General features: G+C 33.6%; 2 protein-coding genes and 1 non-coding gene across 3 annotated transcripts; 2 read left to right on the forward strand and 1 right to left on the reverse strand.

Moving 5' to 3' along the window:
* Positions 1–5,871: 5,871 nt before the first annotated feature.
* LOC123682043 (segmentation protein Runt) lies at positions 5,872–8,792 on the forward strand. Its single transcript, XM_045620433.1, has 3 exons — positions 5,872–6,918; positions 7,685–7,849; positions 7,955–8,792. The coding sequence occupies exons 1-3, from the start codon at positions 6,474–6,476 to the stop codon at positions 8,500–8,502; spliced, it is 1,158 nt and encodes a 385-aa protein (XP_045476389.1). The 5' UTR covers positions 5,872–6,473; the 3' UTR covers positions 8,503–8,792.
* Positions 8,793–26,647: 17,855 nt separating this feature from the next.
* On the reverse strand, positions 26,648–28,539 carry LOC123682016 (pyruvate kinase-like). The gene has a single exon (XM_045620390.1). The coding sequence runs from the start codon at positions 28,397–28,399 to the stop codon at positions 26,744–26,746; it is 1,656 nt and encodes a 551-aa protein (XP_045476346.1). The 5' UTR covers positions 28,400–28,539; the 3' UTR covers positions 26,648–26,743.
* Positions 28,540–67,071: 38,532 nt separating this feature from the next.
* Trnae-cuc lies at positions 67,072–67,143 on the forward strand. The gene has a single exon. It is a non-coding gene; the product is annotated as a tRNA-Glu (tRNA).
* The last annotated feature ends 4,946 nt before the right edge of the window (positions 67,144–72,089 follow it).

Here is a 72,089-nt window from a genome sequence, read left to right on the forward strand (position 1 = left end):
TTCGGAGGATATAACTTTTCCGATGGAAGGTTTTCCAAAAAAATTTATACTGAATACCCACCTTCATTTTCATCACAGAATCACCCCTTACATTTTTTCATTGTTCATTTATTTATTCTTTTAACATTTTTCAATGCATTTCAATTTTCTATTATTGAACGATATTTATAGAAATATTCCATCAATTTCAATAAACATCCAGTGAATTAGAGAAAATATTTACAATACTCGTACAGTGGGCTAATATAACACTCGTTTTTTTTTAAATATGAATTTTGAACTCGTGAAAGAATATCAATGCCTTCTACACTTGTATTATCAATAACTATATCCAAATAAATGTTGTATTTTTACGTTTTTTTTTTTCGTCGAATGACTATAAATAAACAATTCTTTGTTTGTTAATCTTTATGCCTCTTAATGATAATTATATTTTGATCTTTTCACAGGCCCCACAATGCTCATCCATTCCATACACAGTAACAACAGAACAAATGATAAAAAAAGAAGAAAGAAATCTCACGTCAAAGTGCGACCAAAAGTGCTGCACCATCCAATTCCGAATTGAAATCTGAAACTAACGGAATGGTCCCATTCTTCTGGGGACTAAAAGCGACGAATAATTATCAGGCTGCGTCAGTATTTTTATCCGGAAACGAACAAAGCGAGGGGTGGAAACAATAAAGTGTTAAATCTTTCCGGTTCGAGTGGCACGCTGTCTTTTGTTTTAACCCGCGCTTTCTTTCATTGCTACAATCCGAAGACCCTTGTTTACTCAATTAAGGGAGGTGGCACTCATTAAGGAGATTGAACAACACTTAGGTTGATTTGAGATTTCCTATCGGGAGATTGAAAAACAACAGCTCGAAGTCAGATACACAAGTGGTTGTCGGATTAGGATTGGATTTTTGTTTTGGGGATGAGGTTTTCGGGGAGATTTTGGAAACACTAAGTATGATATTTTAGCAAATATAATTTTCATTTCATTATTATTTTTTTTGTCATGTCTTTTCCTTCATATCATAAAAATCTCCACTTGGTGAATAATTGTCCGATTCTTGGTGGTTTCCAAGCTATCCATTCAGTTTCAGATTCTCTTTTAGAATGGGTCGCTAACTTCAAATCGATATAATGAAAACTAATATTTAGTACTCCTTTCTGGTATTTTTTTTTGTTTTAGGATATAATTGGCAATTATAAAGTCGTCAACCGTTGGTGTAAAGGGAATTCTGTAAACATGCATACAAACCAGTCACTACACCGATACGGGGAGACAGAGTTTTTGCTGAGGTTTTCATCTGTTCTCTTGTATCATACGTTGAAATGTATGATGCCCCGTTACATTTCCTCTGCTAATACTGAAATTCATCGACACATATTTTAATAGGTTATCGTTTCATTTAAATGCTAGATGTTCTTCAATAATTATTCGCCTCTAGGGATTTACGGCTTGGCTTGATTTTCAAGCTACTTAGCTTGTTTTGTAACTGTTAGAGCAGCTCTGGAAAAAAGTCTTTCAACAGGAGCTGGCGTTGATGAAAATCCTTGGCCATTTTGGCCATGTTTGGATAGTTATTTCTGAAACTACCAAAATCTACCGATAGATTTCATAGAAATGTGAGAAAACTACTAATAAAGTCACTCTGGCGAATGCTTCAGTCTGTCGGCGCTCGAGGAATCCCCTTATTTAGTCTAAGCGCGCACGAGATTGCAGAAATATATGCCATGCGACGCGTGCATATAAAGCTCAAGTAATATCCAGTAGCTTGATATCAAGTCAAGCAATAAATAACTAAAATCAAGTCAAGCCCAGTTCAATTATGTGATTTTACACTAGCTAGATTTTCAAGTCAAGTATGGTTATAATACCAAGCTCGCCTCATTTTGAAATGAACCAAAAACAAACCACCATTTCGAATTGATTATTTTTATATGCAAAAATAGTGAACAAAATCAATGTTAGGGGGAGTTATTGGGGAAATAACATCCCCCTTTATTGATTAGAAGAAAAAATTGTAAGCGACATTAAAAAAAATTGGAAAGAAAATTTTACTTTTTCAATTATGCTTGTTTAGATGGGAAAATAATGCAAAAGACCTACTTAAGCGCCTTTTGTACACCAAATTGGATTTTATTCTCTTGTTCGTCTTTTTTCATGATTCTTACCAACAACTTTTGGAAAAATATAAATTCTTGACTATTTGTGGTAGTTGTTCTCCATTTACAGAATTTATGATATTCATAATAGCATAGAAGTAATTTTCCACCAATGGTATCATCGAAACAACACAAACTGATTAAAAAATATCTCCCTAATTCTACAAAATATTGGTATTCTTATAAGAAGAAACATTGTTATGCGTCTTCTACTGTTCGGAATAGGTTTTTGACCTCAGTTAATTAATTTAATTGTCAAATACATCTAATAATAGAGAATAAAACAGAGTATCCCGTCACTAAATAAGTCCCGGGCTTGGCTCACAGATGGCACTACCAGTAACATACCACTTTTTTTTCTTGTCATTACCAACAATTAAATCTAGACCAAGTTATTGAAGAGGTTAAATGACGCTATATTTATTGTTGTTTGAACAATGGATAAAATAAGTCTTATATGTTGAAAAAACACTGTTTTTTTTTTTAAAAAATATTGTGCAGGGACTAAATTTTACTCTAATAATGGGTTTAATTTTACCCTAATGAAGAAGTGATTACCGAAGTGATTACAAGTGACGAATTAATCCTAAAATTAAATTTTTTCCATCCGACCGCAAACACAATAACTCTCGAACGAAAAGTCCTAGAATCTTGGAATTGCCAGAGTAGGTTCAAATCTCGAATACCGCAGTTCAGTTGATTTATGAGTGAGATCCGACTATGGGGCTTCCGTAAATCCTAAGTCCATTTGAAATTTTATATACCAAATAATTTTAATGGAGATGAAATTCTAAATTTTCATGTAAAACAACAGTTCGAATCTTCAAACAAAATTATACAGAACCTGAAAAATCCAAGACAAATATTCTGAATATCTCTGTGAATCGGATGGATTTGAATTTTCCCGTGTAGTTTTATAATAACAATATTCAAGCTTTATGCAAAATTTCATATTGATCGCGTGACGAGAACCATATAAAATTAAATAGAATATCGAGAAAAATATCCGATTATTTCTCATCAGATCGGACTAGGTACCTAGAAATATCATGGCGAATTTTAATAGGATCTGAACTCCTTAATTACATACAATAACCGACAACAATGACATCTTATTAAATGATGACTCATAGTCCCATACGTTACTGAATTCTATTGTGAAATGTATAAATGTTAAATTTTGCAAACCTAGATCTAATAAGTAGATTCACTAAGGGTTTTTTCAAAAATATGATTGACCAATAATTATTTTATCATGAAAATCTACGTATAGTAGAAGCCAAAATGAATTGCAATTGAATACAAAAATAATTTCATCACGAAAAAGGATACATTTTACATTTTCCAAACTATTTTCCTAAATCTCTTTATCAGTAATATTTCGCCACCTTTTAGGTACCTATAGATATTGAGAATAGAACTCAGCTCATAATACTTATTCGAAATATCCTACCACAAATAAAAAACAAATAAAATACCAAAATAATGATTTCAGAATCGAAAAATATCGAGGAGTCTTAAAAGTACCTAATCAAAGTCAAAGTCAAAATGTCCAATCAAAACCGAAAGGCCTGAGAAACTTATTATCTGTAGTTTTTTATCACATACCACACTTAATGGAAACTAATGAACCAATAAATCTCATTTTCAGATGGTCAAGGAAGAAAAATCATATAAAGTTCATAGAGAAATATAACGAACCTAAAACTGAGCCTTGGGCAATACCAAATCAACTACTCGTCCATTTCAATACACGATATTTAATTTGTGTTACGAAGTATCTATGTCAATAATACTTCTAAAAAATACTTCATCAACACAGTTCCAAACGCCACTCCAATGGGGTATCGAAAACAAATTGAATTCAATCCCACATTGAAACCTTTGAGCTTCCGAAACTTTTATCCAAGTCTCCAATACTACCAACCCCTGGAACGAAAACAAGTAAGCGTCACTCGGTAAAACAGCTGAAAGCAACATTTCAGGGGTGGGATTTTTGAGGGGGTGGCTTGGTGTGTGGCATGTTAGGGGAGGGACTAACCACGGTTAGGCCTCAAAAACCGCGTCTGGGATTGGCCATATTGCGTCTCTCTCTGAAACCGGCTTCGGTTGATTTTTCGTTCTCCCTCCTTCGCTCATAGAGACGCCGACGTCTGTCCTCTGCTCTTCTCTCTCTCAGCTACTTGTTAATCCCAATTTCTGGTCTCGCTCGTTTTATTAAACTGTTGCACAGGGGTGGAGTAGAACCAAGTGGTACAACTAGAAAATTTTTTGAAGAAAAATATTCTCTCGTCATTGCCATCAAGCGATATTGGTGAATTAATAATTATGTACGAATTTTTTTTATTTTATTATAACAACTCATATTGATATTATCAAAAAAAAATTGTTGACCTATATTTTCATTCTATTCCTTGAATGAAAGTGCGTTTTTATTTTTTTATCGTTGGTTTTTGTTGTTTATCTGTTATTTATCTTTTTTCGAATTAGCAATAACAGGTAAAAATCGAAATTAAAAGACAGTGATTCAATATCCGCTTTTTATTATTAAAATAACTAACATTGGGAATAGAAAAACTGGAATTCAATTTCCATAAAAATGAATTTTCATCAAATATAAAAATTGAGTCAATCCAATATAGACAAATAAACTGGTTTTGGTTCAATATGTCGGTTTCTATCGAATTTATCCTCCTAGTAAATGAACATTTCTCGATGAATTGAGGACATACATTCCAACGATGATACTGATTTAGAATATTGTTCATTGAAAAGTTTAACCGTCAACGTTCCTGAGTTATGATTTTCTCTAGATTCAATGGAATTTTGGAATAAATAACATTTAAATTTTGCAATGCAATATTCATTTTATGATAGTGGCGACGCTAGGGGGGCCAGAGGGGCCGCCCCCCTCTTAAATTCTGCAGCCCCCCTAAAATTTGACATACAAAGGCTAAAATATAAGCAGAGCTAGAGTTTCTCATAACTTTGGCTCCCCCAAAAAAAATCCGGCTCCTTCTTGGTCACCCTTGTTTTTGAAAGCTGGCGTCGCCACTGCTTTATGATTATTTCTTTCGTTCAGATATTCTGCATAAGAAAAAGATATAAAACACTATATTTTTGATATTACAATATATTCAGTTCATTTGATCCAATCTAAAAAAGCTTTCATCATTTATAATCAATAACAACAGCAGTTTGGAAAACTTTCAATATGTGAACATAAAATTTAGAGAAAATTACCAATTCTATGCATAATACAACACAATTTATATTTTGGACATTTAAATTTTTCAGAAATCTCTCAATACCTATAATAGGTACAGATGGAGTGGAGTCTTCTAGATATCAATTTCATCAATTTTTTCCGAATGATAGGTTTATATTTGAAATTCGAATTATCAAGTTAAAACAGTTGTGGTTTTATCGAAACTTGAAAAAAGCAGCCTAAACACGAAAAAGTATGCTTTTCGAGAAAAACTCTGGTCAATTTGTTTGAAACCGATTTTTAATTTTATTTCAAGATAACAGAATTACGGAAATTATTCTGTCGATTTTTTTTATAGTTCGATGAGATTTCAATCCTTTTATAATAGACTGATTTCAAAAATCGAATCAAAGAATCAACATAATAAGCTCATGTGATACTCAATAGAAGAATATCTTTTTTTTAAGCTTTTATGGTTTGGAATTTTCAAATGATCTCCACGGAATTATAAAATTGCGGAAAATAGTTTTTTTGGTAGAAAATGAATGTAGTATTAAAAAAATAGTTCTTGGATTGTTCCTTGAGTCCCGGGCGAATCGTGCCTAATCCGGCCCAGCATTCACACTCATTCAATGTATCAAATCGTATATCTCACTCCAGCAAATGTAAACGATACTTTGATCTTTGTCAAGCGTGGATCCGCGTCCAGGTTTCTCGCTTTGAACCATTCATGAGCGATATTTTTTCTCTTTCCCCCAATTGACAAGACGCGGCGCGTCCTTTTCCCTCACCAACTTTTAAAATACAAACATCTCCCTTCACAATTTTATAAAAGTTGGGTCTAGCTAGGCTTTCGCACCCATCTCTCTCTTTCGTCTATTATAAGGCGACAAATCACGTCCCTCTCTTTCGTCCCGCTACCTATTTACGTTCGTTCTATAAAAACTACCCTCTTTAGAGAGGCGGGGGTGCTAATATTCGGCACTCAACGAAAAACTTTCACCAGTCCGACAGCAACTTTGAAATGTGCTACACCAGTTTTTAAATCGGTCCTCTCTCCAGTGTTCAGTTCGTATCGGTTTAGTGATTCAGTTTTTTTGGGACACCCATGCATCTGCCGAGCGGCCAGCAAGTACCAACCATGACGGAAATGTACTCTTCTTTGCAAGACACCCTGCAGGAATATCACGGTGAACTTATACAAACGGGCAGCCCCGCGATTCTATGTAGTGCTTTACCGACCCATTGGAGATCGAATAAAAGTTTGCCGATAGCGTTTAAAGTGGTGGCCTTGGACGACGTTCAAGACGGGACTGTAGTGACATTAAGGGCTGGAAACGACGAAAATTTTTGTGCGGAATTGAGGAACTGTTCGGCTGTTATGAAAAACCAAGTCGCGAAATTCAACGATCTCAGATTTGTCGGCAGAAGTGGCAGAGGAAAATCTTTCACCTTAATCATCACCATCTCTTCGGCGCCTTATCAAATCGCTACATACACCAAAGCCATCAAAGTAACAGTGGACGGACCCAGAGAACCAAGAACAAAGTCAAGTAAGTCGATCTAAATTACAAAAACAAACAAAAATAGAAAAAATTAACCCTCCGATAAAATCAACATTTTATTGTTGAAATAAAAAAACGCCGGTCAAATTTTCCTATCCCCAATAAAAACACCAACGTTTCTTTGTTTAATAAACAGCCGAAACTGCATATAAAATTTCCATCAACAAACACAACGTTATAAACAATCTGCGACATCCTGCGCATCATTAAAAATTTTATGTTCAGTCGTAATTGTACACCGAGCTTTCAAATTCTGTTTTATTGGACATGTGCTTCACATTTGGTATATTTAGTGTCGGCTCGCAGACCTGCAACCAGGTTTATATCATCTTATTAATTTATAAGTTTATTCCAGAGGAATTGTTGGTCATAATTTCTTGGTGTTAACGGCATTTTCAAGTTATTAATATATTTCGCATATTATAGTCTGGATTAAATTGTCAGTATCAACAGACAACGTGAAAATTTGTATTTTAAACGATAAAATATTTTTAACTCCTGCTGTAACATTCTTATATTGCCTGAAATAAATAACCAGATAACTCATTTCCACAAGAAGTCTGCATCCTCATATTATAGTTGGAAAGAAATCAATAGCTTTATTAAATTATTGAATAAAGTCAGCTCTCTGCAAGAATAATCAAAGATTAATTCAAAAATCAAATATCAATTCTTCTGAACCTTGACATTGAACTATTGCATTGTAAAATATTTAAAAAATTTTAGCAGTTGTTCATTGAACCATTTTTTACAGATTACCAATACGGTTATGGCCTTCCAGGAATGCCTGGATCATTTAACCCTTTCTTCCTGAATCCCGGTTGGTTAGACGCAACCTATATGGCAGCGTATGCTTGGCCTGACTACTTCAGAAGGTCAAATATGCAACAGCCAAATGTACATCCGTCTTTAGTTAAAGGTAAGTCAACTCATTTTCATTCGTCTCTTCATCATCAGCGAATAATTTGAATTCGAATAATTTCCTAAGTGCAAAAGAGATCTCTTAACATTCTATTCATTCCAGGATCACCTCTTTCAACATCTTTACCACCAACAGCCAGCGATGTGTTTCTTCCGCACGTAGGGGCACCACCAAGTCTTCACCACAGCCACCTTCTTCCACCAAACGGCCTGCCAGGATTCCAAGACATGCCCAAGCTAAATCTGGAACCTCTCCAGTTCAGATCGGTACCACAATCACCTCTTGAACAACTATCGTTAAGGCTATCACCGATGTCCAGCACCTTGAGTGTTAGCCCGCAGCCTTCGAACGTGCAGCAAGAGACCAAAATCCACTCCACAGTGGATCAATCAGCTTCCGAACCATCTGAAGACGAAGATATCGACGTTGTTAAGTCGGCCTTCGTACCAATCAAGCCGGCGAATGTGATGCTTCAGGAGATTCAGCATCCCGATTCAACAGTTCAGGATAAGGAACTTTCGAAGAGTGAATTGAAAGCGCCAAGTTCTAGGACTGTCAGACAACTTATTGACTCGAAATCGCCTTCAAGTACCAAGTTGCAAAGTGCCCCAACGATAAGCACTAAAAAATCGGTTTGGCGACCGTACTAAGTTTACGAATTTGTGATGTACGTTTTTTCAACATTTTTTTTGTGTTTGAGAATTTCGATGGTTTCAGTTGCAATATTTTTATTGGTGTATATTTATATATATTTGTAGAAAATAATTTATATAATCGATGTATATATGTAAATGATGAATCGTATTGTATATAACCTGTAAATATTGTGTTAGTTCATTGAAGAAATTTTAATAAATTATAAGACGCTGCAAATTGTGATAGCAGAATATAGTTCTTAGATATTTTTGTACAACTTATTGAACTTTATCTGTGGATATTTCTGATATCTAGTGAAATAAATTATCATTCATTAATAATATGTTGTTTTTCTTTTTTTGCAGAATTGGAATAACTTTCTTTAACTGTTCTGAAAAAGGTCTGTTTTTTTCATACCTACCTTATATCATTATCTGAGAGTCCTAATGAAATAGTTTTGATTTCGTGGATTACTCAATAATTTTTCCTACATTCAAAGATCATTGCTGTATGAAATAAATCTCTATAGATGATATCTTCATACAACAATAATAGGTATCCAGAATCAATTTACGTCTAAAAAAAACGAATAAAAAAATTTAAAAAATGAGATTAATTATTGATGGCATAAAAATATATTGATCATTATTTCCAGTATTTATACTCTTGAACAGTGGACGGACAAATTACTTTTAGTATCGTTCAATTATTTCAAAACATTTTAATTGAAAATATATTTCTCCAAATTTCATTAAAATCGTATGAGAAAACGTAAAATATTGAGAATCTGGTATTCGACGTTTGCGTAGCTAAGCGTATCGTACAACTCATAGAGCAAAATTCTTCACGAAACTACTTACTACCTGATCTGAATATTCAAATCAATTTTCATAGAATTCGGAATAACAAAACGTGAAATATGGGAATTTCACGTTTGCGTATTAGGAAAGAGTACTTTACATTGGGGAAAGCTGATTTTCACGGAATAACTTTCTACCTAATCCAAAAAGCCATACCAATTTCGGTCTACATCGGAAAAAAAGAACGCAAGATGTGGGAATACTGAAAATTTCTTGTTCACGCATGTTAAACTCGCATCATTCAACTGAAAAAGCTGAATTTCATATGGTACCTACCAAACTGAAAGTCCATGATAGATTTGATTTAGTCTGTTACAAGGATGTGCAGAGACAAAGACCGAAATACAGACAGACATATACGAAACCACAGTTGTTCACACACAGTCTAAATTGCATTTTGCTGCTGGAACTTTTGAAATAACAATCACAAATCTTTCACTTCCTTCGGTAAACTCGGAAGAAATAGATTAAAAATAAATTATATCATTAATAAAAAGGTGGGAATATATTGTAATTTTTTCCGAATTCTAAATGAACATTTGAAAATAATTTTGATAGTATAATATATCTTAAATTTATTTAATTTTATACTTCCTTATTTTTGAAATGAAGCAGACGCTTTCACAACACAATCACTTATGAGACGAAATCGAATATATTTGTACCTATAAAAAAACTAAAATATTCATTGAAATATGCTTCCCATCCATATTTGGAAGCTTATTTCAATGAATATTTCAGTTTTACCTGTGTTATATGAAAATCAAAGCTATTTATAGCTCCTATAATTTCTGATAGATGTTAAGATGAAAATCACCATTAAAAATTGATAACTTAGCGGATACCCAACTCAGCAGATTAATTCAATAAATTATGGCAGAATATTAGATAATTAGTCAGAAAATAACTGTTCTTCAAATGTTAGGGAACTCTAAACACTAATATAATTTTCAGAAATATGTGTGTTTTACAAAGTACATATAACACATAGGCTGTTTTTGTGGTTTTTCTAACTTTACTATGCTACTTGAAATAATAATTTCAAAAGAGTAAATATATATTAACATTTTTCTTAAGTTCCCTCACTTTTGAAGAGCAATATAATTGATGGCAAATTAGTTTTTTGGGAAAACCAAAGGAAGTTGCGAATCATTGTTATACAAAATTTGATAACTCCAAAACCATTATTCATATCGCTTTATAAATTATAATTGTCATTTTTTTTATGTTCCATAGTCGAAATATTTATCGGTACATTCAAATCTAGGAACGTCATTGTGCAGTAGCAATTTATTTCAGTTCATCCAATGGAAAAAGTATGGGCATTTTACAATCCACTTCCGAACAGTGGGTAATAAAAATATCATAATTTTTCTCGTAAGTCATAAAGGCCAGGTCCTAGAAAGCGAGCACAGAAGTCGGTTGCTGTACCGCATTCATCCTCAGTACTTTGACAAACCGATCAATGAGACTTGAAGGTCAAATATGAAGGAGTTTGATTTAGTGCCTCATATACTGAACATTTGACATCGTTAGAGAGATACTATTTTTCAGGATTTAGGTTTCAGACGGTATCTCAATGAACAACTGAAAAATGAAAACTTTTTAGGTCATATCTCATTGATTTCCTCGATTGATGATCGGATATTGTAATATTCAAGTACATACTCATTGTTGAAAATAGAATAAAATATTAAAGACTTGGTGGTTTTAGTTTTTCTTTCAAAGTTGAAAACTTAATATAAAATATTTTATCATGATTCTCCTTATTAGAAGTTTGAATACCTATATGATAAAAAATTTGTAATTTTAAACTCTATAAATCTTTACCTCTGAACATTTCAGTATAACAAGTACAAATTGTTATGTCCTTAATATCCCACCCTCGTTACGCCTATGTAAACAGATATTGAAGCCCACCATCGTTTAGCTTTGTGTTAATTTGTATTCCAATTGATCTTTCAAGTATTTACTACCCCTTGTCGCCTTCCTTATCTTCTTATCTTGGGTTTCTGTAATTGGAAGTTCAAAGAAATTTTACAGATCTTCATAATTCATAATCTTCTATATGATGTAGATAAGTCCTTTAAAATCGAAGGTTCACTTATTGGAAAGCTTCCGTAAATTTACAAGAGAGAAGAAATACATTTAAAGTAATTTTTGAAATCTCAATAACTCAACTCGATGGGGATATACCTTTTTCAGCATAGAAAAGGATTTAGGTGAATTTGTGGGTATTTTCATCCAATGCACGTCTTCCGCACTTCAATATATGCCATATAGTTCAAAGGACTAAACTTAGACCATGTTACCTGAAAAATTTCAGTTGTATAGGAAGTCTTCTTGAATAAAAAGGATTATGACCCACTTTTTTAGAATTAACTCACTAATTCTTTGTTTGAAAACCCATAGAGATATTTCTCTATGACAGGTGCATTGGAATTTAACCGGCCTATTCAAATCTACGTTCAGAAGGAAATAGCTTGGAAAAAAAAGGAAAGATTAAGAAGTTTTCAAAAAATTTTGAATGGGAAAGCTATAAATCTTAAAACATTTTTCGAATCTCAGTAATTAAAGTTTGATGGAACTGAAATCGTCTTAACATAAACTGGGCAAACCCATCAAACTGAGTCAACTGAAGTCTAGGCGACACCTAGTAATTAGAGTCACTTAGCACCAAGTTGACAAAGAAACTGTCATATAATTTTGTTAGAAAATCAGTTTTGAATTACATGCGATTTCACCTGACTCAATCAATAGTTATTTGTTTAACTAGGCAGCAAAGTAGTAGATCGACTGCCGTGGCTAATAGGTCAAAAACTACATTGATGTCGAGTTGAACATATAATTTTATTACGATATATGCAGAATACTATATTTGCAAATTATTACAATTCCCACAATCTTTTTATTTTTTCTGTAGAGATGAATTGAAACAAAATTTGATAGAAATCGCAATTGTTGGAATGGTTGGTTGCTATGAAAATCTATATGTCTATACTAATTATAGTTAGATTTATTATGAAATTTCTGACAGTTTTATTTCTATTGAGAATAATCATTTTGCTGCCTAGGCTTGAAAGTCGTTACTTTGCTGCTAAGGCAGGAAAAGTAATACTTTGATGATTGATATGCGTCTCCAAAATTAATATTTGCTGTCAATCGGGGATAAAATGTTTTTTCACTTTCTCATTTTACGAAAAATCTCATCTCATTAAAAATAATCTAAAAGTGACAAACTCAACAAAATGTCTAATTTTCAAGCAACTAAAGTAGTTCGTTTTCGTTAATAAGCGTTCGGATTCGCTCAATTTTTTTTTTGAAACAATTAAATTATCACAATGCAAATCTTACGACATCCAATAAAAAAACGTATTGCCTCTCTATCAGTACAAACCGTTGAAATGAACTCTGCTAGCTTGCACATGGAGTTATTAATCTTTGATTTATTGTTTGTTGCCATTCAATATATTAGTATCAATCCAAAAAAAAATTCCAGAAATAATGAAACTTTTTCCAAAATGTAAGATTATTTTCGAATTGACATCAAAACGTAGTATGTAAATTTTTAGATGGATTAATATTTTAGTTCCTCCACTCAATCAAACTTCATCACGAAAAATCATTTAGTCCCTACAAATAAATCAGTTGTGTACCTATATTAGTGAGCTGATCTATCATGTTCATAAGAAATTTCCATGAATATTTGTGGAAATTATTTAGTTTTATGTTATCTGAAATGAATTTCCATCAAGTAAGGGCCAAATCCATTGAATATTGTTTTATTTTAAATTAAACAAATATATAAATGAAACAAAGTAATTTTCACAAATTTTTCTAGAAGTTATTCACAATTCTCTCGACATTCCAATATTAGGACTGTAATTTCACCATAATAATTTAATTAATAATAATAATTCATTGTTATAACCTCACAATGAAGTGAATTTTTGTACAATTATATTTCAGAAATTTAATATTCTAACCTCGGTTGAAGTTATTCAAATTAATATTAAAATTTGTATTGTATAACCTTGAATAAATTATGAAATTATACATGTAATATATAGGGTGTTTCCTAAACATGCGGCAAAAATTCAGGGGGTTGTTCCTTGGACTATTTTAAGCATGTTTTGTCCTTGGATGATTTTTGAAAAACCTCTTTGTTTCGAAGATACAGGGCGAACAACATTTTTCATATTTTTAAAATTAATAATAGTTAATAAAAATGCGTACCGCACTGTGTTTACTAAGTAGGTACAATTTATTTTTAAATTTGTTTAACAACATTCCAATTACTAAAAACGGCCAGTTTTTTGACTAAAAATTGATAAGTGCAGATGGTTAAGGAATACCACTCCAGTAGAAAATGTGGAAGACTTGCGAAATCGGATCATTGCTGGGTGTAATTTAATAAGAAATGATCCTGGTGTTTTTGAAAGGGTTCGGCAGTCAATGAGGAGAAGATTGGATGCTTGTATGCTGGCTAGAGGTGGTCATTTTCAACAGTTTTTGTAGGTTGAGTTGAATTTTCATGTAATTTTTCATAATAAAATGTTATTATCTGAAATTTTGTTTCCCCTATATCTTCGAAACAAATAGGTTTTTCAAAAATCATCAAAGGACAAAATATTCTTAGAATAGTCCAAGGAACAACCCCCTGAATTTTTGCCGCATGTTTAGGAAACACCCTGTATATTCGCAACCTTAAAATGCAGGTATTTCTGGGTCCCAGAAAAACTGTAGGAAATATTATTATAATCTAATCTATAATCTTATATCCTTGATAATCCAATACCTAACAAATTCAATTATAATCTATTATTTCAGGTGGATCTTTGATTTTTCGTTAGGTTGGATGCTGATGTTATTATAAATTTTTAATATACAAGGTGGCCATTTGAAAACGAAACAGACGAGATTACAGACGAAATAAAGTTTTTCGATAGAAATGCTCGGACAGGTCGATTTCTGTTTCGAGGGGGACAACTTGAGATGTAGGTTACGGACGCATAGCGCTTCAACCCTTGCTACTACAACCCTCACCCCCAAATTTTGAATAGGGAAGATGGGGTGAGTGATACCTCATTTGAAAGGTATTTTTATACTGATTTCAGCACAGTAATTGTTTTTTCATTTTATGCATTAGTTCTCGAAATATTCTTAACTAAGTATTTGAAAATGAAGTGGTGTTTTCATGGCACTTGTAATAATCGACATTTTGAGCTTCAAAACAACTATGACTGTGGCTTCCTTCCTAACTAACTAACGCATGAATATTTCGAGAACTAATGCATAAAATGAAAAAAAAATTACTGTGCTGAAATCAGTATAAAAATACCTTTAAATTGAGGTATCACTCACCCCATCTTCCCTATTCAAAAATTGGGGGTGGGGGTTGTAGCAGCAAGGGTTGAAGCGCTATGCGTCCGTAACCTACATCTTAAGTTGTCCCCCTCGAAACAGAAATCGACCTGTCCGAGCATTTCTATCGAAAAACTTTATTTCGTCTGTAATCTCGTCTGTTTCGTTTTCAAATGGCCAGCCTGTATATTTGCTTCTTTATTTTGTCGATCATCTCTGAGAAATCCTTGAAATTATTAATATCATTTCATTTACTTTTTTGGGGTAACTATAACTGTGTATGTCAATGTTTGTCAGACGCTAATTATATACCTATGTCAGATCATAGCTTATGATACTTTGCTCTTTATTCAGTAGGAATTTATATTTTGCAATTATTTTATATTAGTATAAATTTATGTAAACCTTCATTTGAATATTATATTGATTTTGTACGTCAATGTTTTAGATTATTGAATCTATAGTTTCGGAAAAAATATGTAATAGAGCAGACTACCCCTCAAGAAAATCCTTTAATTTTTTTTTTCGTTCTGATAAATAAATATGAATTGCATTTTTATCCAGTCCATTGATGTACATATGTTAAATCTGAGAAATTAAATTCTAAAGATAGGCATTGCCATGAACATTGACCATTGACAGAAGTAAGGATTCTATGTGTGAATTACGAATACAATTTTTTTTTCGAGATGGATAATAATCACGGAAAATTAGATTGTAACTCTAATATTTTCCGCAAGACATGCAAAAATTTTGGAATAACATGAAATCGGCGGAAAAGTGTGTAATGAAATGTATAAAAATAGTGATTTCATTGGTTGCATATGAAAATAATGAGATATTTTGCTTCAATATGGCATGAATATGGTATAAAACTTGGACAGGATAAAAAAGCATTTTGACTAAATTTTTCTGCTCTTTTCGAAGTTTTACTCTTCATTTGTTCATAATAATACCGGCTGGAATTTTTTTCAGAATTCACTAAAAGAATAGGAGCCTCACTTTAATTATCAGCAAAATATTAGGTGTACAACTTTTCTTCCGCCGTTTTGCAATTGATGGCTGTAGCGGTAAGTGGTATTAGAAATAAATAAATCATAGATGTCATACAATAAGCTCAAGTATTTGTAAACATAACGCCATCGAAATATTAGTCAATTTGTGTCTGCATCATAAAGTTATTCTCGTAATTTGAGGAAGTATTTAATTTTCTGCTTTAATATGAAGAAATCTGCCGCTGAGGCTCATCGAATGCTCTCAATTTTTTATGGTGAGGCCGCTATTAGCGAGAGAACGTAACGAGAGTGGTTTCAAAGCTTCATCAAGAACGGTGATTTTGACGTCGAAGACCAGCATGATGGTGGAAGTGAGAAGATTTTTGAAGTTGCAGAATTGGGGGCATTAATTGATCAAAACTCTCATCAAACGCAACAAGAATTGGCAGTATAATTGGAAGTAATGCAACACGACATTTCAAAACGCCTAAAAGTCATGGGAATGATACAGAAACAAGGAAATTGGGTGCCTTATAAGTTGAAGCCGAGATATGTTGAACGGTGTTTGTTTGCTTGTGAACAGCTGCTTGCAAGTCAAAGACTGAAGGGATTTCTGCATCGCATAGTGACTGAATACGAAAAATGGGTTCATTATGATAATCCCAAACGTAGAGAATCATAGGGACATCCCGATCAGTATTTGGTGGGACCAACTTGGCGTAATGTATTATGAGTTGTTAATACCGACTGAAACAATCACAGGCGATCGTTATCGAATGCAATTAATGCGTTTGAGCCGAGCATTGAAAGACAAACTACCGCAATACAACGAGAGACATGATAAAATGCTGTGACAGCATGACAATGCTTGACCCCATGCTGCTAAATTGGTCAAGAAATACTTGGGAACGTCAAAATAGGAAGTCCTACCGCACCAGTTGTATTCTCCGCTCTTGCTTCCTCGGACTATCACCTGTTTCGAACAATGGCACACGGCCTGGATGACTAGACTTCCGTTTTTTTCCAGGTTTTTTCAACGCGGGAATCGTACGCTGCACGAAACATGAGGAAGAGTACTAGCCAGCGATGGACAATACCTTGAATCATAAATGTATAACCAGTTATTAAAATAAATCCTCGAATTTCGTAAAAAAAGGTGGAAGCAAAGTTTTACGTCTATGTAGTTTTCATCAGGCGCGGATCCAGGCCCCACTTTGGGGGGGGAACTCAAAATATAAAAATTTGGACCCCAGACACTACCCCATTTTGGAACGTCATTTTTTTCACCGATCATTAAAATGGGTTGAAATGTATTGAAGGTGAAATTTTTGCTTATCTTGTAATTATATGAGCCTTAGTATGTCAAATTCTAGAGGGCCGGCAAAATTTAAGAGGTACCCGGGCCATTTGGGGGGGAGGAACGTTCCCCCAGTTCCTACCCTGGATCCGCGCCTGGTTTTCATATTATCAAAAATATATAAAGTTTTATAATTCTTTCGAAAGCACCCTAATTCCCAGTTTTAGGTTGGCTATCCCCTCTGAACGTTATCTCTTTCATTACTTCGGTAATGGACTAGTTTAGTGATGTTGATAATACTATATTTGACACGATAGAATTAAAATATAGAGCAAAACTGATAAATCAGTGAAAAAATTTTGAAAATCTATCAATAAATGACTGAGAAATGGATTATTTAAATTTACGTATTTTAGCGCGGAACGTCTTTGGTCTGTGACGTCACGGCTCTTGCCTGTGATCGCTACACCATAAATTACGTTTAAATACTTAGCCGCACCAAGGCTCTCGCGCCGTTTGTAGTTGTACAGTGTAATTTTAACTCGAGTTTTGTTTTTATGTCACCATAATGGAAGAAGGCTTCGTGAAAGGACAAAGTGACAATTTGCCTAAAATAGATATATTTGCAGTGATGGAGTTTTTTTCTTCAAATCCATCTTATGTCAGCGCAGAAATAAAAGGAGTTAAACTTTTCAAGTAAGTATCTACTTTTGAGTTTGCTTCATCATGGTTCAACTTATAACGATGATTTATTTAAAAAACGTTTCATTAACAATTTGTAGTTAAGTATTGGTTGTTGAAGTCTATCAATGGCAAAACATATTTATCTGAGGAGTAAAAGTAAAAAAAAAAAAAGTAATTTATAAGTATGTATATAGCAAGTTATTTCAGCCATCGTGTAACGAACAAAACATGACAAGAACGGCACAAGTGATTGTACACCAATGAATTCGTAAGCACTCTGCGAATACCAGTCGTCTAGTGTGTGACGTCACGACACTTACACGTACTATGAAATTATTCTTCCAAGCGCAAATTCAAAGTCCCATAACTTTTTCATTTCTAGAGATATTTCAATGATTTTTCCACATTTTTGTTTCATTTTACTTAAATTTTTAGAATTAATCTTTAACAAAAAAATTAAAACTAGTCCATTTTCATTAAATAAAATTGGTGTTTAATCAAATCTAAAGGTGACCATCGAGCTCCACATCACCAAACTCCAGTTTGGAAAAAAAAAACGAAAGTGTGTTAGTGGAATCTCGCATCCAACAGATGCATCATGTAGTAGACAAGAGTGCCCCAAAGTACAGCGTTCGAGTGGTGTATCGGTCGAATCATTCGACTCCCCCTATTCGAAATTGCTGCGGGAGGCACAAAGGGTTCGACGGTCCGTGAAATTCGATGAAATGTGACGGCGTGCACATGTGACCACGCGAATGGACCAGCCAATCAACTATACTGATTTTCAGCAATGAAGCTCGGCCGAAATTGGTTTGGTTTTTGCGCTACCGGTGTGAAGCTGCTTTATCGGGCTTTTTTTGCATTTTTTCGGAACGCACGGAACGGGATGTTCCATTCTTCTGGGGCATCCTGGTGATGAGCGAACAGTGGATGGACGGAAACGTTGCCTAGCGGACGTCGAAGAGTTGGTTCAAGGTATATACAATTTTTTTTTTCGTTTCGCGATTATCGTTTTGTATTTGTATTACAGTGTATCACGGAGTAATAAACATAGATGGAGAGAGCATATGTCATTTTCAGTAAGCAAATTTTGTCCCCAACATGAACTATCAAATTTGACATGAAGCGTGCGGAAATGAAAACATATGAGTGATACGATATTTCATTAAATGCGCGAGTATCTCCACGAAGAACGCATTTTTTTTGTCTCGTAGTGAAACAACGTTTCATATTAACTCAAAATTTACTGAAATCAATACCTAAATTTATCAGAAATTCAGAAAACAAACTTCAAGCGCGCCAAACAACGTGAAACAACCGATGACACTAGGAGAGCAAAAGTTGCCAAACCTTTGATTTCAGCAGATAGATACAGAAAATAATAAATATTTTGCTTATCATAAATTCGACAACTAGGAAAAATATCGGATTCCAAATATTCAAATTTGCGAATTTATTCAGGAATCACTCAAATAAATATATTTCATTCAATATAATATACATTCATAATGATATAGTAAACTTGTGCACAGTGCTTAAAAAAGGCTGTTACATAGTTGGCCAGATGTTCAAATTTCGTCACTTTCTGAAGGTTATGACCTAATTTATTTCGGTTGACTACACTGCTCGTTCAATACTGAAAGTTTCCTCTTGGATTTCCCAGTCCGAAAAAAACTGATAATTCTATATTCCTCATTGTCTATAATCTCAAATGTATTCGTTGACGTTCGGTTGAACTCAACCGACGGTTATCCACCCTTTATAATACCGGCCCTAAGGCTGGTTTATGCACCATTCCTAAAAACTAAAGACTAAGAACTACGAACCAAGAACCAGACTTAAGAATTCAGTGGCGTTTATGAACTCTCTTGTCAGTTCTTAGTGAATGAAAGTTCACGTGCTCGAACTACTTCCTATTCAGTCTATACTTTGATATTTATTGCGAAAAAATTAAATTAATTTTTTTTGAAACACACCAAATGCTTTTCATCGATAAACAGGATTAACAGAACATGAAATGATAGAAACTGGTACTCGTTAATATTGAAATTCTATGCGGCTCATGCGAATATCATTATTTTAACTAAGAGCTCAGTTCTAAGTTAAAAGTTGATCAACTTTCTAGTGTTAGTTCTTAGTTCCTAGGTAGAATGCATAAACGTCCTCATTGATTCGTAAGCGTTCAATTCTCAGGTTTAGTCTTAGTCCTCAGTTCTTAGGAATGGTGCATAAACCAGCCGTTACTGTCATTGCCAATTGGTCCCTATTTTGTACTTTGTGAGAGGCCCCCTGGAAGTGAAATTTCTGTAAATCTTTTAATTTTATCTGACCACCTAGGAGTAAATCGGCCTTTTGATCTTTAATTTCGATAATCAGTCTTTCCATTTCTTCTCTTCTTCTAGTGATATAACCAAAATACCTTCTACTATGACCAAAATGCCTCCTACTCTGAATAAAGCATTTTTCAATCATTCGAGATATTCCATGCGATGAAAGGAAATAATAAACCACTACTGTTACAGGAATCTGCCAACAGATCGATATCTCGCAATCTGCTAAATCAAATTGCACGTTTTAGTTGTGAGCCTAGATTCGAATAACCCACGCTCACTCTGCGAAAACAACGGATGAAAACGGACCCGTCGCAAGCCGCAACCAAACGCAGACATGCCGCCCGTGACTGCCTCGTCCACCCTGGACAAAAACCGACAAAAACACGAACAAAACGAATAAAAATCGATTCATTTGCAAACGGCCAAAGCCGCCCAATATTTACAGTCCTTGATTGGGCTGGTAGGCTAACTTGATTAGCGATTAGGGTGATTGTGACGGGAACTCAAAGGTATAATTAGCGCTGCCACTGCGGGGAGCCCTGGATTTTCATAAAGAGCTGTTTACCCTCGGATACGAGCGCAAGGTGGGCAGGATCGAGATGGGCGAAGTACGTTGTTGGGATACTACCTGTTTGAGGCAGCTTTCCGAGCACCAAAAAGTAATATCGGTAGACAATACGCTCTATTAGTGATGACGTCACACACCGCCATTTTATTCTCCTGTCAGTGTTCGGAATCCAAACAAATAAATTTTCATTCAAATTAGTACGTTGTCGTTGAAGAAATTGGCTTTTTTCAATAAATAAGATTGTTTAAGGAACGATTTTACTATCAATTGATAGACAGAAGGAACGAGATTAATGCCAGTAAGTTCGAACTTGAAGTTCAATTAATAAACACGGCTTTTTACAAAATCTGGGGAATGATTCTGGATTCAAACTTACTGGTATTAACCTCGTTCATTCTGTCTATCAATTAATACTGAAATCGTTCCTCAAATACTCTTATTTATGAAAATAAGCCAATTCCTTCAACGATATCTACCGTATTACTTTTGAATAACAATTTATATGTTTGGATTCCGAACACTGACAGGAGAACCAAAAATGGCGGTGTGTGACGTCACACTAATAGAGCGTATACTGTTCAAAATCGATAGGTTCAGAGAAAACAAGGTAAACACTACAATTCTACTTTCTATTTGTAAACAAACCATTAAACAACTTTTGAAAAAAATTGTCAAAGTTTGAGTATATGAAAAACGAACAATGTGATTATTCATATTGCTGCTGGTACTCAATTCTTCATTTTTCGTCGCAGTTATTTTTCAATTTTATATTTGTGGCATATGTTATTCAATAGATTTGGTCATTACTCCGTAAAAAATCATTATGAATAAAATAAAAACAAAATACATATGCGAACAATTTTGCTTCCGCCGTTCCACAAATCGATCGAATGTTTTACTTCTTCATAAGACCGAAAATGCTGTTCAGCTAGGCCGCGTGCCATTGCTTTAAACAAGTGATAGTACAAGGGAGCAGCATCTGGAGAATACGGCGGGAGGGGTAGGACTTTCCATTTCAACGTTTCCAAATATGTCTTGTCCACTTTCGCAGCATGGGTCGTATTGCGGCCGTTTATCTTTCAATGCTCGGCTCAAACATATTAATTACGTTCAATAACGATCGCCAGTAATTTTTTCAAATGTTTTTGATAACTCATAATACATTACGCCGAGCTGGTCTCACCAAATACTGAGCATGACATTGGAACCTTGAATATTCGGTTTGGCCGTGGACTTGGAAGTATGGCCGGAATATCCCCATGATGTTCTGCGCTTGAGATTATCTTAATTAACCCATTTTTCTTCTCCAGTCACAATGAGATTCAGAAATCCCTTCCGTCTATGCCTTGCAAGCAAACGAACGTCGTTCGACATCTCTCGACTTCAACTCGTAGGGCACCCAATTTCCTTGTTTCTGTATCATTCCAATGACTTTCCGGTATTTTGAAATGGCTTGTTGCGTCATTCCCAATGATCCTGCCTATTAGTATTCGTATAAGTAATATTAGTAGTACTGTAATACCTCGAGGCAGGGTTCACAACAAGCTGATTCAGAAGCCAATTTACCAAAATATTGAAGTCTGAAATACTTGTAGGTAATCTACAGGTTTTCAGAATTGCCCTGAAGTTAAATTACTATTAGAGTAAGCTAATATTTTACAGAAGGGTGAGAAAGGTGGATCATCCTTGAAATTATGGTATGGATGGTTCTTACTTATGAGAGCAGGTCACCTAGGCTATGCCACTTATAGCACGTACCGACTAGACAATCTTCTCTTTGCCTGTTTAGACGATATTTTCAATTTTCTATGCAATTGTGGGATGAGGACTACTAATTGCTTAAACAAGAAAGACACCTTTGGCTTTCATCACGAGCAACATGACTGCATTACATTACATCTAGGAAATAGTGGTATGTGGCTTATATACGGATGCGCACCAACCCACTTTCCCAACAAAAAAATCCTTTCATTAGGAGTATGCCTAGCCATGTTTTTGAGTGCCTAAGACATGTCACTTAGTATAAATAATGTGTTTAAGAAGTTTTGTTCATAAATATATCGAAAAGTTCTTATTTTCGCTTCTTAAGTTTTACGAAATTTATTACATCGTTATAGCAACCAAGACACCTTTGGTGTTCATCACAGTCAATATGACTGCAGTTGTGCAGTACATTACACCACTCCACTTTCTCAACATGATGATTATCTCATTAGGGGTATGGGTGCATAAGACATGTCATTTAGTATAAATAATGTGTCTGAGGAGTTTTGTTCGTGAATATATCGAAATTTTCTTATTTTCTGTTCTGAATACTTATAGCGAAATTGAATCCATTATTATAGAAACGTCTGTTGATATTGTGAGAAATTTTTCAGAAAGATATTTTTTGTGGAAATTTTCACTTGTGTCAATTATTTACATTTTTGTGCAATCTCATCTAATGAATCGTAATAAATCCGTACTTACAATATACAAATCAGTGATATATAATAATTATTTACAAAATTCTAACTAATACCTAATTCATAATTCTTGAATGAACTCTTTTATTCCGATTTTAGCCTATATAGTCAAAACTGTATGTACGATCCCAGTACAGTTTATAACGTTCGTTTTCCAGGATGGTTTCCGGTTGGTACTAGTAGTATGGCACTTTTTCAGAATGAATTATTTTTAATTTGGTTGCCATTTCTTGGTGTAGTATCTTTCCTACTGCATCGTGTCTCTCTTCATATTCATTTCCTGCAAACATTTGACATCCTTCCGTTGTTGGATTGTCTCATTCGTTGGACACTCATAACGGCATCGATCGTCAGTAATTTGTTGTTGAGATCACTTGAACTTGGATGGCTAAAAGAAATCCTTCCATTTCTGGATAAATCGCACCTGAGTGAGCCAATAGTTCGACGCTTCAATGTCGAATAAACTCTCTTTTTATTATTATTATTATATCAATTCCTAACATTCTCCGTTTCCGTTTTCCGTATCTAGATCACATTTCGTCGGTTTGTTCCTCTCCCTATTCTTCGCACCAGGTGGCATGAAGTCGAAAATCCAATTTATTTAATTTTTATCGATAAAATAAGCTTGATCCCTCATATTTTCTTTGGTTTCTGAAGTTTTTGTGTTCATGGAATTTTCTTCTTTTTATATGTCATGTTTTATTCCTTTTGTCAGTGAGCATCGAGTTTGAGCCACCTTTCACGGTAGAATTATCGTTTTGGCAATAGATACCGTGACTACTCCAAAAACTAGATGGTACAAAAGCATCACTAGTCCAACTCCCATTGTGTGCAATGACTACCCTGACGAGTCGCCCCTGCTACGTGCATCTATCGAATCCCAATCCCGACGGGGCCTAATCGAATGCCGCGCTCTGCCGACTGCATATAGAGGCTTTGACAGCGATTCTGGCCCGTCTGTCTCCGACAAATACGGCGCCTTTTCGAGCCGGTCCACTTTATTAACTCGCTGCCAACCGCGAACACTACCGAATTTCATGTACTGCGAATATTTTGTCACTTTTATTAATAACGGGGACTCTCTCTCTCTATGGCGACCTTTTTAATTAAATTTTGAGCATTGTCGACGTCGATTGACGAACCGCTGCGAAGTTGGGATCTTCGAGTTTAGAATTGACAGTTGACGTTTGGCTGACGCGCCGGAGATTGAATTGAGGTTACTTTTCATTGAGGGATATTATATTCGGCCGAACGAAAGAATTTTACGATGAGATATGTGAAAGATATTATACCTCAATCACTCGATTCATTTATTTATTCATGTCGACGATACGCCTATGAGTACTGAGTTTAATTTTGCACGCACTGATATGACTGATATGAAGATGAAATTTACTGAACAGGAGAGAAATCATTTGATATTAATTTATAATTTATTTCTTCTTCTACCTATTCACTTCTAATGAAATATTTTGTCATAATTAACAGGTCATGAAAAGGCGAGTGTGATTTTTCAGGTGGATGAAATATTTTTCATTTATTTCTCAATATTTCCTTTTTTTTGCTTATTAACAATTAGATTTCATTATGTTCTTTCATTTCCTTCTAGAACACTTTCAGTGTGACCGGACATTCTTAAAATTGAATATTTGTATCAACCTTATTATATTTCATATTGTAACTTTGAAATTGCTTTTTTATGTTTGAGTTTTTCCGCTCTCCATAAGGTATTCATTTTAATTTTTCTCCAAAATTCATTTTTACTGAAATATGAATTCTGAAATACAATACTTCCATTTCATTATTATCGGAAGATCTCAACTTTTCATTTTGTGAGTTTTTGAAGATTTTAATCACAACAGGACGTCATTGATACATTTCCAGTTTCTGTCTGGTGCTCAAAGTTTTCCAAATTTATGATCAGATGCCTATATTTAGTATTTCTAAATGTTCTGTTTTTTAATTCAGCCTTTAGCAACCAACATTGAATTGGATTTATATTATTTCAATGAATTTGTAACTTTTATATACTAAGTCATACTTGCAAGCAAGATTTCACTTTGGTTTAATTTGGTTAAGGTGGCGCCAACATAAATCAAGGTCAGTAAATCTATTCTGCCTATACCCTCATCGTAACAATCTGATCATCATCAAATCATAATCAAAAATGTATCTGATAGCAAGTTAATTCTGTTGTCAGAAGCGCGCTTTCTGAAATCAAGTTGAGCGATATAAATTCATATCTCACGATATAATATACAAAGTGAGTCGCAAATGTCGAGAAAAGGGTGATAGAATACAGAAAATTAGATGGTGATCTAACCTTTAGGAGAGGCCTAACGATAATCAGTTCATCAGATTTGCCTTTTCGATTTTTCTCTTCCATGTGAGAACTCTCAGAAGATTAAAGCTCACAGGTCTTCTTTTTGTATGAAGATGGAATTTTATTCCCTTCACCTCTACTCTATTTTTTTCAATTATCTACTGTTGTTCATTCGGGGGAGTTTTCTTCATTCTGCATGACGCTATTTTCCTCTATTTGATTCTTTGAAAAAGGTATTTCCTCTTGTCTGTCTATTTGTTGAAATTTGTTTTAAGTATCTTTCTAAATTCTGTATTCTCGTGCGCTTTTAGCATCTCTATCGTCTTCTTTATTTGTTTCTTAACTATTTCCTCAATAGTTTCAATTCTTCTCTGATTTCTTGGTTGCTAATATATCATGGGGCGCCCACTGCTGTTCTGATTACTGTATTCAGTGTAATTTGTATTATATTGTCTTTCATTTTATACCAGGTTAATCCTGCATATGACTATATTTATCATCTTCAGCTTGTTTTCTAAGGAAAGTTCACTTTTTGGGTTGAGTAGCGGATAGATTCTCTTGTGTAATTGCCTAGCCTTTTTCTGTTTTCTTCTATCTGCAGGCTAAAGTTCATTTTTTCATCTAGAATTACTGCCAGATTTTTTGCTTCCTTTTTCCCTTCAATCGTCTGATTTTCTCTTTTGACGTTTTCCATCAGTTCATCTAGGTCTATCTGTAACTAAGTATTGGTTTTCCGCATTCTAATGTGATAGTATATAGCGGTATCATCTGCAAACTGCGCATGGTGTGGCTTCATCCTCTGGAGTTGTCTGAAATACACCTAGGCGTTGCTGTATGTACTATGCCATTTTACCGACCCACCAACAGAAGTGTACAATTCATTTAATCTGGACAGCAATTTAATTATGAAATATAAAAACAAAAGTGAATCCTGATAAAGAACTCATATATAATTAATTGAATAAGATCATTAATAAAAGAACTGCATTTTCAAATCTTCAAGTTGTATGGTTGGATCTTCTAATTATTCTTTTGTTAGTTGATATTTTCAAAACTTTTATTGGTCTGAATCAATTTTTTTTCACTCTTTCAAATTATTCATTCAAGCTGAAAAAATTGTGTTGCACCATACTGTCTAGCAAAAGTGTAATGCGCTCGTTTGGTGAGGTGGGAATCTACTTTGAAAATCTCTCAAAAGAGCTCTCCACAAATTTAGTAGGGAAAAACAAGCGCCTTGAAGAAAGTACACCTACGAAAATAAGAAAATAACCAGATTTCAGATTTTTTTATATCATAAAACGAAAACACAGACAGTCACACAAAGCATTCAACGAAAAATGATTTTTTTAAATCCTAAAATTAAAGTTCAATGATCTCCATCCTCGCTAGCCTTCACAGCATCGAATTCCGAGGCAAAAACAATCTTCATGGTATTAGTGAAACCGGAACTTCTCTTAGACCCACATACGACAATTACTATATCCCCCATCCTTATGAATCCGCTGAGTTTGCCGAAAGTTATTCCCAACTGGACCCTAGCTTCAACTTCTGCATTCCAATCGGAACCGTATTTCGAAATGAATATAATCGGAGTGATCCCCCTGTAAATTTGCAGCTGTTTGGCGTTCTGCTCCAGCTTAATCACAGCTATGATCGGACATCTTGGCCTGAATCGTGACAAGATCTTAGCACATCTCCCTGTTCTGGTTACGATCACTATAGCTGCTGCGTTGCATTTGAAAGAAGACTCGACAACTGAGATGGCAAGGGAGTATATTGGCTCTGCAGACCATACAAAACAGTCAGTCAGTTCACTGAAGATCCTCCTTTGATGCGCTGCAGATTCTCCTTCTCTACAAATCATATTAATCTGCCTTATAGTTTCATAGTAAAGGTTGTTATCTATATCGCACTGTGTTAAAACGAAACAGTCAACACCGTCGTCTATGAAACTCACGATCTTAGTTATTTCTGCTTCGGAAAGGGCACCATATTCTGCCACCTCTAGGCTGCACATAACAGGCTTCCCTACCTTGTTACATCTGGCTATCAAAGACTTCTGAACTAGAAATATTTTTTCTCTAGGAAGTTCCCCGATGAGTTCAGTTGATCCTACGAATATACCATCAGCTGTTTTCACGATATCGTCGAAATTTTCTAAGGCTTGGCTGTTTCCTATCTTTGCAATCACCAGCATTTTTCGTTCCTCATCTTGTAGCTTTTCTTGGAGCAGCCTGATGTTTCTCTCGTCCACTATTGTTGTCATGATTACAGCGTCTGCTTGCATCTCCAAAGCGAACTCAATATTTTTCATGTATTCATCACCAATTTCTTCAACTTCAACAGGAGCATTCACCAGAGTGACCGCGACGTTACTGTTCAGATCACCAGTTTTATCAACTATACATTTTATCATTTCTTCTGCGACTTCCAGAGCTGACAAAGTGACTTTTCCATTATCCAGAAGGAGTTTATCTCCTGGCTGAACAAGTTTGCTTATTTTCTGGTAATCAACGTAAATGAGTTCTGGTGTTACAAGATTCTCGAAGGATGGGTCTGTTGTTATCTTTGTCTCACGGCCCTTCTCCAAGCGAATTGGTTTTTTATTAGCATTTTGTAAATTGCCAGTTCGTATTTCTGTACCTCTGAATTCCAGAGCTATAGCAAGAGGATAGAGACGTCCTAACTTCTTACTGAATCGATCACAAGTATGCCTGAGCCTATTGATCGTTTCCATACATTTATCTTTGGAAATCGTCATAGGTATTCTTGCCATACTCATGCCAGCAATGAGTAGTTCATCAATAGCCGACACTGTTATATTTTCTGGTATAGTGAAAACCATTTGTGTTGTTCTATGTTTTGCTGCTACAGACTCAGGGCTGAGATGGCACAAGTGGTCTATGTAGGTTCTGGCAAAAGCTGCCTTCAGTTGCTGATTGTGAATTTTACCATCTGCAGATGTGTAGAAATCCACCATCCATGGCAATTTGGGACAATATGCTGCAGCGGGTTGGGACATTTTTACACAGAAAATATACGAATGAATTCAATATACAAACGATTTTTAAATGGTATAACTTGAACAGAAAATTTCGATAAGAAACGTACGTTGAATTTCGAAGAACGTTAAGATTTTGACAAGTTTCTGACAGCAGTGAATAAACCTCTGTGGAAGTTGTGATTCAAGATATATCTCAATATTTTACTTCTTTGTCGTCGTTTTTAAATCGCGATGTCAGTAATTTTGGAATATTAGGCCGGAATCAGTCTCAAACTTCCAAAATTGTTCGAGTTACTAATGCAAAATTCAATTCTTTTCGTCTGTAAACAAAACAAAAGTTGAAATTTCACGAGTACCTTAATATAAAATAACAATTCCTGACTTGTTGGTATGATATTGGTGTGAGATTTGTACCTAAGCTTGGCGGAAGCTCTAACAGAAATGAGCTAATAGTGTTAGTTTATTTCCTGATCTACTCGATCAAATCTAGAAAGAGCCTCAGGCATGCAAAATTTTACCTTGATCTCGTAACCAAAACCATAAAACATCCAAGCAGATAATTCACAAAAATATCATATAATTTCACCAGTGAAATTCGGTTTGTATAATATTTAAAATAAAAAAAAAATAAATAGTCATCAAAGAACACATCTACCTGACCAAAACAAGAAACGTCAACTATAAAAGACAGAGGGCAGAAAAAAGAATAGGACAGAGAAGTTGCACATACCTAGCTTCTAGATTGTACCCAAACGTGTTAATAAGAAATAAGAGAACTAAGAAACATAAAGAAATTCAAGAAGGAAATAAAGAACTGGTTGACTTCAGAAGATAGATCCATGATACATAGAATAATAAATTCAACATAAAGAATAACTATAATAATAATAAAAAAATTAAATATGAATTGAGAAAAATGAAAATATCCCGATTGTGACAGATATTCCCGAACGTGACTGTGAACTCGATGAAGACGAAATATATACAACGGCGTGACGAGGAAAGGAAGCTGTTAGGGTGAAATTTATTTTAAACAACTGTAAACAGCTATTATAAATAACTCACAGTTTTTCCTAGAGTTTAAACAATCAATGTAATTTGAATAAACTCTATTCTATTCTATCATCCCTTATTCCAGGAGGATTTTGGTTATTTAGTCCTTTGCTGAAGCGACAAACTCTGAAACCAGCCTAGTATTTTTAAGTAAAATGTTCTCTTTTATGAATTTATGATTTTATACTAAAATAATTCTGGGCGTTTTCTTTGATAAAATAAAATTATAATTAAGTACAAATTTTATTCAATATTACATTGATCACCTCAACATCAGTTGCCAATTCATAAATATCAAAGACTTAAAAAGAATCAAACTTGAATAACTCAAATTCCAGAAAGATGACAAAACTCAATTTCGGTCATATATTTCAATAATATCAACCAATTAAAATAATAAGTTCGAGCTTTTAAGAGTTCTTGGACTATATAAAAATTCAATATTATTTATTTATGTTCAAATTCATGAATCTTGCTAATACATTCTCTTCATTCAATTTAGATTCTTTATTTCCGGAAAAATGCACTTTTGAATGTCTTGCATGTTCCTTTGGATTATATATATTTGAACCAATCATCCTAGAAGTTGATAATGAATAAAATTAATGAAAAAAAATTTTTGGGAAAGAAAAAGAAATTCTTCAGCTATTCTATGAGAGTCAGCGAATGGGTGCATTACCAACTATTGTAAAAAAAATATTGTGTCAATACCTAGCCATTATAGCCCCCAAACACTTCTCTTCATAACCTATCCATTCAATATTTTCTCTCAGAATTTTTTGTTTGTTCAATAACGCAAAACTGGGCCACGTCTTCCAGCCCATTGACCAGAATTAAAATTTCTCACGCTACTTACTGAATGAAGCAAAAAGCCAAAAAGCCATCTACACACCACATAAGACCTTAAGCTCGGTCACAATGATCTGAAATAAATCAAAGCTCACTCAGTGTTGACGGCAGAATACTGTAAGGCGTTGCGCAAAAGAAAGAAAAATCTTTAGAGGCGACAACAAATAGAATCGACACAAAACAAACATTAAGAAATTCAAAGGATCGAAACGGAGTTACTATGTGCAGAAATACAATTCAGATTGAGACATCCACCTGATACATGAAAGGAAGCTGGCTGGACCTCTTCGAAATTTGGATTCCTTTGAATCTTCGGGAGATGTAAAAGGCGTGGATCAATCGAACCGCAAAGGTAATGAGATTTATTACCAGAGATCTCCAAATATTTATTCGGAGCTGACGTTATTGACAAAGCCATATGTTGGCTTTTATTCTTCGGAAGTCATAATGGAAGTTTCTACGAAGATTTTTGTGAATGGGCACCTCTCGTCTTCGCAGATAGATTCGTCAATGTTGCTCGGACAGTTGAATGTGATAGGTTTCGATGAAGAATTTGAGGGGAGATTCTTGCCAGGAAGTAACAGAAAAAAATTGCGATTGTATAGCTTTGAGGATGATTGCGTAAACAGAGAATTTTTGGTTTTTTATTTTGAAGCACTGATTCATTGAGCTTTAGAGCGATTAAATTCGTTTTCAGATAGGTAAGTCCTTATGAATATTTGACATGAATCTTCAAACTTGATTTTACAATCAAGTAATGGTTGATCTTATCCATAATTTTCAATGTGACATGTCATGAAAATGAAAGTAGATTTGACAAAATCATTTCTCACTCTTTTGGAACAATTTCCTCATGTAAATGAAACAACAATAGAAATTAATTGAGAAGAGAGTTCAGATATCATTATACAGGATGTTAGTGAATAAGTGCGACAAACATAAGGAGGTTATTGTGTATGGAAAAATAATTAGTTTGGTGAATGATTTTTGTTCGTAATGCTTCGTATTACGAGATACAGGCCGTTAACGTTTTTTTTTTTCAAACTAAATATTTATTTGTTGCTCTGATAAGATAAATATGATAGATATTCAAATGAAATTTGGTCAGTTTCAAGAGGTTTTTATTGAGCATTTATTGACATGCAATCAAGAATTTTATGTTCATCATTGGCTGATGTTCTTTTTTTTTTAAGAAAAAATGGTACGCCACTGATAATCATTTTTTAATTCCTCGTTCAGTGACATGTGACATAGAATATCTCATGATTTTTTCTGAAGGTATGGGGCACCGTTTTCATGCAAAAAAAATATCCTAACGCGTATTTTTCTTCCCTTTGATGAACTATTAGATTTGTTCAACGTATGACTATTAGTAGATGCATCAAAATAAAACTCTATGAATAAATGTTATCAGATAATTCTTCATTATGTATTTAAGTTGTTTTATTTCTTTCGCTTAAAAACGTAGCCTCATACAAAGAAAAGTAACAAAAAGTTAATTCTTCTAGGATTTTCTACCAACTTGGCAAGTAAAATTACGAAACTTATTTCATTTTGTTATATACATAGTATCTAAAAATTTCTTCTATTAATACTGAAATTAAGTTTCACCAAGGATATGAGAGGAACCAATTTCGAAAAAATATATTATATAGATTCTAATTTGAAAATCTTGAGTTTTGATGAATTTGAGTTGTCCAAGTTCATGATCGTCTTATGAACACCCAGTACATTTTTTATTCAAACCGCAAGCAGTCTCATAATACTAGGTATTTGCAGAATCGAAAAAAAAATTTTTTTTTCGAAAGAAGCATTTTCTGCCGAAATATTCAAAAAAATGTGAGTCCTCATAGCCAGCATTTTTTTTTAAAGAATCCCATCAACTCATGAACTGTTTAGTTTCAACCCAAGTTATGGCATATATTACTGAAATTGTCATCAAAGAATGATCTAATCTAATGATGCAATAATATACTGGGTGTGTCATTTAAAATGAGGAATTAGTAGTCTGTTTCCGGTATGACCGGAAGTTGTAGAGATCTGAAAATATTTTAGGGAGAAATATCATTGTCTCATACCCCAATATGCAAATTTTCAGCTCAAAATTAAGATTAGTTTTCCTTAAACGTCTAATAGGCAATCCCGGTGGATCACCCTGTATAAAGGACAATCTCAGCTCAGCAACATAAATTAAAGAAACAATAAAATTTCTGAAAGAATGCCAATATTTCAATCATATATGATCAATATAACTTAAGTACTTTGTTGCGATAGCTAATATAATTTTAAATTGTTTTTTGTTTATTATCATTATTGTTATTATTATTATGAATGTTACCCTCATTATTATATTGTTTTTGATTGATCTACTCATTCATTTTGCCAACGATCATATCATTAGATAGTATTCATTTGTATGTGTGACGAACAAAAAGTTCATAGAAAAAAAAAATTATTTTCAAGAATTCGTGGGTTAATATCGGAAGTTCTATTCATAGTTAGCTTCCAACACTTGGACTTCTATATTCTACCCGTATAGTACTATATTGCATCAAAACTGCAGACATTTTCACGTATTCGTTTGTCTGTGAGATGCTATCATCAATTTCGAGACATTCTGAGGAAAATGTCTTGGCACCCCATTGTCAGATTATCGAGATTTGTGAGAAACAAATCACATATCATATGTAAATGACATCAATAGTGATCACAATTGTTATCCCTGAGGATATATGATTATGATTTTCCCATTTTCCCCCATTACAGCTCGCGATGCCTGGTTATGAACACTTCGGCTAACATATTTGATATTATTGGACATCAGATATATGAGGATTCAGTTATTATGGTCCCTCTTAAAAAAAACTCACAATATGTCGTTTCTCGGTCATGTGAATTATTCTGGCGTCATCTTGTGGAATGAAAAGATGTATGGAAGATCTTGGATTTTGTATATCATTTCATAGCCAATGTGGAGCAGTGTATAAAAAATTATCGATGGCGGTGCTTAATATAACCTAGGAAGATCATTTCTCAGTCGGGTTCTGGTCGCCGAACATCCAAATTTCATCAAAACCAGAATAGAGAGCTCCCCGATTGATGAGCAAAAACCCCGAAAATTGCAAAAAATCCATTTTCAAAGCTCCATATCTCGAAAACTGTCCATTTTTGAGCTTTGTGACTAGGGACTTTTCTGATCAATTCATCAAGAACTACAACATATCAAAAATTCAGCCAAATTCACGGAAAGCCATTTCCCATACTAAACGTGCGGGTTCCTTTCCTTCAAGTAGACACCAAAACCATCAAATACTTCAGTAGGTAGTACCTACATTAAAAAAGATATTTCTAATGAAGATTCGTTAACAAGAATTAAAAACACATTTTAGAGAAGCGTTTCATAGAAAATATTCTTTTTAGGCTTACGGCTTCCGAATCCTGACAACAAGTTATCCTTCACGAAAGGGAACAACGTATCCCGAATAAATGATATTGGGTAGTCACCCTTGTGAATGTTATTGTATTCAAACCCCTCGTTACATAAAGCATTTCATTTTTCGCACATTATGTTGTACAAAAGGTCACATGTCAAGTTAACGTCTCAATTTGAAAGAAGCACGTCGAATTTTGCGACCCTCGTGATAAAATTTCGAAACCGTGACAAATCATATTTGAGAATATACATGAATACTTATAATGTATTAATTCTGACGTGGATGGTTTTCACGTATGCTAATCATTCTCCTCTACCAGAACTGTCATGCAGCATCACATACAAAGATTAGGGCTGGGAATCATGAATGAATGATTTGAATATTCGAATAATCATTGAATAATTATTCGAATAATTGCATTTTGCATTATTGGAATAATCATGAATATTCACTGAATAATTGAATAATCAATGACTACTTTTCTATTCATGAATAATCAGTGAATAGTCGAGTATTCACTGAATAGTTGAATAATCAATGACTACTTTTCTATTCATGAATAATCAGGAAATTACATAATATTGAAATTGATAGATACAATTGAATTAAAATTATAAATAAACTCCTGTCAGTGTTCGGAATCCAAACAAACAAATTGTCAATCAAATTAGTACGTTATCGTTGAAGAAATTGGCTAATTTTGATAAATAAGATTATTTGAGGAACGATTTTACTATTAATTGATAGACAGAAGAAACGAGATTAATGCCGTAAGTTCGAAATTGAGGTTTAACTAATGAACACGGCTTTTTACAAAATCTGGGGAATGATACAGGATTCAAAGTTACTGGTATTAACCTCGTTCCTTCGATCTATCAATTAATACTGAAATCGTTCCTCAAATACTCTTATTTATGAAAATAAGCCAATTCCTTCAGCGAGACCGTACTAATTTGAATGACAATTTATTTGTTTGGATTCCGAACAGACAGGAGAACTAAAACTGGCAGTGTGTGACGTCACACTAATAGATCGTATATGGCGAGAGGCAAAACACCAAAACGATTATACCACGTCGCAAAGGGTATATTCACTTATCAAAACGCTCGGATTTTATTGATTCATTAAAACATGAGTTCAATCACTGAATATTGACTGAATATTTATTGAATAATCACTGAATAATCATTGAATAATCACTGAATAATCATTGAATAATCACTGAATAATCATTGAATAATCAACGAATGGTTGAATATTCATGACTAGGTACTCATGAATAATCTAGCATGAATAGTTGTTTGAATGAATTATTCGAATAATCTAATAAATTTATGGATGAATATTCGAATACAAAAAGGCGAAAAAGTCCCAGCCCTAACAAAGATCCTTTAAGAAATTGTTTGAGGATATTTCTCACGATAGCTGAGTTTTGCCTTTTTCTTGAAGAATATCTCAAATATCATAAGCAAATTTTTGAAAAGCTTACGTGAGATTTGATTTGTCATAACCATATTGTTGTCTGTTGGTTTATTCATATGAAGCTTTCTCCTAATCCTTCACTAAAATATTATAAGTATCACATGATTACAGTAATACTCCAGCTAGAAGAACTAGATACGAAAATGACGACAGCACTACCTGGAAGAAAAACGAAAGCGAAGATACCAAAACTGAAAACGGGAAATCAAGTAGTTATTACAAATGAAGGAAAGGCAGAAATGTTTGCAGAATCACTGCAACATTAATTTAAGCCGAATCCAAAAATCAACTACGACCAATTTAACCAATCAGTTGAAATACATGGAAATATAACAGAAAATGATCACAATGAAATGGAAGATGATCCAAAAGCAGTGATCCACGAAGAAATTACCAGAACATTGAAAAATAGAAAAGTACCTGGAATAGACGGAATACAAAATCAAGCAATTAAAACTTACCAATAAAAGCTCGCGATAAAATCGTTGAAATAGCCAGATTCATACTAAAAACAAATTTAATGGAAAATGGCGGATACAACCTTGATTTTGAAGAAAGAAAAAGACCAATACCGCCCAACCAAAGATTTCGAAGAAGAAAAGACAATAATTCTAAATCACAAGTTTGGGTTTCGCAAAGAGCATTCAAAGATCCACCAATTGGAAAGACTAAGTGACTGAAATATTAAGTAGCACATAAACCTCTCTACAGACACTGGTTAAATATTCTTGTCCCATAGAAAAGGCATTTGATGAAATGTGGCATCAAGGTCTGAAGTTCCATGTGAAATTTTCAATCAAACATTCGATATGAATACAATCGTACCTGACAAATAGAAAATTTAGAGTAGTACCAGTTTGACGATTAGAGAAATTGAAGCTGGAGTTCTCCAAGGATCGGTGATGGGACCGCAGCTATTCAACTCATACAGGGCAGACATAACAAAAATGAATAGATGCAAGATAGCCTAGTTTGCACATGACACCGCTATCTATTATCATAGTAGATCATACTTCTAGAAATGGAGATTCAAAGTGAATACGACGAAAACAAATCTATCTACTTCGGAGTGACAACTGTAAAAAAAGAGAAAGCAGGAAACGTCAAAATAGAAAATCAGACGATAGAATGGAAAAACTAAGAAAAATATCTGGTTGTACAGGGTGGGCAAATTTCGATGTTTTAGCACTACAACTTTTGAACCAGAGGAGATAGACAAAATCTGATACCCACTTCTCGATCTCTTTTTCAGAGAAACTAACAAGGGTAGTATTCATTTTTGGCCACCTTCTTTTGTTTTCGAGTTATAAGCGAAAATTGGAAAAATGGCGATATCGAAAAACATTTATATCTCCGCTAATACTGATGATAGAGCTCTGAAATTAAAACATTATACAGGCACTTTTTCACGTAGAATCCAGTGGCGTGCTCGTATTTTCAAAAGCGTTTTTAATTACGAAGCTATGACCCAAAGTTATGTTTTTTCAAATGGGAACACTAGATTTTTGTGTCATTTTCTGAAAGCTTGATTTTTCCTGATTTCAAAAATATATAACATCGTATGATTCGGATCAATATAAATAATAGAAAATGGCCAAAAACCTCTTTTCACCTAAGAGTCTCAATATTTCTATGGTTTCAACTGTTGATGAACACAGAAAAATTGAGCTTTCTATAACAAGAGCAGTGTCCTTCCGTCAGTCTGATTATTTCTATGCTTTTCACTTATTTCTACAAAATTCGAATCTAGATATGTTTTATAAATTTTTAATCTAAAAATTGATTTGGTAATAACGGAGAAACCACAAGATCGAATTTTTCAATCGAAAGAGTTGTATTGAGATGCATGTATCAGGAGATTATTTACATAGGTCTCCAGAATCAATACGCACAAGTACCAATCAATTTTAAACAGCATATGAAACAATGCATATATGATTGAACTCAACATTTTAATTACGAAGGGACAAACAAGAAATAATATTTAACCTAATAATGACAACAGATGCACAATGCACAGTCGACACCTCTTCTCGATATTTCAATAGATGAATATTTGAAACTGTGTTCAAGCTACCCAGGAAACTTTTTCCATGTTCGTTCATCTTTTCGAAACTATTTGTATAAAATAAATATAGATTCGAATTTTGTAGAAATACGTGAAAAGCATAGAAATAATCAGATTGGCGGAAGGCCACTGCTCTTGTTATAGAAAGGCTCATCAACAGTTGAAACCATAGAAATATTGAGACTCTCAAGTAAAAAAAGGTTTTTGACCATTTTCTGTTATTTATTTTGATACGAATCATACGATGTTATATATTTTTGAAATCAGGAAAAATCAAGCTTTCAGAAAATGACACAAAAATCTAGTGTTCCCATTTGAAAAAACATAACTTTGGGTCATAGCTTCGTAATTAAAAACCCTTTTGAAAATACGAGCACGCCACTGGATTCTACGTGAAAAAGTGCCTGTATAATGTTTTAATTTCAGAGCTCTGTCATCAGTATTAGCGGAGATATAAATGTTTTTCGATATCGCCATTTTTCCAATTTTCGCTTATAACTCGAAAACAAAAGAAGGCGGCCAAAAATGAATACTACCCTTGTTAGTTTCTCAGAAAAAGAGATCGAGAAGTGGGTACCAGATTTTGTCTATCTCCTCTGGTTCAAAAGTTGTAGTGCTAAAACATCGAAATTTGCCCACCCTGTACTTTTAGATAAGAAGGAACTTAAGCAAACTTTCCTTAGGAACTAAGCTGAAGATAATAAATATATTGGTATTACCAAGGAGGAGTCACCTGGTATAAAATGAAAGATAATAAGAAAGATCAGTTACAAAGTACCTACAATAAATACAGTAATCAGAACAGCGGTTGGCTTGTCAAGCAATCAACAAATCAGAGAAGAATTGAAAATCGAAACTTTTGACGAAATAGTAAACAAACAAATAAAGAACAATAGAGACGTTAAATGCGCACGTGGGTGATTATCTTTTGATTAAATAAAAAGAGACAAAGAAGAGTAGTAACTCTTCGTTATTATCATTATTCGTTATTATTTTTATCAATGGGTATAATATATGGCGTTGAAATGCAAAATTCATAATAATTCATTGAACCTATAAATGACAATTATTAAAAGTTGAAGTAAAATAAAAAGAAATTGCCGACAGCATACATGGTCTAAGCTGTCACTGTTCAGAAACCATTTATAACGTCAACTGAAAAGAAACCGTGCCTTCTCCAAATATACGATTTCGCACTATAAAATCACTGTATTATGTATCCGCCCTAACAAAACCTTGGTCCAAACCATTCATACTTTCAACCTATAGAGAGCCCAAAATGATATATGTATTTCGGTATCAGAACTTTTTTCATGGTTGGCCAGTGTGGCGTGTTCTCGATACTACTCTTGACCATTTTTTCGTAATTTTTCGTATCAAAACTTTGACGTATAAAGCGTGGAAGGCTTTGTGAAAAAAAAGGTGAGTCCAGGTGACTAACATGATACCTTTGATATGAATTGCCTGTAGGGTGAGGTGATATCCTTCTGGATTAAATGGTGTGTTAGTAATTTTTTCATTCAATTTGTAGTGGATGAAAAACAGCATTTATTTGTGGGCCAACATATGTATTTGTTGCCCCTGTGTTTCCATGGAGTAGCACTAGGTAGTACGAATTGGTTGGCTAATTTTACCTTATATAATTTTGCAATGAAAGCAAGAGGAAAATAAATCGTCCTATTCATTTTTATCGTAATACGTTGTATATGTATTGAACTCTGACTTGAAAAAAATTAGACCTGACAACAAAAATCTAGTGCTGATGTGTTGTCAGGAGTTTTTGAATTCTTGGTCATCTGTCATTTCTATCCCATACAATAATATATGTTAATTCATCACCCATCCAGATACTGACATCAATCGTTAACGATTAAAAAAATCATAAACACACCTTTTTTATTAATACATCAAAATGATTCGTAAAAAATGATGATAATTATTCATGCCTTTGATATGGATTGCCTACGGTGGAGTGATGTAGTTTTGTAGTTTGATGTGTGTTAGTAATTTTTCCATTCAATTTGTAGTGGATGAAAAATAGCATTTAATTGTGAGACAAAAGAAAAGATACCTTGACTAAGTCACCGATGTTGAAATTCAGCGATTCAGCTAAGAAATTCGATAACATAAAAGAACTAAGTCAAAAAGTCAAAAAAACTCGATCGAGCATCTATAGAGATTAGAAAATCGCATTTTTGATTGTGCAATGGACTAGTTTTCATTTTTTTGTTAAGGATTAATTATAAAAATTTAAGTAAAATGAAACAAAAATGTGGAAGAATCATTGAAATATCTCTAGAAATGAAAAAGTTATGAGACTTTGAAGTTGCGCTTGGAAGAATAATTTCATAGTACGTGTAAGTGTCGTGACGTCACACACTAGACGACTGGTATTCGCATGCTTACGAATTTTGGTGTACAATCAGTTGTGCCGTTCGTGTCGTGTTTTGTTCGTTACACGATGGCTGAAATAACTTACTATATACATACATATAAATTACTTTTTTCTCTTTTTACTTTTTACTCCTTACATAAATATGTTTTGCTATTGATAGACTTCAACAACCAGTACTCAACTACAAACTGTTTATGAAACGTTTTTTAAATAAATCATCGTTATAAGTTGAGCCATGATGAAGCAAACTCAAAAGTAGATACGGACTTTAAAAGTTTAATTCCTTTTATTTCTGCACTGACATAAGATGGATTTGAAGAAAAAAACTCCATCACTGCGAATATATCTATTTTAGGCAAATTGTCACTTTGTCCTTTCACGAAGCCTTCTTCCATTATGGTGACATAAAAACAAAACTCGAGTTAAAACTACACTGTACAACTACAAACGGCGGAAGAGCCTTGGCGCGGCTAACGTAATTTATGGTGTAGCGATCACAGGCAAGAGCCGTGACGTCACAGACCTAAGACGTTCCGCACTAAAATACGTAAATTTAAATAATCTATTTCTCAGTCATTTATAGATGGATTTTCAAAATTTTTTCACTGATTTATCAGTTTTGCTCTATATTTTGATTCTATCGTGTCAAATATAGTATTATCAACATCACTAAACTAGTCCATTGTGAAAAGTGTGATAAAAAACTTTTCATTTTCAAGTTGGTTCATTTATGATTCAAATAATCAAAATAAAATAATTGAAACTCATTAGAACATTTTTCAGAAATGGTGAGATGGAATATAATTGAGGCAATCTGTCAGAAATGAACTGCCAAACCGGATAAATACTCATTTTTTTGAGGTATCAATCAATGCAACTAACTTCGAAATGATCAAAAAGACTGACGAAATTGTCCAATGGTAAAATGGTTGAATACCACGTTTAAATGTGTAACCAGCTTCGATCTCTGTTTCTCTATGGTTCATTTTGAATGTGCAGGATATTGGTAATAAATATTCTGGAGGAATTCTTAGATGAAATTGAGAAGTCAGTAGCGGACAGTAGCGATGCCAGCTTTCAAAAATAGGGGGGCCGAGGGGAGCTGGATTTTTTTTGGGGGGGCCAAAGTAAATCTAAATAATAAGCGAAAATTATTTGCAGCACCTTTGAACCTGTTTCATGCCGACGGACAACAGAATTCGATTTCGATTACTTATATTATTTTTAACCTTATGACATATCCATTCTGTACTTTCAATATTTTGATTCAAAAATTGAGTCAAATTATAGTTCTACTGAATAGATATATTGAAATATTAAGTATTCGGCTCTGTTTATAGAATTATATTTCGATTTTTGTGAAATATCTTGATTTTTCTATGATTTTTGGAAATCGTAATTCGTGTGTTTAATATTTTTTTTAATTTGTTTATCAAAATGAGAAATTAATAAGCATAATCTCCCGCTACTTAATATTTGCTGTCCTAATAGGCTTCAGCTTACTCAGCCTGCTAATAATTGCACCACTGGTAGATGTATTTGTTACTGAAAAATAGTTTTTATGTTTAAATTGTATTGTTTCAGATGGGAGTGCACTCTGTGACTTGCTTTATTCTTATGGATTTCAACGCTTCATTCTTATGGATTTCAATTGAGTATTTGAGACAAACCTTCTTTCAATTTCATACCAATTCATTCTGTTTGAATTTGCTATTTTCTTTGAAAATATTGCCGTTTGATTGCCGTTGGCAAAAAATATAATTTAATTGGAAAAATGCTTCTTCTTGGCTCGGCTGAAATTATAACAGTTAAGCCACCAGAAAGTCAGACTTTAACTCTTTTTTATACAATATTTGAATATTTGTTTGTTTCAACAAGTTCGGATATGGGTGAAACATATTCCATATGGATATATTTGGATGAATTTTGGCTATTAAAAAATTCAGCAGGAGCATTCTGGACCAAAAACCTGAAGTCGTTAAGTATTTTCTCTAAAAAAGACAAAATTTGAATTTATTAATCTCGTTGTATCTAATTACAGTTCAGTTTCAAAAACGGTATATTCTTGATTCATCATAAAGTTCAAACTACAATCAACTGGTTGATCCGTCACTCAAAGTTTTGGGAGCTCGCCATTAATGTAAGTTTATAACATTGAGGAAGCATCATAGTGTAAATCCTCTCAAAGTGAACTTACAACCCCCAACTATCTGACGACATATCAGCATGAAAGTGTGCGGAGTATTGATTTTCAGGCTTCACTGATGACAATTCAAAATACAACACATATTGTTAATCAAATCACTTCATGCGATCATGTGGGGGAAATAGGAACATTAGGGGGTACACACTAAAATAAGGGTAGTGGAAGGCTTTGTTGAGGCCAAACCAATACACATTTATTTTATAGTATAGACTAGAGGCTACCCGGGAGTCTCCATTACAGAAGGAAGATTATATTTATTGTATCTATTCGTTTATTATATCAAAATTTTCATTTCACATACATACTATCAAAGCTAGAAAAATATCAAATTTGGGCCACATATGAAAGAAGGAGATCTAATTTCCTTCACCTGATTATTATGAGTAAATAAAAGAAAGTAGTTGTAGTTATGAGAATATATATAAATATATAAAAAGATATGAGAATCAGTTACCTAATAGTTTAAATAATATGAGTAGCCCAAAAATTTTCACAAATAAAATGAAGTGATGGATTATAAATCTTGAAATGTGTGAATAAGAAGATTTATTTAATGTTAAATTTAGTTAACTATGTTTGATTGTAGGGCACTATTCAATTTGAGATAGTCATCTTGGTGGATCTTATAAGAAATAAAAAATATTGTTATTATTAAGTAGAGGAAATGGTAGAATACAGGATTCTTGGTTGAAGAACAGACCGAAATGGACCGAGATAAGGAAAGCAGAACAAATTTTTAGACAAGCAAAATTTTAGTTAAATTGATATCGTAGGTTTGAAATAATAAGTAAAATAATATTTCGAACGACCATATTTACTGAACTCCTTATCAAATTATGTTCATTATTGAACTTTACCCCTCTGTTCGAGTTATCGTGTTGAAGCTAAAAAAGAAACTAACGGCGTGCTTGAACCCAGGTCTCAGCATGAGAGCCATTCAGCCATAACTGTACACAGAACCACGTGGCATCCACGTGATCTGCCTTAAAGTTTAACTAGTCCTCGCTCCTCAGCGTTTTTGAGTAATCTCAAACGTTTCGCTGATTTACCGTCCTTTTCTAGCACATGCAAGAATTCAAAAAAAAGTTTTTACGTCTTTATTTTGAGTTTAAGAAGAACCTCAATTCAAGCCTTTGGAAAGACTTTTTGTATAATATTTTTACGTGAAAATTCATAAAAAAAAAAAGTTATCTAATGCATATATGAATTCTTCAATGAAAAATTCATTTAATTCTCTTCTCCAGTCCAAGAAAATTAATAAATAAGGACTTTACGCAATAACGAACTCTTTGAAATGAATAATAAAAAACCTCATATGAATCAATGGTCTCTAGCGTAAAATGAAACGTACTAATTTTTGAACTGATCGCTGAAACGGTATAGACCTCTCAACTCCAAAATGTGCAAAAATGCTTAGAATTTGCGGTAAAATATATGGTATTGAGTACCATCATTATAACAATACATGTTTCCAATTTCATATTTATGTGATGATAAATTTTCGAGAAAGCTTTTTCCGTTTGTTTTCCTTGTTGTTCTGCTTTAAAAATACCGGGTGGTTCAAAAGTCTGGAAACGGTGAATTTATTTCGCGCACAGGTGGAAAATCGGAATTCTGATACTGGGGTCTTTAGTAATTTCGCCCGAGGAATCGAATGGGCCCATCAGATTTTGGACCCAAAAGGGCCTTATATGAGATATGAGGCCCAACTTTGAAATTTCAAATGCAAACCCATAATTTTTATTTCTGATTCGGATTCAGTGGGAAATTTTACATCCGAATTGGATGAAACCAATATTTTTTCGTCCTTTTTTAGGCTCTATGCAGCATTTTCTGCTCATGAATCCGGAGGCTTTCATTCAGATCAGGATACAAAAATTCATATTCTGATACTGAGGTCCTTGATAATTTTTCTCGTTTGAGCCCATCAGATTTTGAGTGCAAAAGGGTCTAATACGAGATAAGAGGCCCAACTTTGAAATTTCAAATGCAAACTCATCTCTTTTATAGCAGCAAGAAACGCTGAATAGGGCCGAAAAATGGACGAAAAAAATTTTGATTTCAACCAATTCGGATGTAAAATCTCCCGCTGAATCCGAATTTGCAATAAAAAAGATGGGTTGCACCTCATATTTCATATAAAGCCCTTTTGGGCTCAAAGTCTGAAGGGCCCATCGATTCCTCGGGCGGAATCACTAAGGAGCCGAGTATCAGAAATCCGATTTTCCTATTATGCGCGAAATAAATTCACGGTTTCCAGACTTTTGAATCACCCGGTATATGTATCGTATTCTCGAGCTAGGAGAATCAATATGGTATAGCAATTGAATTTTGTAACAAATTTCATGCAGAAAGCTCCTATAGTTCTTGATAAAAGCGGACGAACAGATTTTTCTATACAATTTTTGTATTCAACACATTCCAAAAAGCAAACTGAAAATTTCAGAGTGGATTTAATTTTTCTTCTTGAGGATTCATCATTAACATAGTTATTTTGTGGAAAGGGATACTTTTCCGCAAGAGACTGCAGTTAAAGCTGTCGAGTGCGGAAAAGGCACTTTCCACATGAGTTAGGAACAATATTTTTCCAACTAGCGTAAATGAAACACTTTCACGTAGAGTTTTCGTCCTGATACGACTGACGTTATAAGAATTTATATTTCTGTGCGCTCAACCGCATAGAGAAACATTTGAATTTTACGATTGGCGCAGAAATTTTATGATTGATGCGACTCTTTAATTTTTGCGTGCGGAAAAAACCCTTGCTATTCACTTTCCGCACGCATATGCGTGCGGAAAGTAAATAGCAGGGCTTTTTCCGCACTAATTTGGAAAAGTACATCTCTCCAAACGTCAATGCGTGTGGAATAGTTATTTATAATACAAGTGCAGAAGGCATTGATATTCTTCCACGAGTTCAAAATTCAAAAACGAGCCACAAAGTGGCGAGCTTTTTAATGAACGAGTGGTAGAATGAGCCTTCTATACGAGTATTATACATTATTTTCTCTAATTCATTGCATTTTTATTGAAATTAATGAAATATTTCCATGAATATCATTCAGTGATTTCTGCATTGAAAAATGTTGGTTGGCAGAACTGATTTCTTTAAGGCAAATTGATGAATTGACAGATAAAGCCGTGGCGGAAAGTTCGGAGTACCAACATATAATAATAAAATATAACCATGAAAACTGTGCCTTTCTGATATATTCTCGCACGATTTTGTTCTACAAGATGTGGAAGAATGAACGGAATAACCACAGAATTAGAGAAGTAATACTTTCGAAACGCTAGTAGGAAAAAAATAAATCTAGATGGCCCTCGAAATAGCAAATTCTACGTGATGGCATTCCACTATACACTACGTGCCCTCCCATCCCTCGGACTTGGTCTGGACTATTTGTTTTCTGGAACATTCAATTGTTTTACACAAAATAACCCCCAACAAACCAGAGGCGGTAATGAATGGAAACCGTTCTGGTCTGGCGGCTAGCCGGGGTATTGTTATTGAAGAGTTTCAAGGGGTTGAACATATAGAGGTCCGCTTTGCCTTCCCCATGCCTGCTGCTTTATACGACACATTAGCATCGGACCCAAAGTTCAAATGAAACGGTTGAGGTTGGATCTTTCTGCGCGAATGAGAATATTTCCGTTGGTGGTGGAAAACTTAGGAAAACACTACGAATTTTACACTATAGTTCTTATTTTCTTTTATAGTTTTATAGTTTTATAGTTGGCCTTAACTTAAAAGGGGTGGTCACGATTTTGGTTCAATAACTTTGGCGTCAAGTAGAATATCTCTTCTCATGAAAAAAAGATTACATGAACCTATGTCCTAACAAGCTTCGTTATCGAGATACAGAGTGTTAAAGTTGGACAAAAAAAATCGGTTTTTACTTATAACTCTAGTATTATTACATTCATTGTTTTAATTTTTAGGTATTGCGTCTAGATAATGTAATGTTCCGAATTAGGTAGTCAACTGCCAAAATTATCCAACGGCGTATATATAGGGGTGCCATTATCCTTTTCCTTTTGAATATCTGCACCACTGTTTTTTTTTTCGAGGAAATTATTTTATTTCTGAAATCAACATTTTTTACAAAAAAAAGTCTCTTGAATTTTTTTATACAATGTACCCGTTTCGAGATAATCGAGTACAAAGCAAACACTATGCACGAAAATCTACTTCAAATTTTCTCATTAGTGATATCTGAAAGAATAAAAATTGACGTTGTGCATTATAACGCTTTCAGATGGCATTTAATTATGAACGTTTTTCACACACTTCAACAATAAAAAATATTCACAAATTTTTTTTATTATTTGAGTGTCTGACAAATGTTCTTTCTGAAATGCTCAATTAAATGCCGTCTAAAAGCGGTTACGCTGATTTTGTACCCTCATGCATCTGTAAAGAGAAAATTTGAAAAATTAAATTTTATAATTTTCGTGGATAGTGTTTACTTTGTTCTATTATCTCGAAACCGGTCTATGAGAAAAATTTGAGATACCTTTTTTCTGTAAAACTACGTTGATTTCCGAAATGAATCAATGTCCTCGAAAAGAGTCCCTGAAGTAAAACAATTTTCATTTTTTTTAAGCAGAAAGCATGTGCCGGTCAAAGTAAAATCAAAAGATCAAATTTCTTCAGAAATGAATGAGAATTTAAAAAATAATTTTTAATTCGAAAAAAACTGTGTCGTAACATACTTTTATCCAAAAATATTCAATGCAGAACCCATATAAACGCCACTAGTAAAAATAATAAAATAATGTTCACATCGCTGCAGTAAAAGCGTGTACCAAATTTCATGGAAATATCTGCAATAGCATCATTGTGTTTATGAAAAAAAAAAGATTTTCTCTGGAAACTTTATCACCCTGTATCTCATAATTTAGCACGTTTACGACATACATTCTTCTTGAAATAGCTCCAAGAATTTCTCCCTTGATTATTTGCATATTGTTAAGGAACACCCTGTATAATGGTAACTAAATATGTTGAAAAGAAAAAGTTGAACCTTCCACTCAGGCATTAATTATTTTTATGAGCTTTTTCACTTCCTCAAGAAAATTGTAGTATTTAAATGATATTGTGTTATCACGTCATTTTCATGGTATGTCACAGACCAGCAAGTTTTGTCTTCAAGTAGCTCATAAGACCTAATTCTTACATATAGGCAAAATCTATATGCCAAATACGAACGAATACGAACTGGAACAAGTGCGCAAAAACTCTTAGGTTCACATCAGTGTTTTTCAAATTTTCAACTGTTATTAACAATATTATCATCAAATCTATTGAGGTAAGAGTGAATCTTGAAATTAGGTCAATATTCTGTTCCGTAAATTTTCACGAAAGCAATTATTATTGAAAAATCTTTTCAACATTTTACTGAGAAATGTCATACTTTCGACCACTGCCAAGCGATAGGTAAAATGTTAATTTAGATAAATTGCTTTAAATTGTCTGTTCTCTTCAGTCGAAACAGAGGTTGGTTGAACAGCTGAAATGGCACATGATTTTTTCTACGCTGCTGTAGATACCTATTTTCTCTAACTCCCGCTTATGGTTCATTGATTTCAATGATAGATTTAGATATTTATAAACAGTGTGCATTTATTTATAAACCAAGTAACTACAGTCCATTTTTTTAATATCTTGGCATTCACTGAAAAACTAGATAAAATTCTCTAAAGAAAATTATAACAAGGAGGACATAAAAAGTGACTGTAGTAAAAACATCAGTTGACTGTTCAAAGAATATAATACCATTACAAACAAGTATATACACCTAAAAAAAGTAGCCCCAATAATCTGGCTTGTAAACATCTTAACAGCATTCAAGTTCAACAGTAAACGCCCTTGCACACATATTTACTGAATTTATGTCTGTAGCAAGCTATAAGGTGGCTGCAAGTCAACACCAAAAGCATAAAATATTTACTCTCCAAAATAATTGTGTCCCCTCACAGTGGGGACCCTAATGACCGATATAATAGCCGAAACGTTCTTCTTCAGAAATTCTTACTTGGTCTTGGGAATCGACCTACTTTCTAAATTTACAACGTCTATATAAATTCTCCACGAAAACTGCAGACAGATCCAAGGTCACTTCGTAAATAGTCCTAATTATAATGGCAGTATTCGAAGAGGTGTATAATGAGGTGAGGTACCATCCAAGGAAAACAGTAGGGGTTTTTTTCCTAATTACAATAGATACAATGCTTTGGTCTTTCAATGTTCTGAATTCTCAAAGAGTAATCATTTATCATAAGAAAATTCCTGATAGACCTAAAAGTCATTAATTCAAATCGCTGGCTTGGTGCAAGACTATCCTAAGTCAAATTCTTGTTGGAATTGAGATATTCGAGGAAGACAATCGCAAGACAATGTTTTTCACAGTAAAATAAGTCCGTATTTCTCATTCCAAGTCCGTCAAGCGGAAAAAAATCAAACTATCCTAACTTTAAACCAATCATTTCTACTGTAGTGAAAATATCCTGTATATGTCCGTATTTACGACTTGGATTGCATGCATTTTAAAAATTTTCGAATATATGGACTTGACCAAAATAAAAGGACTATGAACCTTTGACGGCGATTATGTTGACTTCTTGCGAAATCGACTTAGGATAGTCTTGCACCAAGCCAGCGAGATGTAATAAAAATAAAAACACTTTCATTCAAAACTTATGAGTATATCTTTTGAAAAATATCATGCTGCTAAGTTTAAACTTGAGACATCTAGGTATTTTTCAACAATCCAAAATCCAACTACCTACTTACGATTCTTACGAAACATAGTACTAAAGTATAGTTAGAAAAAGGGGTTGAAAAATATCATCACCGTAGAAATTTCAATTCGTATTGTTTGTTACCAATTTTATTTTGAAAGTTTTGTTGCACATCAGAAATAACATAAGAAAATAAGGAAGTTTCCCCAAATAAGCAATTTCAGAACTTTTGTTCTCAATAAAATGGAAATTTCACTATAAATATAACAAATTCCGCTAGCAACTTCAACATCCGATATGGTCTAGTGGCTAGGATACCTGGCTTTCACCCAGGAGGCTCGGGTTCGATTCCCGGTATCGGAATATTATTTTTTATTATTTTATTGTTTAAATCAGGGTAATGCAGTTTGCAGAAAAATTTTTATAATTTGTATGACAAGACCTATAAATTCAATCGATTTAAGTATGAACATATTTTGATTATGATTTTGCTTTAGAATAACTATAGAGGACATACGAAAGCATTAATAATTTTTCGTTAACAAAGCCTTTTTGCCTCGCCTTGTTATATAGCTTTATAATCAGTAGTGAGGTCCTTGTAATTTATTATCGATTGATTGATAATAATCCATAACCCTCCTTTTCCCTCATCGTAGTTACTATAACTTTGGTAATACCTACTTTCATTGAATCAGGATTCAACAATAAATTGAAAATCCTCCTTTCGGGTATCTATTTATCTGCACATTATGATACAGTGTGGAAACATGAATTGATCCATAAACTCCATAATCATTTGAATTATAAGAAAATGATTCGTTCTATTGAAAATATGTTATCTGACAGGAGACATGTTTTTGTTGATGACAAAAAAAGTAGTTTCAAAACGTTGACAAATGGACTTCCTCAGGGATCGGTTTTGTCTCCCATACTTTTCAATTTATGTTTATGTGACATCTATGTTACCTCATCTAAGAAATTCATTTTTACCGATGATTTTGCTCTTGTGTTTCCACATTCTGATTTGGGAGTTGTTGATAATACTTCAAATGAAGATTTAACAATGGAATGTTATTTTATTGAGTGGCGTTTATGCCCTTATCCTGAGAAGTTGTCATTTGAATTTTTTGGAGAAATACAGAAGAATGAAAGTGATTTCGACTTAAATCATAATTATATTACTGCCAGTTGAACTTGATTCTTTGAATTTCAAGGTTGTGCATCAATGTTAACTACCAGAAAATTAACCACTGAATTGGGCTGTGATGATAAACTGTTGCAAGCAAATTCTATCTGATTTCTTTGTAAAAAATTCTTAACATTTGGGTCTTTCAAAATTCAATAATAAGTTGTTTTTCTCCGATTGGCAGCAAATATTGATTTTGCAGACACATATCAATCAGCAAAGTATTATTATTCCTGCATAGGCAGCAAAGTGATTAATCTCAATGCGAATAAAACATTCCACATTTTCTGACAATCAATATTTTTTGCCACCGGCCCTATATCCGATATTTTCCGGAAAAGTGTCATATATTTCATAAGTTGTCAAACTACAATTATCATGGACATATACATTTCCATTGCAACCAACCATTCCAACAATTGCGATTTCTATCAAATTTCGTTTTAATTCATAACTACAGGAAAAACGAAAAGATTGTGGGAATTTTAATAATTTGCAAAAACAATATCCTACATATACCATTACAAACAATCGAAGAAAAATCGAAGGAGAATCGAGGTTCAACTCGGCAGCAAAGTAGATAAACTGCCTCGGCTGAATCCCTAGCATCGCTATCGCTACGCTCGGCTATGAACTATTTTCTTGAACCATTCATTCAGTCTTATCAGTGTTTGTATTATATTTTCGTTCAATTTTTCTGGATCACTTTATGAGATTACTAAAGAGATGTCATCTGCATACATCATGAGGAAACATTTGATAACATTAGGTGAATAATTTGTGTATGCAATAAACAATAAAGCTCCCAGGATATATCCCTGTGGTACTCCTTTCAGATTTCCGGATATTTCCACTTTGATCAAAACTGTTTTCGAACTTTCAAGTATTACCTGTCCAAATCCACTCATACCCAAAGCTGTTCCAGTTAGTAATATCGTGCATCCGTCAAAATGACTGCACAATATTATTAATTCTTGACATCAAGAGATCCAGTTACATCTCGAAAATATGCACTGTTACCACTTAATGCCCCTACAACGAGCCATTATCATCCCTTTCCTTCGGCAAACTTCATCTCTCGAATATATTCAATTTTCGATAAATGATAAGGGCCTTGGAGGAGAAACTAATGCGCCGGTAGTGTAAGTTATGCATGCCAACGAGGGTTGAGGGGGTGTCGTAGCATAATCAAGGACGTCAGAGGATATCAGAGGGTGAGATATGATTGAGGGGTAGCACGCGACCCCTATAGCTCTAACCCCCGACCCTCCCGGATCTAATCCTGGCCTCCTGGGTCAACCGAATCCGGAACATGTTTTCGATAAAGGGGGGTGTTTCTGTTCAGATCGGTCATTGAAAAAATCTGTGATCTCTGTGAAAAATCGGGGATGGAACTGTTGAATTATTGCGAGGGTGTATTTTTGGATCGCTAATTTTATTGCTGAACCGTTCGGGATGGGAGGAATTCCTGTTTGATGAGTGTACAGGGTGCGGCAATATTACTACCCTATTTGGAAATACGATGAAAATTTTTTTTTATTGAGCTCGTTTTATTTTAATTTTTTTTTATAGTGTAGGAGCATATTTGGAGTTGTGTCTCGTCATAAATTATATTAGAAAAAAGATGTTTTGAATTTTCATACCCAAATTTCTTGTGGATCTCATTAATTGAATTTTTTTTATTGAAAATTTCAATGCTTTGGATTTTTATGAAATCAGTATGTTTAAACAAGTCATCTGTACAGGGTGTTCCTAAATTGGGTATACCTATAATCAAAAATGAGAGATTCCTTGGATAATTTGAAGAACTATTATGAACATGGGCACAATAACGCTTTGTTTTCGTGATAGAATATGTTCAAGTTTGATTTCTTGAAGTTTTTCTCTTCTAGCATCTGCAATATATTTAACTGAAATTTGACGTAAGTATATATTCCAATTTAGAGTTTAAATTTAAAATATGCAAATTTCTGTTGAAAATCTACAGGGTGATATTTCTTCTGGGGCGTTTTTTTGGTGATGATTCATAAAGATTCGATAAACTACTATAATCGTCACAAAACTAGTATGACTACTAGAGACACCATGTATCTCGAAAACAGAGTTATTGCGGGCTTATGTTTATAGAATATTTCTTCTAGGAATTATAAAAAAAAATTCTCATTGCCGTTTATACCTCCAATTCAGAAACGGCATATCGTATATGTTATGTCAGTTAAGAAAGTAAATAAATATAATAAAACCTTTTTTTGTATTATACTCATTCGATGTTTTGCAAATTTTACAAAATAGTAAATATTTGATTTTAATCTATAACTAGATAATTTAAGACGGTGGATGATGTAATTCTATTTTTTTTATCCACTTATGATTTTGAAATACTCGTAAATACGAGTATGTTAGAAATATTTTTTATCATATTTTTTGAGACAAGTCATATGTAACTCTTGGTAACGATGAACCATTGAATTAAAAATTGGACTGTTTTGCCTTAGTTTCATAGACATTTTTTGAATCCATATTCAGTTCTCCTAGGAATTATATTGAAAAAATGATGGGTACCGAACAATAAGATTCAAAAATGAAATTTTTTCCAAAATGAACTGTTTGACATTCACCTATCTATCAACGAATTTTACCATTGTATTATTTAAGTTTGATGTGCTTCAAAGATTATTCTGGCTCAACTTAAAAATGTTTAGTTTCAAATTCAATGCATTTTTTACTCCTTCGTATTAAGGAATATAGCAAGGTTAACTGCCTTCAAAGATATATTTTCTACGGCAAAGTTTCCACAAAGGTACTTGACGGAATTATTGTTAATCTAAAAAAGAAAAATAGTTTTCTTCGTCACCAATTATAACACTATTCTGAAAGAGACAATCAGTTAACACAAGTAATTGTATATTATTCATTTACTTTTTTCTTAAAATTAGTTGGATCATTGTTTAATAAAGTTTGTGTACCAAAGGTTGAAATCACCCTATTTACAAATTCACAAATTCACAAATTGACCATAACGATGGGTAGAAATGAATTCAATTGATTTTTTATGTTGAAAACTGTCAGTTCAATTTATCAGGAAAACTACATCAGATATCGAAAGCTTTTAGTGCTGATAGTAAACAGTGATACAGTACTACGACGGATTCATTAATATCCTTTAAATACTCTTTAAACCTATCAATTTGAAATTTATCATGAAAAATTTTATTTATCAATAATAGCAATACTGGTATAATTGAAACATTATCGAGTAAAAATTTGTATTTTGAACGGTAGGATATACACTGTAAATAAATTCTTCTGCCAATAGCAAAAAAGAGATAATCAGCAAAAGATAAATTTGCATTTTTCGATAATGTATGTTTGAATATAAATGAATTATGATGTTTTTTGTATCAAGGTAAATATTGTTACCACAGCTAGTAGTTCGATTTATAGTTAGGTATAAAAATAAAAAATTCTTAATTATACTCAGGGGCGTAGCTACCATATCAATGATACCCACACTTCCGAATTAGTCCACTTTGGTTCATTATTTCTATACATAAACCTTTAGTTTCTATAGCATAATTTATTTGAAGAATTTTTTCGTTGTGGATGACGAGGTAATTCTTCAATTCTTCTTCTATAATCAATGTATGGAATTATAGGACATATATCATAAGTATAATACTCACATGTCAAATAAGTCGTATATTAAAAATAATAGTTATGTACAATTAGAGAACTGAAAAATTACTCAATGTAAATGTATTCTGGTGGGCAACACATTTTGGTGACTCCCGAAGAAATAAAAATATAATTTATGGGTCAGACAGTAGGCGATTTTGCTCCTGAAAAACCGTAAAAGGTTTGCCAAAATAACCCCAATTTTGGCAATAAAACTGTTAGCAAAGATGTGCGAAAGGACCACATAGCTGCCGATTGCATATTGTCGCCAGGCACCATAAAGTGATCTTAACCCAATTTTCGAGCAGTTGGAAGCTACTTCTGGGAACCGGTAGCTGCAAGTCAAGGCAATTAAATCGTAAAATGTTATAAAATAACTTTTGTGGATCTCATACCGCCCAAACCGACAAAGCAAAAAAGATGTCGACAGTATCACTGTTGATTCTTCGGTCTGACTGCTACCATTGAATGTAAGACCAGATTTATGGCACTGCACGCTTACTTGACAGTTTTAGGCAAATTTCTATTTCATTGGGTCAACCATAAACCCAATTTTGGGGCAGTTTGGAAGGTTTGTGTTGTAAACTTGGTCGAAAAGTAGGTTAACGTTCTCATTTTTGAGAACTGTGTAAAATTGGTTGATGTCGGATGTGGGTTAATGTACCACGTTCTGACGTTTTGTAGTAGACATAATTGATTTTTCATGGGTTCACTTTTAGTCGTGCTGCCTGGCGTAGGGTATTATTGGAACGAAAACAAATTTAATGGTGAGACAGTGTTTTGATGAATTGTTCGCTTGGTCGTCTGAAGTCTTTTGTGGAGCATGTTCATCTTCATTATACCAAAAAAGGGGATTCCTTTCATCTATGCTAGAATAATACCCATTGTCAATTGGTCAAGTCGTAGTAAGACACACATTCCGAACCTCACAGTGTGACCATCTTCAAGACGAATCTGCTAATGAATTTTTTCCCGATTCAATGGATTCACATGAAGTTTGAACTGATTACAAAATATCTCATCTCATTTGAAATATTCAAAAAATATAAAATAGTAAATAACCAATCAACATAAATGATTATTATTAAACAACTTTTCAGAATACGGGCTATAGTAACCAAGAAATGCTCAAAGCTCTGAGAATCAGACAGACCATTTCTTCGTAATGTAATTGAAGTATACTTATTCCAGAACATTGACAGTTGATATTTTCTGAGATTATTATTGCAGATAACAAAAACTTCGACGAAAGCAGATGCTTTGAGCGCTCGCTCATTCATGCACGTGTTCATGCACCTATCATAACCCTTCCAGATCACCGAAATGTGTCTATACATGAATTAAGTGTAATTTTTTATTTCATTGTTGCCGATTGATTTGTCTAGATGAGAAACTCCGATTAGACATGAATTTTCGAGTAATTAATATTCATATTCAAACTAAATTTCAACCTAACAAACTCAATCTGGTGTCACGGAAATATTGGGTATTTTTATATTGCTTGAATTCTATTTGATTCTGGTAACGAGATCAACCATCAAAATAAAATTTTTCAAAAAGCTTCGAATTATTATCATCCACGGAAGATTTCAACTCAGTTGTTTATGTTATCTCTGAAATATTAGGTGTTTTTGTATAATTATTCTGCTTGAGCTTCCTATAATTTGAATCAATTAACACTTAAGTTTGTACTGAGCTTGAACTTGTTGATTTTTTTCATCATCAAGTAAAATATCAACTTGATCGTCTTCTATCGTCTTTGAAACGTTGAGTATTTTTTGATATATCCTTCTAGGATGTTTTTCTGATTCTGTAAACGCAAACAATATGAAATTCAACATAAATATTTTACTGCAACATTTCATCTTGTTCTGGTAGATAGTTTTGAAATTATCAGGAAAACAAAATTTCGAATATCTATATCTACGAAACCCTTAGTTAGATTTTCCCATTAACGAACTCAGTTGCGTCCTTCAAGATTCAGTTGAACGAGAATTTGAAGTCGATTTCATCAAATCTATTTCATAAAAATATTCTATGATCTATAATTCATAAGAAGAATAGTTGATGATAGAAAGAAGCAAATTTATATTCACCCATTTCGAAAATATGGAAAAAAATATTACTTTACGTACTCCTCAGTAGGTACCTATATATAAATCAAAAAATCTCATATAACTCAGAAAATGAAGAATTTGAAGCAGCATTGTTTCAGAATACTATGATCATTTTTTCCATCAGAATCCAATGCAATCTTCGAACGATAGGGTTCCAATTTGAAAACAGAAGTTATTGTAACATTTTTTTCATAATTTTCGACACAACTTTGAAAAACCTTGATTACCTTGATTTTTCAATGTCTGCATGACATTTCCACATGGTGCTACTTCGAAAACGGGAAAAGGGGTCACGTTTAGGATATTGGAAATAATCTAATGAACTAAAAATACTCACTACACATATTTTCCAATTTAGTTTAGTTAGCTGTGATGAATGAATTGATTTCAAGTTTTGTTACTTATTTCCCTAATATGTAAAGAAAATTAATGAAGATTCGATAAACTGGTATAAACATCATAAAAAAGTAGGACTTCAAGAAACAACCTGTATCTTGAAAACAAAACTTTACGAACCATGTTTAAAGGTCTTCTTTTCCCTAAAACAATCCAAGGAATCTCTCATTTTCCTTTGTACCTGCCATTTAGCAATATAGTTTTTGCTAGAATTTTTTTAAGACATTTCTGCACAATTAGCCAGTAAAGATGAAGGTATTGTAAATTATTTCCTAATTTTTCAATAAAAAAAGGGACAACAAATTCTAATTTCAGCCACATTGCTAAAAAGTTTTAGTTCAGTTTTATCATTTGAAATAAATTCCATATTTCAATTTTGTTTATTTCTTTCTTGAAATTCAGAATAATTTTTTATGTAAAAAAAATTGATTTGACTTGATTTCTGTATCTTTAGGTTTGGCTTGAAATCAAACTTCTTCAAGCAGTTCGAATTTTGAATATCATATTGCGCAACGTGTCTGAACCTGTACTCTGTCATTCCATAAATCAGTTATAGTTCATATTTCATGTGTTGGGGGTTGTGCCTGAACTCGAAATGTCTGAACCTGAACTTTTTTGAAGATTCCTCCCCTCCTGCAAAAACTATGAGGAAAAATCTGTAGACGAGGCAAATCAACAAGTAAAATAAATACAGATTTTTTTGATGTTGCGGCAGCCGATTCCAAAACAATGAAAATTGCAAAGTGAAAATTATGTAAATATAAAAAAAAAACGGTATAAAATCCCAATAGTGGAACTTGTTATTTAACAACATTTAATGAAGAGCCACGAAAAATTGTATGAGGAAGAATTTCCGCAGGAAGCAACACTTTCTGGATCAAGTAGTATTCGTGGTAGTTGCAACATAAAACGTTGGATCCAAAATTGTAAAAATAGTTTTTGGACGGCAGTTCCTTCATTCTTAAAGTTAAAAATATGTGGTTTCTTTTATTGTACTTGTAATTTTTATTAGCAGGGGGCTGAAGTGCCAGATTTCGTGTTCACAGCATTCACTTCATTGTAAGAAGTTCTGAACTTTACTTTTCACGAAAAATTTTGTGGTGACAAGTTAGAGTAAATTGAAAAAAATTTGAGATAATGTATTTTCTTGTTGTTTTTAAAATTTATGTAGATATTTTTGCACCTACTAATTACATTTAACATGAATATTTTACCCATTCAAGGCTTATTTACTAAATAAATTATTTTTCAAACTAGTTTGACAAACAGTTTGAATTTTCAAACCTGTAACCATTTCCCAGTTTTATTTGACTCGAATTATTTTTCAGATTAACTTGAGTTTGATTTAAGTTCAAGTCAAACTCAAGTCAATCTCAAACATTCAAGTCAAACTTGTGCAACTCTAGTTTAGCTTGTGAATTGTATTGTTTGCATCTTGTCCCAGGCAGAATGGATAAAAGCTTCTTAGGCAATTCCACCCCAAACTTCATTTCCAATTTTTTTCACAATATGGGCGCATTTTTGAACCATTGCTCTTTTATATTATTGCATCGTTTTGTCCTTGTTTGTCAACATCTAGGAACAGCCTCCCAAAATAAACCCAATACCAATTCAATAAGTCTCATATCTCCAACCACCTTAAAAATGCATCCTTCTCAATAGATACCTATCCGAACACCTACCCTTATCCGTAAGGAGCAACAACCCCTGCCCCAGCAACCTCGCGAAGGGTTAAACTCATCAGTTCATTCAAATTTCCTATCGCACACACACTGGCAAGGCCGGCAGCCCAGCCTCCCCTTGTCTACAATATTTTCCTCTTCCAGAGGGAGGTCGGGGGGTGGAAACAGCTCTGGCCGGCGTGGTTGCTCAGTGGGAACGTTGCGGCCTGCCCTGGGGCGACGTCCACGCGTCCCAAAATCCCTGTTCACTCTCACGGGGTGACTCATACCCCGCACAATGCGTCCGGCGTACATTCTCCACCCTTGGGGTAGTTGCGATTCTTTCGGGAGGGCTTACGCTCGGATTTGCTGATGTAACATGATGACCGGATTATTTTCCTGGTTGGAATAGGGGTAGTTGGAGGTCTGCCATACTTTCCGAATCGGCCTCGTATGTTAGGGGTTAACGAGAATCGAATTATTCGATTTTTTGGTGACGTTGAAGGGGATTACCTTATGTGGAGACAAATGGTAGGGTTGTCTTTTGGAAATGGTGCATTTTTAAGGTAGATGGAGTGAGAGAACAAAAATTCGAACGTCCATATCTACAAAATCTTAGTTATATTTTCTCATTTGTGGCATTTGAGATGTGAATCTACCCTGAAAATTTCATGCAAATTTCGTGAAGATCCTATCAAAGGGAGATGAAAAAAAAATTGTAAAAGTTCGATACGATATAAATTTTATGAACTCATTTTGAAACGAGTGGACAAATATTCACTCTACGCTCTGACTGCAATTGCAATATAAATCATTGAAATCTAATATAATATTATTGAATTTAAGAGAATAATTATTTTCTCTATTTCAGTATCCTAATGAGTTCATTACAGTACTGAAAACAGTGCTCTAATGAACTCATTATAGCATTGTTTTGTGTTATTTTTCTCGTTTTGTGGTTGTATACACTGACTTCCGATCCTATCAAATTTCAACACACGTCAATTGTCAATATAATATAATTTGGATATAGTGAAATGATTTGCAATATTATTCGCAATTTCTCTTAATTCTGGAGGTGTTAAACCGATTTCGTTAGGCATAATTCACGAATTTAATGCGTATATGTAAATTATTTTAAAATTCGAAACGTACGATTCAAATTCGAATTCCGTAATCTATCCATTTTCGTAACAGTCGCACCAACCGCCAAGATACAATACAAAAGTTATTAGGATATATAATCTAAATTTTTCATTGAATTTCGACAATATTTCACAAAATTTGACTGAAATAGAGAAAATATCGTCTAATACTTGTTGCTGAAGGCAATTCCAACACCCATGCTTTCGAAAAATCTCTCCTTCTTCGCTCGTTTTCGACTTTTGCATTCGTGTTGGAATTCTGCAACTTGTTTCAGAATATACTATTGAATACTATCATTATACAGGGTGGTTAGATAGAACAATAATTTTGGCAAAGGATAGAACAACTCTTCATGAAAAAAATTCTTGTTAACATATATTCAAACAAGCTTCGTTTTAGAGATACAGGGTGTTAAATTAAAAAAAATCAGTGTTTTACTTATAACTCTTGTATGATTTTATTCACTGTTTTAATTTTTAGGAATTGAAGTCTTGATAATGTAATGTTTTCAATTAGGTAAATGTTTCATGCGAAACTTACCCAGTGGCGTAGATATAGGGCTATGATAATCTTTTCCTTATTGTAAATCTACACTACTGACTTTTTTTCGAAAAAAATTCTATCATTTTTGGAATCAACAGAGCTTCATCAGAAAAAATGAATTATTTTCATATCCCAGATTTTACCTACAAAGCAAATACTATTCAAAAAACTCTACAAAATTTATTTTTCAAATTTCCCCATTATTAACAAATGAAACACGAAGGTGTTATTTATTATAACGCTTTCAGATGGCATTTGATTGAACATTTCTGAGAGACACTCCTACAATAAAAAATGTTTGTGATTATTTTAGGTGTCATAATACACAACGCCAATTCTGTATTTTCATTTATCACCAATGGAAAAATTTGAAAAATTATTTTCTTAGATTTTTGTGAATAGTAATTGCTTTGTTCTCGATTATCTCGAAAATGATAAATTCTGTAGAAAAAATTCAAAAACCTTTTTTTTTTAAGGAGCACTGTTGATTTCATAAATGAAACTATTTTTTCGAAAAAATTACAGTGGTGTAGATTTTCAATAGGTAAGTAAAGGATCTTCGCATACCTATTTCTACGCCACTGAATATTTTGACAGGAGACACTTACCTCATTCGAAACATTTAATTGTCAAGACAATACCTGAAAATTAAAACAATGAATTTAATAATACTAGAGGTATAAGTAAAAAACTGTTTTTCTTTCAAACTTTCACACCCTGTATCTCGAATATGATTTTTTTATCAAAAAAGTCGTTCTATCCGACGCCTAAGTTATTGCACTAAAATCTGGACCACCATGTATTTCCTCGTAGAAATCAATGCTTTTCCTTAAAATATTGTACAATTTTTCACAAAGTATTTAGAAAAGAGGATCACATTCATTCAATTCAAAACCTGCATTTCACATGCTTATGGGTACTTCAAAAATGTGAACTAAATTCGAACATTTCTATTTTTGCCGATATTTTGAATGCAACATTTAACACAGAAAGTCGTTCGCAATTGAATACTTAATCATATCATAAAAGAAAAAATAAAAAATATTTTTTCATTTAAAATTTTCTTTTCTTCCATAACCAGAAATACTCAGATTGTAAAGATATTTCAGATACGTAGACGATATCGAATAATATTATGATCTCAATTTTCCAATTTGAATAGCACCAGTTTTCCAGTGACATCTAATAGGCACTCGAACATGGAACACCCTGTATATTAATAAAATAATATATCTTTCTACCAGAAAAATAATCGAGTTGTTCTGACCTACTAACCCCTCTAAATCATCGAGTATCTTTCAGAGGACTGACAGTTTTATTACAAATTTTTTCTGTCATTTGAAGAAAGGGTAGAAGAAAGGCCTAGATGTGTAGAGAGACGAAAATTTCAAGGCAAAAAGACGGTTTTCTCATGTACATTTTTCATCATATTCATTGATACTAATTCCTTTGCCAATCCCTTCAACTAAAGAAGGTTTTTCAACAAAATACGCTTCATTAGTCACCGCAAGAATGCCGAAGTCTGTGTCGGTACCTATACCTAGATAACTATACAGGGTACCGTAAGGGTTAATCCAATCACATTACTCCAACAAGTAACCAAAATATTCTACTGTTGAGTTGGGGTAATCCCCTTAAAAGTTATTCGACTCCCGTGAAGTATGGTATTCTGTGAAAGGATTAAATTGACAGTGGCCTTTTGCCGAAGGCAGACGAAGTGTATGAGTGAGTCAGCTCTCTCTCTCTTGGGGATCAGAAATTTGCCTGGCGTTGTGTCTCCAATTATATCGATCCAGGGATTTAGAGATTTTGCTGATGAATTGTACGAAAAAGTAAACAAACAAGTCGGCTTTCTGAAGAAGATTCTTCGGTGCAACCTCTATTGTGTATACTCAATAGATATTCGTTGATGCAGATCATAATCTTTTTCTTTCGGGGTTTCTACGTTTTTGTGTTTTTTTACGGTCTCGCGGTTTGTTGACTCGTTTGAATTAAAAGTCTTATCTTTTCGGCATGAATTTTTTGAGCAGAAAATTATTCCATATTATTCCTGAAAATCTGAAAAATATAAAAAATTATATATCACAGAAGAAAGGCTAAACAATTGTTAATAGTAAAAGGAAGAGATTGTATAAAAATAATCAATCAGGAAGATTAAAAAACAAATAAAAAAAAATTAAAATTAATACTTACAATTTAGAGACATTTTATGAACCCGAATATGGACACCAACCTACCGATTGGACCTTCACCCCCGAAATTATGTTCACCCTAGAATGGATCTTAGAAACCCACCCGATTGGACTTTTACCCGGAAGTGACTTGTACTAGAACGTGAAACAATATGGTCTGAATGGAAAGAATTCACTACTAATTTAAATATTATAAATAATGTATAGTTCTTCAAATATTTCAGAACCACTTTTTATTTATAATTACGCACAGGTAAATATTTCGTGAAATAAATACCTCTGTAATTTTTTTATCTTTATAGTAAATAAAAATTATATTATTATATTATGTATTATTATTATTATAGATAATAGATTCTGCTCTTTTCGCATCTGAAGAAAACTCAGATGGTTGAGATTAATATCTGCAACTCTATATACATTTCCAACTTAAGCATCATTTCATTTAATATTCCGAACCGCAATATTTCTCTCTATATTATCTATTAATATTTGATTATTTCGATCAGAACATTTTATAATTTTTTCTTCCACCATAACTTTATTGTTAGTGGTTGAAAATAACAACAAAATCATCGTATGTATATGTATATCATTCTATGTGACATTTATTCGATGGAATGGAATGAAAACTGGTTAGCAACTCTTGTAAGTTTTTATTTATTTGATAAAAGTATCGACTGTATCGAAATAAGGCAAGAGACTTCTTTCCCTAGAATAGAATGAGAAACTATAAAAAAAATAATTTTTTGAAAATATTTCCTACGAAAACAATTATTGAAGGAAAATCATAAGGAGTTGCTATTTTCAACCCCTAATAATGAAGTTATGAGATTGAAAAAAATGTTGTGGGCAAGATCTACTTTGGGCTTCATATTATGCAGAATTTTATGGCTCAGTGTTTTTAGTACCCATAAAAAAATTTAAAAACCATCAATTCATCAACTTTTAAATTGAGAGGGGGGTCGCTTTAAAAAAAAGTTATATAAACTACCCCTGTAAATTTTCATCGGGGAATCATGTCGTGAAGTCCTTCGCATTAGTTGCAGACACCGTTACTAGGGATTCACGGCTTGACTTGATTTTCAAGCTACTTGGCTTGAGCTTGACATGATTTCAAGCCAAGCTCAAGTAGTAGTTTTTCAATCTCAAGTAAAGTCAAGTATTTATTTATCAAGTTCTTGAATCATATCAAGCTACTTGATTTTAAGCAGTTATATTGTGCAGTGTCACATCTATAAAAAATAATGAAATGAGAAGGAATTTTGCAAAACCTTTCATTTATCTGACTTATTGTATAGAGAAACCAAAAATATCAACTTTTTTTAAATAGAAACATAAATTACATCACTAAAATCCATAACAAAATAAAAATAATAAAAAATAAAATTTCTTAATATTGAGGAACCTCCAGGCTTCGTCAAAAAATTTTTATGACGACATCGTTTACTCATACCTATAATAAGAGAAGAAAAGGTTTGATAACGAATTCGAACCAAAATACTCAAAATAATTTTTTTTATTACAAATTCGATTGTTCTTAATTTATAATGGGTGATCTTGAATTGGAGTTACGAAGGAAAATGAGAGATGCCTTGAATAATTTAAAAAATAAAATGGTCCATAAACATGCGCCCGCAAAAACTTTGTTTTCGAAATACAGCTTAACCAGTTTATCGAATCTTCATTAATAATAATTAATTTATTTATCACAGCTAACCTGGATCTTTATAATAATTTGGATTTTCCTGATGATTACTAGAGAGCTGTTTGAATTTTTTTCTCGAAATCGATTGCAGATACGAAAAAACTACGACAAAACAAAAAGTATAGTACTGAACCAGAGATTCTTTTAAATTTTTCTAAACTACCAGTGGTTCAAAAAATAATTCTGGAGGAAAGAAGCGGACACCCTTCCAGAAAAAGTCACCATGTATATTTGCATTGAAAATTAGGATATCACATGATGAAAACTTTAAATTGGAATATCTATGCCAATTCAAGTTCTATCTTTGGATAGAAAGGTGTTGTGAACGAATAACTCGAACTTTAACACCTGTATCTCAAAAACAAAGCGTTTGCGGACTCATGTTATAGGACTTTTTTCTTGAAATGATCCGAGAAATCTGACTTTTTCATTTGAACCTCCAATTTAGGAACACCCTGTAGATATAGTAAATTTAAAACTGATGTCTTCACAAAAAAAATTACAATTTGAATGAAACACAATGAATTGTACAACACAGCCCAGACAATTTTTCGATGCGAATTACCCAGTTCAGTTCTTTGATAACTGCAGTATTCCAATTATGTGACGAGAATGATACAAAAAACAGAAAACAACGGGTAAGTGCATACCGATGACGAACGGAAAAATCACAGATGGCAAATAAGAGGCGATGCCGAGAAATAGAAGAGATAAATGAAAATAATAAACCCCGGACAAAGACGAGCTCGTAATGCAATAAAAGTACTCATCTTGAAAGCGATAATAAAGAGGTCCGATTTTTTACAGACCTGTCAATATCAAAGGAAAGTAAAATGATGATTATTGGTTCATTTTATGGAGAAATTTTCGTTCTTTGTCTTTGCGGGATTTCCGAAATTTTAAATATTTAAAATCTTGGGGGGTAATTACCCCCAGTAACACCCATTTCTACGCCCTTGCGGTTGACCCGAATGTATTTAATTTAAGATTTAAGATCAATTTGTATATTATAACTCTTCTCATAATTTTAATATCAGTCATGTCATAACTTTCGGTATAAATTTTTGTTATCACCACCCAGTATTTCAGATATCAAAAAATGTACTGGAATTTCCAGTGGTCCTCTTGCTGAACAAACCGGCCGCCAATCTCCCAACCCATTTGCATACATCGGAAAAATCGATGGGCCGAATATTACCTGCGAACACTTTTCATCCACTCCTTTCCACCTACTCATAGAGATGGAAAACCAGAATTGAATAAAAATCCACCACTTCAATAAATTGGTTACTTTCCTTTGAAACTCCCTCATAATAAAACCACTTCGCATGCACTGCGGGCAAATAAATAAAATTTCATATTAAGTAGTCGCGGTAGGAATTTTAAAGATAGAATTTACATTTCCACTCCTTTGAAGACGGATTTCGGAGTGAAATAAAACTCAGCCTCCCTCCAATCATCAGCATTAAATCAATTAGCCGCTTGGAGATTGCCGTTGTTATGTCTTCACTTAAAACTTCAGTAACTTTTAACCCCTCACGTTGGCTATAAATCTGGGGATATAAGTGGATCGAGCGGCTGTTAACAAATTAGCTACTTATCACTTGAAAGAGTTCACTTCCGCAGCGCGTCGCGTAGGAGGCCGTGAAACAAATGAAGGGCGGTCGCTTTTCCATTTTCATAGCTATCTTGGATTCTTTCCTCTTCGTTTAATCCAATTAAAACTCCGACGACCGCAGCATTTTAAGTGGATCGCGGGTGGCTGTTTGTTCTTGTTCCTAATTATAGCGAAGATGAGAATTGGCCGTCCATGGTTTTAATCATAAGAATAAAACAAACGACGGAGATTTATGGACTTTTCATGGAGTGTTGAGTTTTGGTAGGTGCTTACTGTCAGAATGGTTTGAATGGTCGTGGATGATGATTGGTATTGTTATAAAATTGGATCCTCGCAGTGGTATCCATTTTGAACCTGTTGATCTGTTAGATCTGACTTAGTTACCCGCAGGACTATGTTAAGACTCAAAAAAAAATTTTCAAGGACCCCCGATCTCTTTTTTCAAAATTATAAAATATCATAAAGCAGATCATAGATAATATGATGTCGCCACACTCTATGTCGCCAGCTCTGTGTTGACTCTCGATATGAAGAGAGGCGGCGGGGTGAACTGACAGTCGATTTTATAAAAATTCATGAAAAAGTCATAGTCTTATTTTTACACCAAAAAAAAACCTAAAACACGGCCGACGATTTAACACATGTAGATGTAGATGATTCGTTACAGGGTGTTTCTGAAAAATTACTGTTAAATATTTTGCTATATTTTGGTTTCTGTTCCAGATATTCAAAAAATTCTAGCACGTTTTTTTCACTAATTTTTATAATTTATACAATACTCATAACAGATCATAGAAATCAATTATCGTTTCAGAGATACAGAGGCAAGCTGGTATTTTTAAAAGGGACACCCTTTATACATATATGACATATACATTGGTCCCTGAAAAAAAGCTTCTTCAATTCGTTCTCAAATTTTGGATGTTTATTCCTTATTCACGGAGATGTAGATTATCTGTAGTTAAAAATCATCATGTCCTCGAATATATATAAAGAGTTTTCAAAGAGAATTGAAGTTATTTCTTCTTTATTTAGTACCTATACATTTTTCGAAAAAGCATAATCTATTACGGTGTTTGTGGCATAACTTCTTGAAAAACAATCTAATTCATACCCAGGGCCGGCGCGAGCAATTTCGGCGCTTGAGCAAAGAATTTTTTGTCGTCCTTGCTGAAATAGTATCAATAAACACCCTCCCCCAAACAAAAAAATCACCTGTCTCAATAATAATTCCCCATTTTTGATTTCTCTAGCGTTTAAAAGTCAAATCGAAGAAAACAAAATGTATGTCTATGTGTCTATTCACTTTATGTTTTTTACGCTGTAGGTATCTTGATTTATTCCTGGCTTTCTTCGACGCCGATTAACAATGCGTAAGTATCATATCTGATTTTCACATTCACAAGACCCTGCGTACGATCGATGGAAAATTACCCATCACACCACAAGATACAAAGGGCGGTAGGGCATACAAAGCTTCGAAAACTAAATGGGATTGAAAACGTATGTTCCGCTGAAAACATTTGGCATTGGCATTCAACAGCATCTAGTTTCGAATGCAGAATCGTAGGAATTTTCCATATGTTGAATGTGTAAACAAAGTCCACGTAATTCGAAGTGTTGTTTTCCGTCTTCGTGAAATACATTTCATCCCTCTTTCAATTAGGTTAATAGGCAATGCTGCTCATCTTGGTTTCGTTGCCATATGTTATTTATTGAACAGGCGTCTTAGTAAAGACGGTTTGGAGATTTTTATTGCAGATAATATTGATAAACGCAGCGGAGCGGACCAACCTAATGTTGTTTTGAAGAATCAAGACTTTATTTTTTCAAAAATATGAAAGGGCGGCCACAAACTGGGCTAAATTGCCGCACCTCGAAAAGAGGCGCCTGAAACAGTCGCCTCACTGTTTCACCCCTAACGCCGACCCTGTTCATACCTATTTACCATCTCAAAAATTTATTTCGTGAATTTTTTGAGGAATACTTTTAGTTTTAGTCTTTTCTAATGGATCCTAATTCCTAGCTAGGATGGACATCAAAAGTGATAAAACCGAATTTTTTATACTAAATATTAGCCAAAGTGCTTTTATAAATTTTTAACTAGGGAATCACTGAAAAGCGAATGATTATTTCTAATGACAATTCAATACTTTATTTTTCCAAGCTTAAACAACATTATGAATCTGATTGCCCAAAGATATATTTCTATCACAATCCGGTATGGTCTAGTGGCTAGGATACCTGGCTCTCACCCAGGAGGCTCGGGTTCGATTCCCGGTACCGGAATATTTTTTGCCAATATATTTTTGAGAAATTACACTTTGTCACATTGAAAACGAAGAAAAATCAATGCTTTGGATAATTTCTAGGACCATAATTTCATATAGTTTTTTATTTCATAGTTTTTATTTTCGATGAAAATCAGCAGAATAACACCAGAAACACTCGAGAATAAGAGATTGAAATCTAAACATAAAATTCCTTTCCATTAAATTTGACGAGGCTCAATGTGAGAATTTGGATACATGGAGAACAGATCTTATGAAAAAAGAATAAAATTGAATATGTTTTTAATAATATTCATTGATAATGTAGAAAATTTTTCACCCTACAGTGAAATAATGGATGAAACAGTGATGTGAAAGCAACCAACATGAACAAAAATCTGAATATAAAAGAATTAGATTTAAAAAATTATTTTTTATTATGCATGTTTACTAAGGTGTTTTTATTTCTCATTTACTAGCTGCAATATATTATATTAAATTCGCATCCAGCAAGTCGAAAATAACTTGAAAAAGTAATATTTTCATATTAATTTTCATATTATATGTATTTCAAGATTCCATATTATATGTTCAAGATCACGCGAATGCAAGAAACTCAGATATGTAAACAGTATCTATTGATCCCAAATTTCAATATGGTAGATAGATACATATCGGCAATTATCGTACAAACAGCAACATCATGACCACAAGATAACCTGCGCTTGATCAAGGTGTCCCAAATCACCCACAAATTATCAACAATCTGGTATGTAATTTTATCTGTAACATATGGCCACCGAAATGCGTTAACATTCAATGAGCCATAAACCAAATAAACTTGAATAGGAAAACCGAATTTATCAGTTTTCAATCCATTAGAGAATTACATCTCATCAACCTCGGCGATTCATCAAGATGAAAAAACCATGGGATTTAAATTAAAAACGGTTGGAATAAATGAGGCTTTCCAGCGAAAATAATCAGATTAATTCTTCGTGCGCGTATTTAATAATTTTATGCGTGTTTGCCCCTGGTATCAACCTGACAAGTGCTTGCGGTGATCATCCTGTGAAATATGTTTTATTCGAAAAACACAATTGGAAATGCTGCCTACAGCGGTGAAACACAATGCAGTGAAATAACGAAGACTACGCGTATGAGAAAACTTCTTCGGAAAATAATGGAAAACCACGAGGATTAATTGTTAATTATAATAGTAATGTTTTCATCCACCAATAATAATAACATAGGTCAAGAAATTGACGGAAAAAAAAGTAGGTGCTGGAAATCCAACAACTGATTTATCAATAATTTATTTATTATTATTAATTTTAATGAGCTGTGTGAAACTGGCACTCCCAAATGCGAATTTTGGGATCACAATTTCAGTATCGTTTGTCCATCGTAGTTCCAAGTTTGTCCACCCTTATTTTTATTTGTCCAGGCACTGTACGACAGATATAAAAAATACATATTTTCGGCAACCGTCCGGGAAGTGCTCACTTCCCGGACGCTTTTTCTCTGAGAAAGAAGCATTTCCCGGCCTAGTCCGGAAAGTGCCGCAGGGATCGATTCTGGGTCCGATTCTTTTTATCGTCTTCACGAATGACCTACATGCCAACTTGAAAGCGGATCAACTCTGCAGCTATGCAGATGACACGGCTTTCATGAATAGGTCGAGAAGTAAAAATATTATTCAAATAAAAACATCAACATCGCTATTGAGTGCTCAGAGTTGGTTCACTACGAATGGTCTACTGATGAACAAAAATAAAACCCAGCAGCTCTTGTTCACTAATAAAGAAAGAACAAATAATTCATTGAAATATCTGGGTGTGACCTTTCACTCATCATTAAGCTGGAGTCAATACATAGACGAATTATGTAGCAAACTCTCGACCTCGATCTACTTAATAAAAAGAATGAGAGTTATTTCCAACAGTGAGACAGCCAAACTCGTGTACTACTCGACATTTCATGCGAAAATGATATATAGCATTTTGGTGTGGGGACATTGCAGTGATGCACAGAGGGTTCTGCTGAAACAGAAGAAGGCCATAAGGGCTATTTTTGGGATACATCATACAGAAAGTTGTCGAGATATTTTCAGGAGGGAGGGTATGCTCACCTGCACTTCGGTTTTCATCCTCGCTGCCGTGACTTATGTCCACCGAAATCTCGAGAAGTTTCGAACCAACGCCGACTTCCACGAGTACAACACCAGAAGAAAGCATTTACTTAGCATTCCTTTCAACAGAATAGCGAAAGCGCAGCAGGGAGCAAATCACATCGCACTGAAATTATATAATAAATTGCCTGAAAATCTGAAGAGTTTGAATGACCTGAAATTCAGTAAAAATGTAAAAAAACTACTACTGAGAAAGACTATTTATAAACTCGAAGAGTTTTAAATGTTTATTTTATCTGTGATGTATTTATTATGTTATACTCACCTTTTTAGTCCATTGTCGATATTGGCTTTTGCCTTCATATTTGTATTTTACTTTTCTGACAAGCCGTGTATTATTTGACGACAACTATTTATCATGTACAACATTCACTTATTTATGACAGTTATTAATTATTTTTACACACTGTACATGTATAAATAAATAAATAAATAAAGTACGTACTTCCCGGACTAGGCCGGAAAAGAATCATAGAATCCATAGCAACCGAGATAACGGCTGACAGTTCATATGAAATTAGTTGTCAAAAATTTGCATGTTTTTTGATCGCAATCGCAATAAAATATGGAAAGCAGCAGCGATAGTGTTATTCTACATGGTTGCCGAAAAAATATTGTACGCAACACGCCCGAAAATGGTTTATTTTAGACTCACAGACTTCCAGGACGAGTGTAAGCGAGTCCTGGAATTTTGTCTATTCGTCCAAAAAAACCCTATTTTCCGGACTTGTTACGTAAATTACTATTCTGTTCATTTTCTGAGCAGCAACCCCTAATTGCACAAAAGTGTAGAAAATGCCATAGATCGTTTGTCTAGCGTTAGTCCACTTTTGTCCACCTAAAAATTTCATTTTTCCAACCAAAGAAACTAAAATATCGATCATTCGAAATTTCGAAAAGTGTGAAGTTGGCACCGCCAAATGCGAATTTTGAGCTAAAAATTTCAGGATCGTTTGTCCATCGTAGGTTCACGTTTGACACCCCCAGAAAATCGACCATTAGAAATTGCGCGAAGTGTGAAGTTGGCACCCCCAAATGCGAATTTTGAGCTCAAAATTTCAGGAAAGTTTGTCCATCGCAGGTCCACGTTTGTCCACCCAATAATTTCATTTGTCCATCCCCCGAAACCAAAAAATGGAATATTCGAAATTACGCGAAGTGTGGAGTTGGAACCCCCAAATGCGAATTTTGAACTCAAAATAATGGGATCTTTTGTCCATCGTTGGTCCACGTTTGTCCACTCAATAATTTCATTTGTCCACCCTAGAAACCGAAATAATCGACCATTCGAAATTTCGGGAAGTGTGAAATTGACACCCTAAATGCGAATTTTGAGCTCAAAATTAAAATCTGAGGGTCCTGCTCAGATAATGCCCGAAAAAAACTTCTCTTTCCATATCTTTAAAATGGTATCTGGACAAATGAAATTATTGGGTGGACAAACGTGGACCTATGATGGACAAACGTCCCTGAAATTTTGAACTCAAATTTTGCATTACTTCACACTTTACAAAATTTCGAATGATCTATATGTTGGTTTCTGTGGTTGTAAAAATGAAATTATTGGATGGAAAAAAGTGGACTACCGTTGGACAAACGATCTAAGACATTTTAAACACATTTTCGAAATTTGGGGGTGCTGCTGAGAAAATGAACGGAAATGATGTATTTTATATCTCTAGAACAGTGCCAGAACAAATAAAAAAAAGGTGGACGAACGATTTCAGAAACACCAATAGATATTTTTTCTCTCGTTTTTCATATGGAGGTTAATCGATGTAATTTTTGATACTAGTCAAAAATAAAGAAATAAATATTTTGTTAATGGCCAAAATAGAAATTTCCTACTCAAAATAAGACTCAGATTAGCCAAATATACAGGTGTCCCGGAAGTAACTGACAATACTCTTTAGAGGTAGAGTACCTAGCACTAGGTGAGTACGGATTGATGAGAATTAATTTCTGTCTTTCCTCAGAGAGCTACAGAGTGAGTTTAATACAGGGTGAGTTTTCATTAGTTCGAAAAATTTTGATCACGTGAAAGCCGTGAACGAATAAAAAGAGTAAAAATCCTCATGAAAACACAGTGAACGTCTAGTAGATGATGAGACTTTGCTAATATATTAAATCATTCAATAGTGAAACCTGTGAAACAATGAATTATATTAAATAACCAATGTGTAAAATCTACAGTGTCTTTGACAAGTTTACCGATAGATCAAAGATTGTCATCATAATGGAAAATGATAAATTGAAACGTTTACTAAGTGTAAAAGAAAAAATTCAAAAGTAGTCATTTCTGATTCAGTTTTGGTTTGAAGTTTTTATGTCAAACCACTGAATTATGGTTTACTTTCGCCTAACAGTTTTTTAGGTCTTAAAGGTTAACCTCAACAGGGAGCCAATTGTGGTTGGACTGCTTCCAAGAATCCCAAAAAAACTGTAAAAAACTGCCCTCCTTTTTCCTAACTTGCCGCTCAACAAAAGCCAAAAAATGTAACCCTTTTAACTGTTATTTTTTATTGACTTTATAAGGGCAAAAAATAGTGAAGTTGAACAATATGAGACCCAATTTTTATTACGGTTTTTTTCGACCGACAGAGGGTTTTAGAATTGCATAACTGTTTTTTTTTATTATGTTCAAAATTTCCGGGCACCATAAATGGTTTATTTGAATGGTAAAAATCCCAAAAATATGGATTATAAACTTTTTTACCGCTTTTTATGAGTCAGGTGTTTTGACTTTTTGAACATCGTTGCGATCGAAAAAAATT

This window comes from Harmonia axyridis, chromosome 6 (genome assembly GCF_914767665.1).
Source record: "Harmonia axyridis chromosome 6, icHarAxyr1.1, whole genome shotgun sequence".
NCBI lineage: Eukaryota > Metazoa > Arthropoda > Insecta > Coleoptera > Coccinellidae > Harmonia > Harmonia axyridis.

Bases quoted from the DNA above. Each gene is read 5' to 3' on its own strand.
- LOC123682016 (XM_045620390.1), bottom strand. From the start codon at position 28,399: ATGTCCCAACCCGCTGCAGCATATTGTCCCAAATTGCCATGGATGGTG.
- LOC123682043 (XM_045620433.1), top strand. From the start codon at position 6,474: ATGCATCTGCCGAGCGGCCAGCAAGTACCAACCATGACGGAAATGTAC. The intron at 6,919-7,684 runs GTAAGTCGATCT...CATTTTTTACAG, and splicing joins AGAACCAAGAACAAAGTCAA to ATTACCAATACGGTTATGGC. The intron at 7,850-7,954 runs GTAAGTCAACTC...TATTCATTCCAG, and splicing joins ACATCCGTCTTTAGTTAAAG to GATCACCTCTTTCAACATCT.